This window comes from Sminthopsis crassicaudata, chromosome 1 (assembly GCF_048593235.1).
Source record: "Sminthopsis crassicaudata isolate SCR6 chromosome 1, ASM4859323v1, whole genome shotgun sequence".
NCBI classification, from domain to species: Eukaryota; Metazoa; Chordata; class Mammalia; order Dasyuromorphia; family Dasyuridae; genus Sminthopsis; species Sminthopsis crassicaudata.
In genome coordinates, this window is record NC_133617.1 from 313269217 (window position 1) to 313341305 (window position 72089).

The window sequence follows — 72089 nt, forward strand, 5'->3', positions numbered from 1 at the left end:
ATTCTTCTGCAAACTATAAGAATAGAAAATATAAATACTTTTCATGGATGTCCTTAATGTTTACAAGCACAAAGGTTTACACTTGATTAATCCTAAGGATATATTCCAGCTTTAGGATTTAAGAATTAAAAGGTATGTATGTAAAATCTGATACTGTGCACAAAAGTATACAAAATGTTTAGAAGTATATGCGGGTCCATTATCTGTTTTTATTGCTTGTGATACACCCATAATTTCAAAAGCTTATATAAGAAATTCAGTGACTACTCAAGCTGACTATTTTGCTGGTGGTATTGGAAAAGTAAATCCTGAAAAGGTGTCCACTACAACATAGATAAAAGATAGACAACCAAAAAATTTAAAATGAGTCACATCCATTTGCCAAATTTCACTTGGTCTCAAGCCATGAAAGTTCTTCCCTGGAGGGAGTGTAGAAGTATGGAAAGGAAGACAAGCTGTACAGGCTTTTTGCTTTCTCTGTTGTTATCCAGAATTTCAAACGTAAAGCTCAAGCAGACTGATGATATTTATAATGAGATTTTTGGGCTACCTAAAATAAAGGAATATTGGCTAACATGCTTAGAAGATCTTTGAATTTTCATAAAAAATAGGACTTGGAAGACCACTATGAGTAGTGGACATGCAAGATATTAAGCTTGCCAAAATGCTTTCTCACTTGCTCTTGAAGTTCCTTAAAGAGATGATACATATTAGAAACTACAAATTTTATTTGGGCTGTGACAATTTTTTGTAACAAAACTATTGAATAAACAGAGTCAGATATTATATTTACATCTCATTGATAATACGTAAGAGGTAGCATGATTTCATAGAATTAATTCTGCTGAGTGGATTGAAAAGGAATTCTGATTATTCTCTTTATAGTTAAGTCATGAGATTATACAGCACAAGGGTTATGTTTGGATGCATTTGTAAAGATAGTTGGTAATTTAGGAGAAATCTTAGAAACTTTTTCTTCAAAAATCCATCGCCAATTATGTAATAGCTTGGTTGTCTTTAATAAAATTTACCACACTGGGATGGTTTTCACAGCATACATTAATTTGTACATTAGTATAAAAGGTGTATATCTTGTCAAATCTTATCCCAGATAACTGTAGTATTTGTTTAATGGCCTTTAATAAGATTCTAACCACAAGCACAGGGTAAGGCTTTGGACTGGTTATGCTGTGAAGTTCACCCACTCTATCACACTGTGTCTTTGATGAAGGATTCCTGTGGGTGTCAGGAAACTTATATTTCCAAGGTTTTGAGTAATGATTTAAACCACATTGGATTAATCCAGGTCAACCTCTCTCAAAGTCTCTTGAGCTTCTTTTGTAAGCTGGCATGGTGAGTTAAAGCAGTGTCTCCCCTTAAAATGCCATATAATGGTTGTAATTGATAAATTGTTTAGCCTAACACTGGATGCATCCATTGGATATCTCGTATCAATTTCTGAAAGTAATTTAAGGTGTTCAATTTCTCTGTTATTTAAGAAAGCTTATGTACTGTAATCACCTTAGAATGTACTTCATATCCTAAACAAAGAAAAGGAGCATGTTTTTGAATTGTTTCTGGAGCTATATGTAATTCGTAGTTCCATAGTGTTTCTATGGTCTTTTGTAGACATGCTTCTAACATTTGCTCCTCAGATGCACTCCCCAAGATATCATTCATGTAATGTAACAACGTAACTTTTGGACATGCTTTTCTTACTGGAGTAAGAACAACAGCACCATACATTTGACACATTGTAGAGCTATTTTTCATTTCCTGTTGCAAAACTGTCCATTCAGGATGTTCATCAATTAGAGAATGGTTGGGTAAATCATGGTATATGAAGGTTATGGAATATTACTGCTCTGTAAGAAATGACCAGCTGGATGAATACAGAGAGGCTTAGAGAGACTTACATCAACTGATGCTGTATGAAGATGTATTCTGATGGAAGTGGATATCTTCAACATAAAGAAGATCCAACTCACTTCCAGTTGATCAATGATGGACAGAAATAACTACACCCAGAGAAGGAACACTGGGAAGTGAATGTAAATTGTTAGCACTACTGTCTATCTACCCAGGTTACTTATACCTTTGGAATCTAATACTTAATGTGCAACAAGAAAATGGTATTTACACACATATATTGTATCTAGGTTATATTGTAACACATGTAAAATATATGGGATTGCCTGTCATCGGGGGGGGGGGGGGGAATGGAGGGAGAGGGGGGATAATTTGGAAAAATGAATACAAGGGATAATATTATAAAAAAAAAATTACTCATGCATATATACTGTGGAAAAAAATTCTAAATAATAAAAAATATTATGCTTGTATTAAAAAAAAAAACAAAAAAAAAACTGTCCATTCATATCTTTCATTAGGTGCAGCTAAATTAACTCTGGTCACTGAAAAGGCAAATCTTTTCATATCCTCTTTATCTAGAGGGATAGAATAGAAACAAGCCTTAATGTCTATAACCCAAAGAGGCTATTCTTTAGGCTCTTAAGTAGGAAATGGAAGTTCAGGCTGAAGAGATCTGATAGTTTCTATCTGTTCATTTACTTTTCTTAAATCAGTCAAAATCCTCCATTTTCCAGATTTCTTTTTTACAACAAAGGGGAATTGTAAGAACTTAAAGAAGGTTGTAAGTGTCCTTGGTCAAGTTGCTCCTATACTGTATCTAATAAGGCCTGGATTTTTTCCCTTGTTAAGGGCCACTGTTCCACCCACACTGGAATATCAGTTTTCCAATGAATGGGAACAGGTGAGAGTTCAGGCAAGCCTTCAACAGCAGCCCTGCCTAAAAAAGCCAAAGTACTCATTTGTAATCCTAACTGTTGTAAGGTGTCTGTTCCTCATAGGTTGTTGGTAATTTTTCTCCTACAAAAGAATTTAAAACTCCTGTTTCCCCTTCAAATATCCATCTCATGGAATTGGATTCAAATCCTGCAGGCTCTGCCGTGTCTGCCTGAGGCTTTTTTCTTTTTCTGCATCTGACTTTCCATCCCTGCTGGCACTATGTCTGTGACCTTGGTGATGGATCCCTCTCAGTTCTAAGCCTACAGTTGTGCGGTTCCCTGGAGATGACACACCTCACGAGATCCCCCTGAGGATTGGCGTTTGGAGGAAAGCTCACCTCCTGTCCCCTGTTAGTGTCCGCTCTGCAGTTCGTAGTGGGTCGCGCTCTCTCTGCTGCTGATGTTGTCTGAGGCGGCCCTAGTGAACTTGATCTGTTGCGTGATTGCGTGCTGTAGGAAGCTGAGGGTTCTGTTGGAGCTGTGCCCTTTGGCCTTCCCCCTCCTTCCTATTCAGCCCTTGACTCAACATGGCTATTGACAGAGCGCTGGCTCTGGAGAAGATTCTGAGTCTGAGGTGGCCCTTGGAGCTGAGCCTCTCCCTCCCTGCAGCCTTCCATGGGTCCGTGGATGTGATCTTGAGGCCTTTTCCCGGGCTAGGCCAGGCTTCAACTAAGAAACCTCTTTCCTGAGACGTGGTGCTTAGAGGTGAACTCTCCTCCAGAGATCTCACCAGCACTCAGTGCCGGCTTGACTTGTATGCTGCCTCCATGCTGGGGCTGCTACGTGCTCGGAACCTAAATGATCTTGCAGGGGGGCCGCAGACCCCCACGTCTTTTTGCATCGATACCGCTCCCGGCTTCACTTCGCAGGCTTGTTTTTGAAATCCAACTTAGAACTGTTCAATTTCATTTGATTAGATTGGGTCTTCTATTCCAGCCTGTCAGGGCCTTTTTGGAACTTGGCTCCATCGTCTCAAAACATAAGCCATCCCTTCTAGCTTTGAGTTTTCTGCAAATTCATTAAACGTGATTTCTACCTTCAAAAAAAAAAAAAAACAAATATCCATCTCAAAGTGTAGCACTAACTCTAGCTGTTATTGATCCTCCTGTGCCAGACATATAGGTGTCTGCCTTAAATATTGGCCAGTGACCTCTAATAACTATACGATCTCCACTTGTGTCTACCAATCCTTCTAGTGATGTGCCATTTATATAGATAGTGAAAATAGGTCAGTCAGCTATAACTGCTGCAGTCTAGAACATATCTGGATTCTGTTGCTGAGAGTCAAAATCTGGGCAAATATCTCCAAATTGCCTATTAGAAGTATATATCAGTAAATCTAATGCTATTACTTCTCCTGTGTGATAAGTCACACATTGTCTACATGTATTAGCAACTGGGATATTAGCTACACATTCCCCAGTTTCCTAGATGAGTGTATGGATAAACACTGATTTGTAAGCACTCTCATGAAATGAAATGGTTAAGCCTACTGTGCCTGGAGGTAAAGGATCCATAGGCCAGACAGAGACAGATTTCACCTCTCCAGGGGATATCTCAGTAGTCCCAGCTGCATACAACTCTGTTCTGTCCAATTGTAATCCCTTTCTCCAATGAGGGTGCTTTCTAGCGGATGGATCATGTCTGAATACTAAAGTTCTAGAGACTCTGGTGTAACATCCACTACTATCATGTCTCAAATGTTTTTTGCCTGGGGCCCTGAAGCTAGACCCTGTTTCTCATTTCCCTGAGTCAGTCTACATTCTGATACCCAATGGAAGCCCAATAGAAGTCCAAAATGCATTTTGGACATGAGGTTTGGGGTCTTGTTCTCCCACCCTTTTTTATCGCTTTGTCTTTATGCCAACATTGAGCTTTCAGATCCCCTACTTTACCACATTGAAAACATTGATGAGTCTCTCTGGAATTCCTTTGCCAAAAGGGACTCTGTCTTCCCATGTTTAGGTCTTGAAGTCTGCATCATAGCCTGAATATAAAAGGTATTTGTGCCCTTTGTGGTACAGTGTCTTATGATCTTATCTAAAGGAGTATCGGTGTGTAGTCCTAGTATAATTCTTTTAGAAGCCTCATTAGCATTTTCTTTAGCAAGTTACCTCTATCTTGTCTTCCTGGAAGCATGCCCATTCTTTGATAGCTGCAGCATCAATTTGCTCATATTATGCTATAGGATGATTAATCTTTTCTAAAGTGTTTTCATAATAACATAAAACTGCTAGTTGACTAAAGGTAACTGGTATATTAACTCTAGGTTGCCTATATTGTTGGGCTTGAATTCTACAGAGTTTACTATACTCAGAAAACCACAACAAGTTTTTCCAGATTCTAAACATGTCCTTGACATAGATTTCCAATCACTTCAAGTTAAAACTTCAAAAGCCAAAGTTTTAATAACTTCTCTACAAAAGATGTTGTAAACCAAAAAGGAGTGCAAGCCTTCTTCATATCTTTGATAAGTTCTATATTAAAAAGAATATATTTTCTTTTTTCTTGACTGGAAGAGTCAAACTCTTCAAGTTCAGGGTATGCTTCTTTTTCAAATCAGATATCCCGTCCTTAATTTTTAGCTTTAATTAGTGTCTTTTATAATCATGTTATAGGGGGTATACCAAGCTATTGCATTGGTGGTGCTGCTTGAGAAGCACCACACTGGAGGGGCAGAACCAAGATGGTGGAGAAGATACATGTGAATTTGTAAGCTCCCTTCTTCCCTCAATACCAACTAGTTAAATCAACCTCAAAAATAACGCTGGAGTGATAAAAACCACAAGGATTAGAAGCACAACTTACAAGCTGAAGAGAATCTGGAATTTCAACAGAAAAGGTTGGTTTCTGGGGGAGGAAAAAAAATATGAGCAAGGACAGGGTTAGGTGCTATTACACTGTGCCAAATGATCTGGGGAGAACTCTGGGATCAGAGAACCCACTGAGATAGGAATATGGCACATTCTGATAGCTCTACTTTGCTTATATAACAGCGGATAAGAAGAGAAATCAAGCCACTTTAAAATATAGATTTAGATCCTAGATCGGCCATAATTTGGAAGGGGCCAAGCACCAATCTCGGCAGGGATGTGCAGCTGCCTTCTGCTATCCAGGGCTTTTCTTTGGGGCAGTTAAGAACATGAACAGCAGGGGACATAGCCTGGGACAGCCTCTAATTGACATAGTGTGGGGCTCAGCTTAAGGCAGTGGAATTGTAGCAGCAGCATAACTCCCAGAGCAACAGAACTCCCAGAGAAAAAGAACCTCCAAAGCAGGGACTATAGTTTCCAGGCAGACACTTTTGGTTTGAGCTAAGGGGCTTTTCGCATCAGCTGCTAATATCCACGGCCCCACAGGAGGCTTTGGCTGGGGTTGGTGATGCTTTCATTGTTCAGCCTTGAACCTCAGGGAAGTCACTAGGCCACATAGTGGGGTTCCTCACTGGGCACACCTTGCAATGCAGCCATGCTAACCACCTCTAAGGCATTTCTGGGGAGGGGGGAGAACTCTCTCTCAGAGCTTTTTCTTAGCTCAGTCACAATTTTGCTGCATTCCATATTGTCTAAGAAGAAGCTAGTAAATTTCCTTCCCAAGGGCAGATGCCCACAGAGTTTTAACAATGAGTAAGAAGATGAAGAGAACGATTGACACCTATACAGAGAAAGAGCAGGCATCCTACTCCAAGGAGGCTAACAGCAGAGAGTCTCCAGATAACACCCTAAAAAGGAATGATACCTGCCCCCTAACACATAACTCTCTCCTAGAAGAGACTGTTAAAAAGTTAAGAGAGTTTGAAGAAAAATGGGGAAAGGAAAGAGAAGCTATGATAGAAAATAACAACGTCCTGAAATTTGAGTTAGAAAAAATAAAGAATTCACAGGAGGTGCAGGGAAACAAAATTTCTGAATTAGAAAAGGTTAAAAAATCACAGGAAAGTAGGATTTCTAGATTGGAAAAGATAAAAAATTCCCAAGAAAGTAGGATTTGTGATTTGGAAAAAGAAAATAACTCACTAAAAAAAAAAAAAAAAAATTAAAATGGAAAAAAAAATTCAACAGAGCAAAATAATTTATATAAAAACTCAATTGGGCATATACAAAAAGAGCTAAAAATGTGAATGAAGAAAATAACTCATTAAAAATCAGTACTGAACAAATAGCATTGAGAAACCAAGAATCAGTCAAACAAAACAAAACAAAAAAAAAAAAAAAAAAAAAAATGAAAAGCTGGAGAATAATGTCAAATACTTACTGGGAAAATCTATAGACCTGGAAAATAGGTCTAGGAGAGATAATCTGAGGATCATTGGACTTCCCGAAAAATATGACCAAAAAAATAGCCTAGATTCTATTTTACAAGAAATCATCAAAGAGAATTGTCCAGAGATAATAATAGAAACAGAAAGGAAAACAAGAGTCAAAAGAATTCATTGAACACCTTCTGAAAAAGACACTAAAAAAAGAACTCCACAGAACATGGTGGCTAATCTGCAGAACTACCAAACTAAGGAAAAAAATACTGCAAGCAGTTAGGAAAAAACAATTCAAATATCAAGGTGACACAATAAGGTTCACTCCAGATCTGGCTAGCTACACATTAAAGGATCAAAAAGCCTGGAACCTGATATTCCAAAAGGCAAAAGATCAAGGATTGCAACCAAGAATAAAGTACCCAGCTAAGTTTAGCATTTTCTTCCATGGAAGAAGATGACCCTTTAATAAAACAGAGGAATTCCATTTGCTTCTAAGAAAAAAAAAGAAAAAAAAAAAAACAGACTTAAACAAAAAATTTGATCTACATCCACAAGACTGCAGAGAAGCAGAAAAAGGTAAAAAGCAATCTTGAGAACTGTATCTCTATTGTGGATATACAGATAGTCCACATGGATAATTTGATTTTACTGATATAACATAAAAAAGGGAAGTAGAAGAGAGATAAAAAGAAGAAACTACATCCCAGGAAGATGCATAGAAAATCTACCAAATGTAAGGGAATTTAGAGAGGGGAAGAAACATTGTGTGAATCTTACTCTCATCAGAGTAGGCTCAAAGTTTAAATAATTTACATATTTGTTTTTCTGAGAATTCTCTCACCTCATTAAATGGGGGAGAGGAAAAAGGAAAAGGACAAGGGGAATAAGGGAAGGGTACAAGAAAGGAGAAGGGACTGAAAAGGAGGGGGGAGGTATAGAAAAAAGGGAGGGCTGCGTCTCAACAGTGGGGTCCATAAATTAACTACTGGGGAAGGAGTTCATGGGGGACAGGGGGAAAAAAGTATAATCAGGGGATAATATGATGGCAGGAAATACAGAATTAGTAATTTTAACTGTAAATGTGAATGGGATGAAATCCCCCACCAAATGGACACAGATAGCAGACAGGATCAAAAGTCAGAACCCTACAATATGTTGTTTACAAGAAACATACTTAAAGCAGGGAGATACATACAGAGTAAAGGTAAAGGGTTGGAGCATTATCTATTATGCTTCAGGCAAAGCCAAAAATGCAAGGGTAGCCATCCTTATCTCAGATCAAGCAAAAGCAAATATTGATCTAATTAAAAGAGATAAGGAAGGAAACTATATCCTGCTAAAAGGTAGCATAGATAATGAAGACATATCAATACTAAACATATATGCACCAAGAGGTATAGCTTCTAACTTCCCAAAGGAAAAGTTAAGAGAGTGGCAAGAAGAAATAGACAGCAAAACTATAATAGTGGGAGATCTCAACCTTGCACTCTCAGAATTAGATAAATCAAATCACAATACAAATAAGAAAGAAATTAAAGAGGTTAATAGTACATTAGAAAAACTAGTTATGAAGACATTTGGAGAAAACTGAATGGTAATAGACAGGAGTATACTTTCTTCTCAGCAGTGCATGGAACCTATACAAAAATTGACCATATATTGGGACATAAAGATCTCAAAATTAAATACAGGAAGGCAGAAATAGTAAATGCCTCCTTCTCAGATAACAAGGAAATAAAGACTACATTCCGTAAGAAGTTAGGGGTAAATAGACCAAAAAGTAATTGGAAACTAAACAACCTCATCTTAAAGAATGACTGGTGAAACAGCAAATTATAGAAACAATAATTTCACGCAAGATAATGACAACGATGAGACATCATAGCCAAATGTGTGGGATGCAGCTAAAGCAGTAATTAGGGGAAATTTTATATCTTTAGAGGCTTACTTGAATAAAATAGAGAAAGAGAAGATTAATGAATTGGAGCTGAAACTTAAAAAGCTAGAAAAAGACCAAATTAAAAACCCCCAACCAAAAACTAAACTTGAAGTTCTAAAATTAAAATGAAAAATCAATAATATTGAAAAAAACTGTTAAATTAATAAATAAAACCAAGAGTTTGTTTTATGAAAAAGCCAATAAAATAGATAAACCTTTGGTAAATATGATATGAAAAAGGAAAGAGGAAAATCAAATTCTTAGTCTTCAAATATAAAGGGAGATCTTTCCACCAATGAAGATGAAATTAGAGAAATAATAAGGAGTTACTTTGCCCAACTTTATGCCAATAATTTTGATAGCTTATGTGAAATGGACGACTACCTTCAAAAATATAGACTTCCTAGATTAACAGAGGAGGCAATAAACTGCTTAAATAGTCCTATCTCAGAAAAAGAAATAGACCAAGCTATTAATCAACACCCCATGAAAAAATCCCCAGGACCAGATGGATTTACATGTGAATTCTACCAAACATTTCAAGAACAATTAGCCCCAATATTATGTAAACTATTTGAAAAAATAGGGGATGAAGGAGTCCTACCAAACTCCTTTTATGACACAGACATGGTACTGATACCTAAACCAGATAGATTGCAAACTGAGAAAGAAAACTATAGACTAATCTCTTTAATGAATATTGTTGCTAAAATCTTAAATAAGATATTAGCAAAAAGACTTCAGAAAGTCATCCCCAGGATAATACATTATGTTCAAGTAGGATTTATACCAGGAATGCAGGGCTGGTTTAATATTAGGAAAACTATTAGTATAATTTTTTTTAATTTTTATTTTATTTTATAATTATAACATTTTTTGACAGTACATATGCATGGGTAATTTTTTACAACATTATCCCTTGCACTTACTTTTATTCAGATTTTTTCCCTTCCTCCCCCAACCCCCTCCCCCAGATGGCAAGCAGTCTTATATATGTTAAATATATTACAGTATATTCTAGATACAATATATGCGTGTAGAACCGAATTTTTTGTTGCACAGGAAGAATTGGATTCAGAAGGTAAAAATAACTGTTTACATTCATTTCCCAGTGTTCCTTTTCTGGATGTAGCTGGTTCTGTCCATCATTAATCAATTGGAATTGGATTAGCTCTTCTCTATGCTGAAAAAATCCACTTCCATCAGCATACATCCTCGTACATTATCATTGTTGAAGTGTATAATGATCTTCTGGTTCTGCTCGTTTCACTCAGCATCAGTTGATGTAAGTCTCTCCAAGCCTCTCTGTATTTCTCCTGTTGGTCATTTCTTATAGAACAATAATATTCCATAACATTCATATACCATAGTTTACCCAACCATTCTCCAATTGATGGACATCCATTCATCTTCCAGCTTCTAGCCACTATGAAAAGGGCTGCCACAATCATTTTGGCACATACAGGTCCCTTTCCCTTCTTTAGTATTTCCTTGGGATATAAGCCCAGTAGTAGTATGGCTGGGTCAAAGGGTATGCACATTTTGATAACTTTTTGGGCATAATTCCAGATTGCTCTCCAGAATGGTTGGATTCTTTCACAACTCCACCAATAATGAATCAGTGTCCCAGTTTTCCCACAGCCCCTCCAACATTCATCGTTATTTGTTCCTGTCATCTTAGCCAATCTGACAGGTGTGTAATGATACCTCAGAGTTTCCTTAATTTGCATTTCTCTGATCAATAGTGATTTGGAACACTCTTTCATATGAGTGGAAATAGTTTTAATTTCATCATCTGAAAATTGTCTGTTCATATCCTTTGACTATTTACCAATTGGAGAATGGCTTGATTTCTTTTAAATTAAAGTCAATTCTCTGTATATTATGGAGATGAGGCCTTTATCAGAACCTTTAACTGTAAAAATTTTTTCCCAATTTGTTATTTCCCTTCTAATCTTGTTTGCATTAGTTTTGTTTGTGCAGAAACTTTTTAATTTGGTGTAATCAAAATGTTCTATTTTGTGATCAATAATGGTCGCTAGTTCTCCCTTGGACACAAACTCCTTCCTCCTCCACAAGTCTGAGAGGTAAACCATCCCATGTTCCTCCAATTTATTTATGATTTCGTTCTTTATGCCTAAATCTTGGACACTTTTGATCTAATCTTAATATGTGGTGTTAAATGTGGGTCCATGTCTAGTTTCTGCCATACTAATTTCCAGTTTTCCCAGCAGTTTTTGTCAAATAATGAATTCTTATCCCAAAATTTGGGATCTTTGGGTTTGTCAAAGATTAGGTTGCTATTTTTATTCACTATCTTGCCCTGTGAACCTAACCTATGCCACTGATCAATTAGTCTATTTCTGAGCCAATACCAAATGGTTTTGGTGACTGTTGTTTTATAATATAGCTTTAAATCACGTACACTTAGACCACCTTCCTCTGACTTTTTTTTCATTAGTTCCCTTGCAATTCTCGACCTTTTATTCTTCCATATGAATTTTGTTGTTATTTTTTCTAGGTCATTAAAATAGTTTATTGAGAGTCTGATTGACATAGCACTAAATAAATACATTAGTTTGGGGAGTATTATCATCTTTATTATATTCGCTCAGCCTATCCAAGAACACTGAATGTCTTTCCAATTATTTAAATCTGACTTTATTTTTGTGGCAAGTGTTTTGTAATTTTGCTCATATAATTCCTGACTCTCCTTTGGTAGATATATTCCCAAATATTTTATACTATCGACTGTTATTTTGAATGGAATTTGTCTTTGTATCTCTTTCTGTTGGATTGTGTTGGTAATGTATAAAAATCCTGAGGATTTATGTGGATTTATTTTGTATCCTGTGACTTTGCTAAAATTCTGAGTTATTTCTAATAGCTTTTTAGCAGATTCTTTGGGGTTCTCTAAGTAGACCATCATGTCATCTGCGAAAAGTGACAATTTGATTTCTTAATTTCCTACTCTAATTCCTTGAATCTCTTTCTCGGCTCTTATTGCCAAGGCTAGAGTTTCTAGTAGTATATTGAATAGTAATCGTGATAGTGGGCAACCTTGTTTCACTCCTGATCTTACAGGGAAAGGTTCTAGTTTATCGCCATTACATATGATGTTTACTGAAGGTTTTAAATATATGCTCCTTATTATTTTAAGGAATAGTCCATTTATTCTTATGCTCTCAAGCATTTTTAGTAGGAATGAATGTTGGATTTTATCAAATGCTTTTTCGGCATCTATTGAGATGATCATATGGTTTTTATTAATATGATTATTAATATGGTCAATTATACTAATAGTTTTCCTAATATTAAACCAGCCCTGCATTCCTGGTATAAATCCCACTTGGTCATAGTGTATTATCCTGGGGATGATTTTCTGAAGTCGTTTTGCTAATATCTTATTTAAGATTTTAGCATCAATATTCATTAAGGAAATTGGTCTATAGTTTTCTTTATCAGTTTTCGATCTACCTGGTTTAGGTATGTCTGTGTCATAGAAGGAATTTGGTAGGACTCCTTCAATCCCTATTTTTTCAAATAGTTTACATAGCATTGGAGTTATTTGTTCTTTAAATGTTTGGTAGAATTCACCTGTAAATCCATCTGGTCCTGGGGACTTTTTCTTAGGAAGTTGGTTAATAGCTTGGTCTATTTCTTTTTCTGAGATGGGACTATTTAGACTACTTACTTCTTCCTCTGTTAATCTGGGCAAGCTATATTTTTGAAGGTATTCTTCCATTTCATTTAAGTTATCGAATTTATCAGCATAAAGTTGAGCAAAGTAGCTCCTAAATATTGTTCTAATTTCCTCTTCATTAGTGGTGAGTTCACCCTTTTCATTTTCAAGACTATCAATTTGCTTTTTCTCTTTCCTTTTTTTAATCAGGTTTACTAAGGGTTTGTCTATTTTGTTGTTTTTTTCATAAAACCAACTCTTAGTTTTATTAATTAATTCAATAGTTTTTTTTACTTTCAATTTTATTAATCTCACCTTTTATTTTTTGAATTTCAAGTTTTGTGTTTGTCTGGGGGTTTTTAATTTGTTCCTTTTCTAGCAATTTTAGTTGTAAGTCCAATTCGTTGCCCCTCTCTTTCTCTATTTTATGCAAGTAGGCCTGTAGAGATATAAAACTCCCCCTTATTACTGTTTTGGCTGTATCCCACACATTTGGTATGATGTCTCATTATTGTCATTTTCTTGGGTGAAGTTATTAATTATGTCTATGATTTGCTGTTTTACCCAGTCATTCTTTAGTATAAGATTATTTAGTTTCCAATTATTTTTTGGTCTATTTTCCCCTGGCTTTTTATTAAATGTTATTTTGATTGCATTATGGTCTGAAAAGGATGCATTTACTATGTCTGCCTTACTGCATTTGATTTTGAGGTTTTTATGCCCTAGTATATGATCAATTTTTGTATAGGTTCCATGAACTGCTGAGAAGAAAGTATATTCCTTTCTGTCTCCATTTAGCTTTTGCCAAAGATCTATCATATCAAACTTTTCTAGTATTCTATTTACCTCTTTGACTTCTTTCTTATTTATTTTGTGGTTTGATTTATCTAATTCTGAGAGTGCAAGGTTGAGATCTCCCGCTATTATAGTTTTGCTATCTATTTCCTCTTGCAGCTCTCTTAATTTCTCTTTTAAGAATTTAGATGCTGCACCACTTGGTGCATACATGTTTAATATTGATACTGCTTCACTATTGATGCTTCCCTTTAGCAGGATATAATGCCCTTCCTTATCTCTTTTAATTAGATCAATTTTTGTTTTTGCTTGATCTGAGATGAGGATGGCTACTCCTGCTTTTTTGGTTTTGCCTGAAGCATAATAGATTCTGCTCCACCCTTTTACTTTTTGTTTGAATGTCTCATCCTGTTTCAGGTGTGTTTCCTGTAAATGACATATAGTAGGATTCTGACTTTTAATCCAGTCTGCTAACTGCTTCCTCTTTATGAGGCAGTTTGCCCCATTCACATTTATGGTTAGAAGGACTAATTCTATATTGCTTGCCATCCTATTAACCCCTGCTTATGCTTTTCCCCTTTCCTTCCCTTTTACCCTCCTATCCAGTATTAAACTGGTGAACACCACTTGCTTTTTACAGCCCTCCCCCACCTTAAAGATCCTCCCCTTATTTTACCCCTTTTCCTCGAAATTACTGTATTCCCTTCCCCTTAGCTTACTCCTTCCCTTTCACTTTTCAATGAAGTGGAAGAAGTTTCACCATAAATCGAATATGTCTATTGATACACGCTATGTTCATCTCCTTCCTTTCTTTCTCTCAGATATAATAGGTTACCTTTGCCTCTTCATGAGATGTAGTACCACCACTTTACACTTTTTTATGATATAATTTCCTTTCCACCTCTAGTTTCTAAGACAAATTGTACCTATGTTCTTTACATAGTTTTTTGACAGAAGTATAGTTCTCAAGATTTCTTAAATCTCTTGAGTTCTGTATTTGAAGATCAAACCTTTTATGTAGGTCTGGTTTTTTCATCAAAAATAGATGGAATTCATTTATTTTGTTAAATGTCCATTTTCTTCCCTGGAAAACGATGCTCATTCTTGCTGGGTAAGTTATTCTTGGCTGCATACCAAGTTCCTTAGCTTTTTGGAATATCATATTCCAGGCCCTTCGTTCTTTTAGTGTGGATGCTGCTAGATCCTGGGTTATCCTTATTGTGGATCCTCCATATCTGAATTGTTTTTTTCTAGCAGCTTCCAATATATTTTCCTTTGTCTGATGGTTCTTGAACTTGGCCACTATATTTCTTGGCGTTTTGATTTTAGGGTCCCTTTCAGTAGGTGATCGATGAATTTTTTCAATGTCTATTTTACCCTCTGTTTCCAGAATGTCTGGGCAGTTCTCTTTGATAATTTCCTCGAAAATGGTGTCCAAGCTCTTTTTTTCCTCCCATTTTTCAGGGAGTCCGATTATTCTCAAATTGTCTCTCCTGGATCTGTTTTCCAGGTCTGTTGTCTTTCTGGTAAGGTACTTGACATTCTTTTCAATTGTTTCATTTCTCTGGTTTTGCTTGACTACCTCTTGGTTTCTCCTTGAGTCATTCATTTCTACTTGTTCCAGTCTAATTTTCAATGATGTATTTTCTTCACTCACTTTTTTTATATCTCTTTGTAATTGTCCAATTGAGTTTTTATCTTCTATGGAATTTTTTTCCATTTTATCCATTTTATTTTTTAGAGAGCTGATTTCTTTGTCCAGCTCACTAATCCTGTTTTCCTTGGAGTTGTTTACCTTTTCCAGCTCACTAATCCTGTTTTCCTTGGAGTTGTTTACCTTTTCCAGCTCACTAATCTTGTTTCTCAATGATTTGATTTCTTTATCCACTCTGTCTTTGAATGCATAGGATGACTTCTCCAGGCTCTCTTGCCAAGCTTCCCTTTCCTTTTCCCATTTCTCTTCCAGCTCTCTTGTGAGAGCCTTTTTGATTTCCTCTATGAGGTTCTTTTGTATTGAGGAGCAGCTTATATCCCTCCCAGGGGATACATCTGGGGACAGTCTGTTCCTAGTCTCCTCAGTATTTGAAGTCTGCTCCCTCTCCACACAGAAGCTGTCAATGGTTAGAGCCCTTTTGAATTTTTTGTTCATTTTGTCAGAGTAGGAATCAAAGAAAACAAACTGACAAGAGAAACAATTGGTCTGTTTTGCGGGGGATGGGGCTGGATGGTATTAATGGGCTTCCTCTACAAACTGGGGGTAGGGCAGCAGAGAGCCACTAACAGAACAGCAATGACTGTACTGAGTCTGTGCTCTGAGGCTCTGAGAATGCACTGAGTCAGTCCAGGTGGGGGTTGGGGGTTGCCGGATTCTGAGAGACGCTCCAGTGTTTACACCCTCTCTGCAGCTCCTGGCTTGCTGCCAAGACGGAGCATCCACACTGGGGCAAAAGCCCTTTCACAGAAACAGCAAAAATCACACCCCTGCCCCTCCGGTCTGAGCTGTGTGAGCTGCCTGTCTTGCTCTGGCTGCCTGCCCTCAGTCTGCAGCCAGTCTGATTGACCCTCCCCCGAGCAAACACAGACCTTTTCTGTCGACTTTCAAGGATGTCTTCTCTTGGTGATTATTTGTGGATTTCTTTCTGGGTCAAGCATTAAGTCAAAGGCTTGTCATGAAGTAAGTTCTGAGAGAAAATGAGGAGCTCAAGCAGCTGTCTGCCTCCACGCCGCCATCTTGGCCGGAAGTCCAACTATTAGTATAATTGTCCATATTAATAATCAAATTAATAAAAAACATATGATCATCTCAATAGATGCAGAAAAACATTTCATAAAATACAACATCCATTCCTACTAAAAACAATTGAGAGGATAGGAATAAATGGACTATTCCTTAAAATTGTCAGGAGTATATATTTAAGACTGTCAGTAAGCATAATATGTACTGAAGATAAACTGGAACCCCTCCCTGTAAGATCAGGAGTGAAACAAGGTTGCTCACTATCACCATTACTATTCAATATTGTATTAGAAATGGTAGCTTCGGCAATGAGAGTCGAGAAAGAGATTAAGGGAATAAGAGTAGGTAATGAGGAAATCAAACTGTCACTCTTTGCAGATGATATTATGATATACTCAGAGAACCCCAGAGATTCTAATATAAAGTTATTAGAAATCATTCACAACTTTAGCAAAGTTGCTGGATACAAAATAAATCCACATAAATCTTCAGCACTTTTATACATCGACAAAATGCAACTGCAAGAGATACAATGAGAAATTCCATTCAAGACAAATGTCGCGAGTATAAAATATTTGTGAATCCATCTACCAAAGAAAAGTCAGGAATTATATGAGCAAAATTACAACACATTTGCCATAAAAATAAAGTCAGATCTGAATAATTGGAAAGACATTCAGTGCTACTGGATAGATCGAGCGAATATAATCAAGATGACAATACTCCCCAAACTAATCTATTTATTTAGTGCTATACCCATCAGACTCCTAAGAAACTATTTTAATGACTTAGAAAAAGTGACAACAAAATTCATATGGAAGAATAAAAGGTCAAGAATTTCAAGGGAATTAATGAAAAAAAAAAAAAAGTCAGAAGAATGTGGCCTTACTGTACCTAATCTAAAACTATATTATAAAGCAGAAGTCACAAAAAACATTTGATATTGGCTAAGAAATAGACTAGTTGATCAGTGGAACAGATGAGGTACACAGGACAAAATATGGTACAACTATAGCAATCTAGTGTTTGACAAACAAGAAGATACCAACATTTGGGATAAGAATTCATTATTTGAAAAAAATGGTTGGGAAAACTGGAAATTAGTATGGCAGAAATTAGATATGGATCCACACTTAACACCATATACCAAAATAAGATCAAAATGGTCCCATGATTTAGGCATAAAGAATGAGATCATAAATAGATTAGAAGAACATAGGATAGTCTATCTCTCAGACCTGTGGAGGAGGAAGGAATTTATGACCAGAGGAGAACTAGAGATCATTATTGATCACAAAATAGAAGATTTTAATTACATCAAATTAAAAAGCTTCTGTACAAACAAAACTAATGCAAACAAGATTAGAATGGAAGTAACAAATTGGGAAAACATTTTTACAGTTAAAGTTTCTGATAAAGGCTTCATTTCCAAAATCTATAGAGAACTGACCCTACTTTATAAGAAATCAAACCATTCTCCAATTGATAAATGGTCAAAGGATATGAACAATTTGCAGATGATGAAATTGAAATTATATCCACTCATATGAAAGAGTGTTCCAAATCACTACTGATCAGAGAAATTCAAATTAAGAGAACTCTGAGATACCACTACACATTTGTCAGATAGGTTAAGTTGACAAGAACAAATAACGATGAATGTTGGAGGCAATGTGGAAAAACTGGGATACTGATGCATTATTGGTTGAGTTGTGAAAGAATCCAGGCATTCTTGAGAGCTATTTGGAACTATGCCCAAAAAAGTTATCAAACTGTGCATACCCTTTGATCCAGCAGTGCTACTACTGGTCTTATATCCCAAAGAAATACTAAAGATGAGAAAGGGACCTGTATATGCCAAAATGTTTGTGGCAGCTCTTTTTGTAATGGATAGAAAGTGGAAAATGAATGGATGTCCATCAATTGGAGAATGGTTGGGTAAATTGTGGTATATGAATGTTATGGAATGTTATTGCTCTGTAAGAAATGACCAGCTGGATGAATACAGAGAGTTTTGGAGAGATTTGCATGAACTGATGCTGAGTGAAATGAGCAGAACCAGAAGATCACTATATACTTCAACAACAATACTGTATGAAGATATATTCTGATGGAAGTGGATATCTTCAACATAAAGAAGATCCAATTCCCTTCCAGTTGATCAATGATGGATAGAAACAGCTACACCCAGAGAAAGAACACTGGGAATTTAATGTAAACTATTAGCACTACTGTCTTTCTACCCAGGTTACTTATACCTTAGGAATCCAATTCTTAACGTGCAACAAGAAAATTTGATTTACACAAATATATTGTATCTAGGTTATACTGTAATACATGTAAAATGTATGGGATTGCCTGTTATCTAGGGGAGGGAGGAGATGGAGGGAGTGGAAAATTTAGAAAAATGAATACAAGGGATAATGGTATAAAAAATTACTCATGCATATGTACTCTCAAAAATTTATCATTATAAAATTAAAAAAAAAAAAAAAAAAAAAAAAAAAAAACAACGATCAAACCAAATAAATAAATAAATAAATGGATTTCACCAAAAAAAAAAAAAAAAAAAAAAAAGAAAAGCAAAGAAAAGAACCTAATACATTGCTGGTGGAGTTCTGAACTGATTCATTGATTCTTGAGAGCCATTTGGAACTAGCCTCAAAGGACTATCAAACTGTGTCGATCCTTTGAACCAGCAAAATTATCTATATTTCATTTCATTTTGTTCCCTAGAGTTTTTTGTCTATAAATTCTTCTCATCTCCACATCTCTGAGAAGTAGACTATCTATTGTTCTCCTAATTTTTATACAGTATTACCGATTATATCTAAATAATGAACCCATTTTGACTTTTTTTCTTGGTATTCAAAGAGGAATTCTTAAACAGTTTTGCTGTTGATTTTATACTGTATTCTTTTTTAGTTTATTCATTTTCCTCTTCATTATTTTGTGTCTTTCCTTATTTACCTAAAATCACTGATCTTTTATTTCTTATAGTACACTAGTATTTCATAACCATTATACATCGCAACTTGTTCATCCTTTTACTAATTGATATCCCTGTAGTTTTCAGTTTTTTGTCACCTCAAAAGAGATACACTAAACATTTATTCTTTAATGTTCCCTGATCATCTTTGCAAATTAACCAACAATTTTATTACTGGATCAAAATGTATAGGTAGTTTTATAACTCAGGATATATTTCTAAATTTCTTTTCTTATTCTTGGTAGGCTGTAGTTCAATTTGTATTTTTCTTTAAAGATTTTCTTCCAGATGTTTTCTAGTCATTCATTGTCTTCTGTATTTGAGTTTAACTCTGCAAAATATTTTTTATGATCATCTTATTAAGCTTATTTTTTATTTGTTTCTACATTCTTTTTAATTACATCTTGACTACAGACTTTGTGTTAGTGTTAGACTTTGTTCACATATTTGGGAAGGGAAGAGAGGATTTATGATCTGAGTTCCTTTCCTTTTATGTCCTGCTTCTTTCATAGTTCAGTCTGGTAAATTTCCAAGTTTTCAGTGCTTTTAGATTAATGTTATCCAGTGAGAGGCATATTTAATGTCTTCCTCATCTGAATTCTGCAAGTTTTGAATTTTAAAAGATTGGTATTTGACATATTCCTCTCACTGAGAGGTTCCGCATTTCAGAATGCCTGAACCACTAGCTCCTCTGTGGTCTTGATCTCTTATCCTGGTTATTCAACAACAATTTTCTATTCTGGGATGAATGTTACAAATGAAGAATTAATCTTTTCTTATGCTCAGAATTACACAGTTAAGTATCTGGAATTTGTTCTGTGAAGTTATCTGTGTTTCTCAAACTTCCTAGTTATTGAAAAAAAGAAGATTGAGTTGGCATGGATATGAATTAAATTCATAGATTAGGGAGATTAAAAATGTTCACTATGACATAACCCAAAATTGATTTTGTCATGATTCATAGAGAAGTAAAATGTACAAAAGGAGGGAATGATAGTTCTACTGAACTCTTTCCTGGTCAGATCTAATAAGAACAACTGTGTTCAATCATGATTCTAAGAAGATAGATGAGAATAACTATAGATTCTCTCCGTCTCTTTCTAGATAGATTAAATATATATAGATATAGATATACATATACATATACATATATGGCAAATTTACAGACCTAAAATAAATATTTTGTTTGTTCTAATCATATTTCATTTTTTTCTTATTCACTCTATAATTTTAGCCTGTCTAGATCTGTCTAGGTTCAGACTGTAATCCAATAAGTTGTGTCAGCCTTCCAAACCTTACATCAGCTACCGACAAAAACAGACATATTACCTACAATTTTGTGCACGTCATTGACAAAATTATTAAAGATAATTGTCCAAGACATATTCCATGGATATTATAAAAGACGTTTGTTTTGCTGCAAATTAATGAGATCTCGATTAACTATATTTTGATATAGTCATTGAAGTAATAACAAACCCAACCAACTAATATAGTCAACTTGAAATGTATCCATCAAAAAGATAGTTGTAAAATCTTAAGAATCAAAGTTCAAAATATAAACACAGAAGAATTGAATGAAGGCCTGTTCTCTTCCTCTTTTTCATATTATGATTCCTTATTGAATAATAGGAGGGACTTTGCAGAGTGCTTTATTGTATTTGGAATATATTCTTTTTATATCATTCTCTAGAATTACCTATTAATTTTGTCATAATTTGGAACTATGCCCAAAGAGCTATAAAACTATTCATACCCTTTGATCCAGCAGTGCCACTATTGAGTTCATATCCCAAAGAAATCAAGAAAGAGAGAAAATGACCCACATGTGCAAAAGTGTTTATATCAGCTTTTTGTGGTTGCAAAGAACTTGTAATTGAATGGAATGGCAGAATAAGTTATGGTATATAAAAAATTGGAATATTATTGTTCTATAAAAAATGATGAACAGACTGATTTTAGAAAGGCCTGGAAATATTTACATGAATTAATGCTGAGGGAAATAAGTAGCACATTGAACACAGAAACACCAAGACTCTATGATGATCAACTATTACTTCACATTTCAATAATTCAAGACAATACCATTAAACTTGGGGTGCAAAGCACTATCCAAATCCATAAAGAGAACTATGGAGACAGAGCGTAAATCAACACATCCTATATTCACTTTTTTCCTTTTTCTTCTGTTTTTTTTCCTCTCTCATTTTTTCTCTTTTTTTTCTGATGTTTTTTCTCCCAACATAAGGATATTTAAAAAATACATATTATTATATTCTATATTATATTACACATATATAATTATGTATAATTATATAAGTACATAATATAATGTACAATTATATATAACATATATATTTATATATTATATTATGTATTTTATATATTATATGTTCTTATATATAATTATATTTAAATGTCCTTATATATTATAATTATATATACTTTCATATAATTATATATAATATATTTGTATATAATATGTATTATTTAATAATATACATATATATATATATAAAACCAAAAAAGTTGTTTCTACATGTAATTGAGGAAAATAAAAATTTGAAAAACCAAACAAACAACATCAACAAAAATGTTATAGCTTTGTATCTATTGGTATTAATTTGGATCTTGAGATCTTAAGTTTGACCATTTATGTAAGCCATCAATTAATAGTTAAAGATGAAAATATATATATTTTTTAATTTCTAAAGAAAAAATCTGGAAGGGAAGATGAGAGGAAATAATAATAATATTAATAATAATAACAATAAAACAACTCTTACATTGCATTTAGAACTATGCTAGATTTTTTGAAACATAATCATAGCCATTGTTTGTGATTCTAGTGTAGATTCTAGAATGGGGGAATACATAAACAATTGATTAGATTAGCTTATGAAATTCAGAATTTAAGCAGATAAGAAGTTTTCAATCAAAGTATAAAAAAATCTAAGTTTTGTTACCACTTTTCCATGTTTAAAGCTCTTTAATCAAATTTCATTGAATCCATTATCATGTGTCCCTTTAAAAAGAATCTTAAGGTAAAACCTTAAGGTAATACTGGAATAATCAATTATGAGTGCAGTCTCTGGAATAGAGAACAGTGCCAGCTATAGAACTCAGTCCCTAAAAGAGATTTTTTTTTTATTTTTAGGGTAGGAAGTTGATTATCATAATCACTATAATATCATCATCATCATCATCATGTAACACTATATAGTACTTACAATGTTCTAGGCACTAAAGACGGCTCTTTATAGCTATTTTCCCATTTGATCCTCAAAATAGCATTGGAAGATAGGTATTAGTATCCTCATTTGACAGTTAAGGAAACTAAAGCAAACAGATTAAGTGAATTGGCCAAGGTCACACAGCTAAGAAACTTTCTCTAGTTGGATTTCAACTCAAATGTTTCTGACTTCAGGGCTGGTATTCTATATTCACTGCACTACTTAGATATTATGACCATGTAACATCATTGCTCTTCCATTAATTTAGTTATGTACAACTCTCATCGCCTATCTGTCTTCTGTGATCATACAGTGCATTTTTCAATTAGCTCAGTAGAAATCCCAAAGTGAATGATTTATAAACTCTGTCTTCTAAAATACAATGTCACATAAGCATAGCTAGTAGTATAACAATTTGAATTCAGGACTTCCTAACTACAGGATTGGCATTCTATCCACTCTGTTGCCTAGCTGCCTCTCTCTTTCTGCAGCCATCAATATAACATACAATGTTGCAGCTACTCATTTGGTAAGAGAGAAACCATTGGAAATCACAGAGGAGATCAGTATATCAATGTACAAGCCTGAATGATTTAAGAGAGATTTACTCCGTGCAATTTGAAGTTTGAAAGACCTAGGGAATACAACTAAGCAATTTTTTTTTTTTCTGGCAGTAATGTTGTATCCAGTGGAAATAACAAGAGATTAAAAAAAAGAAGAGAAAGAAAATTGGGATCATGTTTTCCTGGAATAAAACTACCTTTTTATAATAGCTATATACTTTTCTGATAACTAGAATTTTAAATGTTATTTCTTTTGTCAAGATTAAAATTTCAACATCTATTCTTTGGTACTATTATATCAACTTCTTTTCTTTGGTACTATTTCTGTCCTCTGGAGTTTAACAGAATGATAATACTAATTCTTCACAATTGTAGACCTTCTTAAACTTAAATAAAGGCACCTTATATACTTTGTTTTCTTTTCTGCCGGCTGAATATTCCCAGTTGATATGCTTCTACCAATCTTCATGACATGTTTGTAAAACTCTTAACCATTCTGAAAAGTATTCAATGAATTGTCTCCAATTTATCTATATCCTTCCTAAAATGTGTAATATAAAACTGAACATAATATTCCATGTCAGATCACATATGGGCAGAATATAATATGACTGCTATTTTTCCATTACTGACGTTACTGAATTCACAATACAGCCTATGATTGAAATAGATATCTTATTTTGTTTGATGTTACATTTGTTTTAGTTTCATTTTGATTGCTATGATTTCATTGCAACTAAGAATTCTTTTTTTGAGATCTGTTTCAAGTGACATCTTCCCCAAAACTCACAGTTTTAGTGAGTTACTTGAGAATATTGAAAGACTAAATAATTGCTCCATACTTAGATAGCTAATAAGTAACAAAGGCAGGTTGTGAGCCAGGTTTTCCTGATTCTGTTGTTATGTCATTATGAAACTTTATCATTTACACTAGGGAAAAATATTTCAATGGTATACATTTTGATGATGTGACTTATGTTGTGGAAAATAATCTAATAAAGTTCCTAACTATTGACATGTAAACCTAAAAAACTTCCAATTCTTTGACACAACAAAAAGAGCTGCTACAAACATTTTTGTACATGTGGAACTTTTTTCCTTCTTTTATGATTTCTTTGGGATATAGACCCAGTTGTTGTGGCACCGCTAAATCAAAACTCCACACATTAATTATATAAACTCTTACTCTTTCACATTTTCAAAATCTAAGAGAATCAAGTGTCTTCCTGCAATAAATTTACTAAGAAAAATGTATATGGCAATGTAGTTGTAATTAATTAATGGAGATCACCAACCCTGTTATTAGCTTTTTCAACACATTAGGTGAAATCCTTTGGATTATGTCATGTGGCACATTCATGATTCCAAAGGAGCTCCTGTCTTCTCCACATTCTTGGGCTGATTCGAATGTTCTCTGCGTTCTTCAAGATGGAAGTGGAGTGGAAAGAGAAAGATCAAAAATGATAAGGCATTTAAAGAGAAATACCAGCAAAGTAACAGCTTCATGTTGTTTACCTCATTGACTCATTTTTCTTAGTTAGAAATGATTTGGAAATTAAGATATCAAGATATCAAGGATAACAAAATTTATTTTTATTTCCTACTTATTGGCCATATGAATAAGAAAAAATCAGGAAAAGGGAAAATAATTTGGTACAAATCTGAAATTATCATATAGACAGCTTTAAATTCCCCTGACTTCCATGAAATTGCTAGGAAAATCTAATATAAAACATTGAAAGGGGCAGAATAATTTATTAAATTGCTTGTAGGATCAAAAAAATGCTAAAACCGGTGACAGAAATTTAAGTGTCAGTCAGTGAATTAGTGATCATTTATAATGATTTAAATTTTCTTAGCCTCAGTTGACTTATGTGTAAGATAGTCATAATTATTTTGTACTACTTATAAAATCATATTTCCCTATGAATTGTTATTATGAAGGTAAACTAGCTGATCAATTAAATAAAATGCTAGACCTGGAGTCAGGAAGACTTGTTTAAATTCAGCCTTCAGATTCATAGTAACTTGTCTATGGCAAGGCACTTAACATTTTTTTTGTTTGTTTGTTTCTTCAACTTAAAAATGATTATAATAATAACACCTAAATCCTAGAGTTGTTTTGAAGATGAATGCAATAATGTTTACTAAGCACTTTGATATCCATAAAGTTTAAATAAATCCTAACTTTAATAATCGCTATGATTATCATACCTTTTTTCATGAATAGTCAATGACTCTACAATTTATGTTGATGTCTTATATTTTTGAAGACTGCATTTTTAAATCAATTCTTCTTTGCCTTTCAGCATATTATTTGCATGTCTTCTATAGGAAAGAATCAAGCAAAATCTAAGATCCCCAGCAACAAAACCAGGAAGACATGGCTCCAAGTCTCAGCTCTAATACATGCTAACGGTGTGATTGGGGACAAATGATTTAACTTGTCAGTATTCAAGACATTCCTTTAGATGTTGCAGAGAAGGGGCCAATCTGCTTTTGTAAGAGGAAATTTAATCATCCATAGAGTTTCCTCTAATCTGTGATTTCACAGGTCTGTTTTCTCTCTATTCACTAGGAATATGAAAATAATCATCCCACTGCACACGTTAGTTTAACTGTAATTTCTTGAAATTTTTTCACTTAATAATAGTATTTTCCAGTAACATGTAAAGATATTTTTGACATTCACTTTTGTAAAATTTTGTGTTGCATTTTTTCCAATCTCTATCTCTTGCCTTCCTATTCTCCCAAATGGCAAGCAATCTGGTATGCATTATTTACATTTATTATTTATGCTATATTTTCCACATTAGGAATATTGTAAAAGAAAAATTGGAAACAATGGGGAAATCTTGAGATAAAAAAATAAAGCAAAAAGTGAAAATTTTATGGTTTGATTTGCATCTGGACTCCATTTTTCTTCCCTCTACTTATGGATAGCATTATTCAGTGTATATCTTTTGGAATAGTCTTAGATCATTTCTGTTGTATTGTTGAGAAGTGATAAGTCTATTCATAGTTAATCATCATACACTATTGCTATTCAATATTTTCCTGATCCTGTTCATTTTGCTCAACATTATTTCAGTTTTTGTATTTGTCGATCCTTTCCTTTGTTAAAATTTATTATTTTTCATACACACTGCTTTATGAATCATGTTGGGAGATTAAAGGGAAACAGAAAAATAACAGAAAAAAATAAGTGAACATAGCATGTGTTAATTTATATTAAATATTCATAATTCTTTTTTCTGGATGCAGATGGCATTTTCTGCTCAAAGTCTGTTGGAACTGTTTTAGATTATTGAACCACTGAGAAAAAACAATTCTTTCATTAGTTAATAATAGCATAATCTTGTACAATATATTTCTGGATCTACTTGTTTTGCTCAGCATCAGTTTGTGCAAATCTTTCCAGGTCTTTCTAAAATGAGCTTGTTCATCATTTTTATATAACAGTATTCCATTATCTTCATATACCACAACTATTCAGCCATTCCCCAAGTAAAGGGGATCTACTAATTTTCCAATTCTTTGACACAACAAAAAGAGCTGCTACAAACATTTTTGTACATGTGGAACTTTTTTCCTTCTTTTATGATTTCTTTGGGATATAGACCCAGTTGTTGTGGCACCGCTAAATCAAAAGATATACACAGTTTTATAGCTTTTTGGGCAAAGTTCCAAATTGCTCCACAGAATGGTTGGATCATTTCACCACTCCATCAACACTGAATTAGTGTCCTCATTTGTCCATATCCCTCTCAACAGTTATCATTTTTATTTTTCTGTGATTTTAGCCAATCTGAGGAGTGTAAGGTAGTATCTCAGAATTCTTTTAGTGAGTTAGTGCATTTTTCATATGGATATTTAATTTTGTCATCTGAAAATTGTCTATTCATATCCTTTGACCATTTATCAATTGGGTAATGTCATAAATTTGACACAGTTCCTTATACATTTTAGAAATGAGATGTTTATCAGAAACATTAGCTGTAAAGATTTCTTCCCAGCTTTTGACTTTGACTTCCTTTTTAGTCTTGTTTCTATTGCGTTAATTTGTGCAAAATCTTTTTTTTTTTAATTTAATGCAGTCAAAGTTGTCTATTTTGCTTTACAGGATATTATTTAATTCTTCTTCAGTTAAAAATTCTACCCTTCTTAAAAGATCCAATTATCCCTTATTCTCTTAATTTGTTTATAAAATAATCTTTTATTCCAAAATCATGTACCCATTTTGATCTTATTTTGTATGGAGTGTAAGATGCATATTTATGCCAAGTTTCTTTTTTCCAGTTTTCCCAGAAATTTTCATCAAATAGTGAATGCTTATTCCAAAAGCTAGAATTTGGGAGTTTATCAAATACTGGATTCCTATTAGCCTTGATTATTGTTTGTAGGTTGTTTTCCATTTTTAATGAACAGTTTGGAATACAAACCTAGTCGTGCCATTGCTGGATCAAAAATATAGAGAGTTTTAAAGCTTTTTTAGACATAGTTCCAAATAGCTCTCAAGAATCCTTGGATTAGTGCAATGTCTGGACTAGCTCACCATAAGGATCTCGATATCAGCCCAATTCCGTGATCTTAGAAGAGGAATGAAGAGGTGGGACTCACATTGATGGTCAAAGATTTAGTCAAGTTATTTCAAATTCTCTCAGACTTATATACCCTAATACCCTTATATAGCTAGAACACACTGTGCATGTACTAACTATATACTGCACATGTGGGACCACATAAACAATTTGCTTTTGTGTATAGATGTCCCTTTGCCCCTTAGTATAACTCTGCTTTAATTACAACACAGATTGTCATGCCCCCTGACTTCTCAGGTAGACTAAGAGTCTTGGAGTGGAATGAGGAGCCAAACCAAACATTGTCAGCAGTATTCCTTTTACTGGACTAAAGGGTCTGATACCTCACCTAGGGCTCTCCATTATCTATGGCCCTCTACAATTCAGTTCACAATTACATCAATATTACATTAATGTTCTAATTTCCTTATATTTTCTCCAACATTTATTATTTTCATTATTTGTCATAATAGCCAATCTGAAACGTGTGATATAGTACCTCAGAATGTTTTAATTTGCATTTCTCTAATCAATTGTAATTTAAAGCATTTTTTCATATGCTTATAGATAGCTTGAATTTCTACATCTCAAAACGTCTGCTTATGTCCTTTGGCAATTTATCAATTTGGTAATAACTTGAATTTTTGTAAATTTGGTTAAGTTCTCTATGTGTTTGAGAAATGAAGCTTTTATCAAAAGCACTGGTCATAAAATTGTTTTCCATCTTTCCTTTTCCCTTCTGCGCTTGGTTGCATTATCTTCATTTATTTAAAAACTTTTTAATCAAAATTATTAATTTTGCATTTCATGTTATTTTCTATCTCTTGTTTCATAATAAATTCTCCTCATATCTGACAGGAAAACTATTTCTTTCTTAATTTATTTTTGTATTGTCGTTTATGTCATGTATCTATTTTGACTTTATTTTGGCTCATGGTATAAGACATTGGTCTAAGCCTATTTTATGCCATAACATTTTAGATTTTTCCTAGTAGCTTTCTCAAATAGTGAATTCTCATTCCAAAATATAGTCATTGGGCATAGCTAATGTTAGATTAGTATAGTAATTTTTTTTATGTTTTGTGTATGTAATCTATTTCATTGATTAAAGACTCTATTTCTTAACAAATACCAAATAGTTTTGATGATTGTCATTTTATAATATAGTTTTAGAAAATATTCTGCCACTTTTTAAATTTCATGCCTTTCTTTTTCTTCATTTTTTTGTTCTAGATGAACTTTATTATTTTTAACCCTCTAAATTTTATTTTTTTTCAATGCTATAAAATTTAATAATTCAAAATTATTTTTTCTAACACAGAAAAATGTATCTTAGTAGTTTTGTATTGCATTAAATAAATTAATTAATTCAGGAAGCATTATCATTCTTGCTAATTAGGTCTGGCTACCCATAAGCAATTGATATTTTCCAGTTGTTTAGAAGTGATGTTATTTATGTGAAAATGTTTTCTAATTATGTCCATCAACTTCCTGGATTTGTCTTAGTAATAGACTCTGAAATATTTTGTATTGGTTACAATTATTTTAATGGGATTTCTCTTTCTAACTCTTACTTCTGGGGTTTGTTGATAAAATATATAAATTTAAGTGATTTATGTGAGTTTATTCTATAATCTGAAACTTTGTTAAAGTTCTTAATTATTTTCCAGAAGATGGTTATATAAGATTCTTTAAATATACCATGATAGCATCTGCAAAGAGTGATAGTTTCATTTCCTTATTACCTATTCTAATTTCTACCATTTATTTTTCAACTATTAAAAATGAATAATAGTGGTAATACAGGTATATTTGTTTAACACCTGATCTTATTGGGAAGGTGTCTACCTAATCCTTATTTCCTTATTGCAAATAATGCTTATTAAATGATTTTAGATATATACTCCATATCAAACAAGAAAAATAAAACTTATTTATTCCTGTAGTTTCTTGTATTCTTAATAGGAATATGTACACTATTTTGTCAAAAGTTTTTTTTTTTTTAACATCTACTGAGATAACACATGATTTCAGTTGATATTTGTTATTTATATGGACAATTATGCTGATAATTTTTTTTCTTAATATTAAACTAGTGCTGCATTTCTGGCATAAAGTCCTCATGGTCATAGTGTATTATCCTCCTTATAAATTGCTGTAATCCTTTTACTAATATTTTATTTAAATTTTTGCATCAATATTCATTAGGAAAATTGATCTTCAATTTACTTTTCTGCTTTAGGAAAAACCACCATATTTGAGTTATAAAAAATAATTTGATGGCATTCCTTCCTAACCATTTATTCAAATAGTTTATAAAGTATTGCAACTTTTTTTTAGTAGAATTCACTTTTAAACTTGAACTATTTTTTTCCTTAGGGAATTCATGGATTATCTGTTCAATTGTCTAAATAGGATTACTGAAGTGTTTTATTTCCTCTTCTGTTAATATGGACAATTTATATTTTTGTTAATATTCATCCATTTCACTTATATTTTCAGATTATTTGGCAAACAGGAAAATACCTCTTAATTCTTGTTTTAATTAATTTTTATTAGAGATAGATTCATCCTTTTTTATTTTTGATACTAGCAATTGTTTTTTTTTTCCTTTTTTAAAGTCAAATTAAACAAAGGTTTATCTATTTTTTCCTCATAAAATCAGCTCTTAGTTTTATTCATCAGTTCAAAAGTTTTCTGTTTCATTAAGTCTATTTTGTGATGAATTTTCTTCAGATATTTTCTTGTTGGAAACATCCTGAAGAACACAAAGTGACAATTATACTAAAACAAAATTGTAGCAGGATGGTATACAAAAAGTGATATAAGGATTAATTTAATTTTGATGGTTAATGACTTTTTCAAACTTCATTTTTTTAAGAAGAAAGCAAGCTTTTTCAACTAAAGAGCTAATGCTCATTAGATACTAGTCCAGTTCAGTAAACATGGAATATTCTAATACCCTGAGTTAAAAAAAAAAAAAAAAAAAAAAAAGTCAGGATTATTCCTACCAGATGTGGCTTTTCTTTGAATTGTATTGTGTGATTTTATCAATAAAGACAAGTTTCAGAGGGGATTAATTATTATCTTATAATCTATGATTTTTAAAAGTGTGTGTATGGGGGGGGGGGGAAGGATGGAACCAAAATGGCATAGAGAAGACAAAACTTTGTCTGAGGTCTTCTTGGCTTTCCTCAGAATTAGCACCAGATCAAGCATCTGAATGGATTCTGAAGTGACAGAATATACAAATATTTGGAGCATAACAAAAACAGAAGACATTTTAGCAGGACTTCAGAAAAGTTCTATTTATATCAGGCAGGGGGTTTGGGGTTGGAATTGGGAGGGGGAACATGGCACAGCCAGGATAGAGAGGCCTCATGCTGGGAATACAGTGGGAGGCTCTTAGCCAAAATATAGAAGCATTGACCACTTTGTCATGGTTCAAAAGATTAACAGATTACCTGTGAGACTCCAATACAACTAAGAAAGGCAAAAAATAAGCCCTTGAACCCCAGCATAAGAGGCAGGACTTAACCCAACTCACCCATTGCACAGAGCAAACTTGTAGTACCACCAACCCCAGGGCAGCGTAGGAGGAAGCTTGGGACAATCTTTGTTAATGACCATTCCTAAGTGAAGGGCAGGTCTATTCTCCAAGAGATTCCACAGCTGTGAATCATAGCATTTAAAGGCATATAAAACAGACTTTACTAATGCAGATGTTCCTTATAGATTGGGAATGAAATAAATTGGAGGCAAGAGGGAAGAGGAGAGAGGTCAGAGAATGCAACTATATCTCAATCTCCTTGTGTCATCATCATCCTCTCACATGAAGAGATCCATTCTACAGGTGTGATTTAGACCTCCAACAGCCCCTGGCAGGTGGCTCCTGTATCATAACAAATCTCTACTTTGCCCTAGGAATAGATTTCAACATTATTAAAATGAGTAAAAGAGAAAAAAATATTCTGACTGTAGATAGTTATTATGGATACAGGAAAGAACAAACCTCAAACCGCAAGGACATCAAAGACAAAATGGTTTTATGTGAAGCCTCAAAGTGAGACATGAGTTGGTCTCCAACTCAAAAGATTTCCTGGATGCATTTGAAAAAGATATTAAAAGAAAGTTGAAAGAAAAATGGGGAAAGGAAATGAAAAAAAAAATCAGGAGAATTCTGAAAAGGAAACAGAGAAATTATCTGAAAAAAAAAATACTACTTAAAAATTAAATTGGTGGAACTGGCCAAAAAATTAATTCCTTGAAAAATAAAACTGGTAAAAAGCAAAAAGAGGAAAAGTCCATAAAAATTATTGGTTAAATAAAAAAAATCCAATGATCAAGACAAATCCATTAAAAATTCAATTGGTCAAAAATGTTTGTGGCAGCCCTTTTTGTAGTGGCTAGAAACTGGAAAATGAATGGATGCCCATCAATTGGAGAATGGTTGGGTAAATTATGGTATATGAATGCTATGGAATATTATTGTTCTATAAGAAATGACCAGTAGGATGAATACAGAGAGGATTGGAGAGACTTACATGAACTGATGATGAGTGAAATGAGCAGAACCAGGAGATCATTATACACTTCAACAACAATATTGTATGAAGATGTATTCTGATGGAAATGAATATCTTCAACAAAGAGAAGATCTAATTCAGTTCCAATTGATGGACAGAATCAGCTACACCCAGAGAAGAAACACTGGGAAATGAGTGTAAATTGTTTGCATTTTTGTTTTCTTCCCAGGTCATTTTTACCTTCTGAATCCAATTCTTCCTGTGCAGCAAGAAATTCGGTTCTGCACACATATATTGTATCTAGGATATACTATAACTCATTTAACATGTATGGGACTGCCTGCCATCTAGGGGAGGGAGTGGAGGGAAGAAGGGAAAATTCAGAATAGATTGAGTGCAAGGGATAATGTTGTAAAAAATTACCTATGAATATGTACTTAAAATTATACTTATAATTATAAAATTAATTTTAAAATGTAAAACCAATAGATAAAAATAAATAAAATATAAAAAAATTCAATTGGCCAAATGCAAAAAGAAATAAAAAGGATAATTGAAGAAAACAATTCTGTAAAAATTAGAATTGGACAAATGAAAGTGAATGACTCAATGAGACATCAGGAATCAGTCAAATAAAACAAAAATAAAAGTATAAATAAAAGAATATGTAAAATAGCTCTTGGAAAAACAATTGACCTGGAAAATAAATCCAGGAGAGTCAATCTAAGAATTATTGGACTACCAGAAAAAATATAATGAAAAACAGATCCTGGACAACATCTTTCAAGAAATTATCAAGGAATACTGCCCATTTATCTTAGATACAGAGGGTAAAGTAGCCATTGAAAGAATCTACTCATCACTTCCTTTTATTTTATTTTATTTTTTTTAATCATCTCCTGAAAAAGTTCCCAAAATGAAAACTCCAAGTTATATTGTAGCTAAAACTGTTTCAGGATTTGGATAGGTTAAGTGACTTGTTTATAATTACACAATTAGTATATTTCCTAGATAGTACTTGAATCCTGACTCTAAGGTCATTTCTTTATGTATTATATTAAATTACTTCTCTTTGAGTTTCTTTACTAGTTCCAACTTCAGTAGTTGCCTTGGGTACAGATGGAGTAAAGGATTAGAGGTATAAATCATTAAACATCATATACCAAATATATTGCATCTATTTAAGCATATGCATGTATATATATATAATATATTCATATTAGTTTCAAAATGTTTTAATATTTTAAAAATATAATTATTTAGTGGCCTAAAAGATATTAGGCAATCCTGTTAACATTAAAATGCAGGCTTTGTTTTAAATCATATAAGCACTTTGTGTAGAAATTTTTTGGCTTGTAAATATATTAATGAATTAATAATATTATCACCCTTATATACATTTTACCAGTATTTATTTACTTCTGATGTACTGTGATAGAAACTCTGAATATAAGGTTTTGAGCATATAGGTGGGTTCATTTGCAAAACTGTTCATTCTCCCCCCTCACCATTTTAATGGGGTGAACATTGCCACAATTGTAGTGATTATATGTTGTCAGAGTTTTTCTCTATATTACTACATGAGATAATTATGAAGTCAGAAACTTATAGTAACATTTATTTACTACAAATGATTTATTAAAATATTGTTAAACTTTTTCATACATTACACAGTAGCATCTTTGGTCAGCTCCTCCCTTGTTTCCTCTCTCTGTCTTTCCTGTTCAACCCTGCTTTGTAATGGATTTTCCAGTAGCAGTCTTAAGGTATCTCAGGTTTTTTATCCTTGCTACAGGAAGTTGTAATACAAATTATCTTCACCACTACTAAATTTACCTTAAACTTTTTATTTTGATTTCAAGGTGATTTTCATAATGTTTTCCATGAATCATAGATTACTTAGTTATGTCTCTGGATATAGATACAACTAGAAACAGGAAATGATATTAGATTTATGTTGTGTGATATTGGACACTCAAGTTTGATAGTTACATGTCATCCTATTCAGTTCTGAATTTTCATATTAAAGCTCAATACATTCCATTATATTCATGTATATTACATAAATGTAGGAATATATTCCCAATGTTTAAATGTTGAATTCTGTTTAATTTCATTGTGTCACACAAATTTATTATGTAGCTTGAATTATTGATATCTTAAATGCCTTTATTCAAAGTATTTTTAATTTGTTTAAAATAGATTAAAAATTTAGATGCAGCATGAATATGTGTGATATTAATAAACATGGCAACATAAATGCTGATAATATATTATGTGTATATATAATACCTTAATTTATTCATCTGAAGAACTGAACACAATAATTTCCTGAAAAGAAATTATAAAATGCCAAATCCATAATTCATGGAAATTAATATGCATATCACAAAAGCAATACAAGTTTCATGATTTTTTAAATATATTTGAAGGTACAAGTTTTTTGTAATTAATCTTTCTTGCCTGATTACATTTCACTTCCATACCTTCTATTTTTAGTCATGATGAGACTTTAAACAGTCATTCTATTTACACACTAAGCAAGATTATAATGTCTGTATTCCCTTCCCCTTAGCTTACTCCTTTCCACACACTTTTCAATGAAGTGTAAGAAGTTTCACCATAAACCAAATATGTCAATTGATACACACTATGTTCATCCCCCTCCTTTCTTTTTCTCAGATATAATACGTTACCTTTGCCTCTTCATGAGATGTAGTACCACAACTTTACCCTTTTTTATGATATAATTTCCTTTCCACCTCTGGTTTCTAGGACAAATTATACCTGTGTTATTTACATATCTTTATGGCAGAAATATAGTTCTCAAGATTTCTTTTTACCTTTTTAGAAATCTCTTGAGTTCTGTATGTGAAGATCAAACATTTAGTGTCGGTCTGTTTTTTTTCATGGAGAATAGATGGAATTCATTTATTTCTTTAAATGTCCATCTTCTTCCCTGGAAAGGGATGCTCATTTTTGCTGGGTTAGTTATTCTTGGCTGCATACCAAGTTCTTTAGCTTTTTGGAATATCATATTCCAGGCCCTTCATTCCTTTATTGTGGATGCTGCTAGATCCTGGGTTACCCTTATTGTGGCTCCTCCATATCTGAATTGCTTTTTTCTAGCAGCTTACGATATTTTTTCCTTTTTCTGATGGTTCTTGAACTTGGCCATTATATTTCTTGGTGTTTTGATTTTAAGGTCCCTTTCAGTAGGTGATCGATTAATTTTTTCTATGTCTATTTTACCCTCTGTTTCAAAAACGTCTGGGCAGTTCTCTTTGATAATTTTCTGGAAAATAGTGTCCAGGCTCTTTTTTTTTTCCCTCACTTTTTTTCAGGGAGTCCAATTATTCTCAATCTTTTTCTCCTGGATCTGTTTTCCAAGTCTGTTGTCTTTCCAATAAGGTACTTGACATTCTTTTCAATTGTTTTGTTTTTCTGGTTTTGCTTGACTACTTCTTGGTTTCTCCTTGAGTCATTCATTTCTACTTGATTGAGTTTATTTTTCAATAATGTATTTTCTTCACTCATTTTTTTTATATCTTTTTGTAATTGTCCAATTGAGTTTTAAATGAGTTTTTTTCTTCTATGGAATTTTTTTCCCATTTCATCCATTTTATTTTTTAGAGAGCAGTTTTCTTTTTCCAACTCACTAATTTTATTTCTCAATGATTTGTTTCCTTTATCCACTCTGTTTTTAAATGCCTGGGATAACTTCTCCAGACTCTCTTGCCAAGCTTCCCTTTCTTTTTCCCATTTCTCTTCTAGCTCTCTTGTGATAGACTTTTTGATTTCCTTTATGAGAGTTTTGTGTATTGAGGAGCAGCTCATATCCCCCCTTAAAGGATTCCTCTGGAGACAATCTTCTTTTAGTCTCCTCAGGTTTGAAGTCTGCTCTCTATCCATACAGAAGCTGTCAATGGTTATAGCCCTTTTAAATTTTTTGTTCATTTTCTCAGAAAACAAATTGACAAGAGAAACAATTGGTCTTTTTTTGGGGGGGGCTGGGGCTGGATGGTATTACCAGGCTTCCTCTACAGACTGAGGGAGACAGCAGAGAGGCACTAACATGACAGTGATGGCTGCGCTGCGTCTGCACGCTGAGGTTCTAAGAATGTACTGAGTCGCTCCAGGTGGGGGTGGGGGTGGCCGGGTCCCAAGAGACACTAGCTTTCTGGGGTTTTATTCTTTACCTCCGGTGTTTACACCTTCTCTGCTGTTCCTGGCTTGCTGCCAAGAAGGAGTATCCACACTGGGGTAAAAGTCGTTTTTGCTCAAACTGAAGAGATTGCTCCCCTACCCCCCTCTGGTCTGAGCAGTGTAAGCTGCCTGCCTCACACTTGCTACTTGCCCTCAGTCTGTGCCCAGTCTGTTTGTCCCCTCCACCCCCAGCAAACACAGACCTTTTCTGGTGAATTTCAAGGATGTCTTCTGTTGGTGATTATTTGTGGGTTTCTTTTCCGGTCAAGCATTAATTCTGAGGGGTTTGTCATGAAGTAAATTCTGAGAGAAAACACGGAGCTCAAGCAGCTGTCTGCCTCCTCTCGGCCATCTTGGACGGAAGTCCTTGTAATATTATAATGTAAAGCATTGAAACAGAAATAAGAGTACAATATCTACAATGGCTATAAATTATAGAAAATTATATCATATGTGCTAATATATATATATATATATATATATATATATATATATATGTGTGTGTGTGTGTGCTAATACATATATATATATATATATATATATATATATATAAAACAACTAACCTATCACTTGCTCCAATCAAGGACCACTGTTTATTATCAGATCATCTGTGAACTGCAAATTACAAGCCATAAAAGTTGCTGAAGAATTGATATACACATAAAAGTCTCCACTGTCGATACTATTAGTTTGCACAAATGTATCCCAAAGGATTTTCAGTGAAGCATCATTGTATTAGTCATTCAAATAAAACTGGACTGCTGGAGAATAGGGCAGAGAAAACAATCCTGCATATTGCTGTGTGGTGGACAAAGCTATTTAATGTTGTTGTTGTTGTTGTTGTTGTTGTTGTTGTTGTTTTCCATTTTCAAATTCTATGACTTTTTGAAAGCCACTGAAAAAGTATTTTGTCAGTGACCATAGTCCTACTATAGTTTTATTCTGCTATGCTATTGCTTTGATCTTCAGGGAAAGCAAAATTTTGACAGTTTTTTTTTTTTTTTTTTAACAATCTTATGTATATATACACATATACAAACTTGTCTATATGTTCTTGCACATGTACATGTGTCTAAATTCTTATTTGAATGAAACTCACATGCATGTGTTCGTTGTTTTTTATTTTTGCAGATGATATATATCTGGACACCATTTTGTTTTAGAGAAATTTCTTCATGAAACCTGCTTTATCAGATGAAGACCAGAAATTCCTTTGCAACTTATATTAAAGAGTTATCTAGGACTTTGAGAAGATAAGTGATATAATAATTGCCTCATGGCTAATCAATGTCAAAGAGAGGAATTTAATCTAGGTCATTCTTACTCCAAGACTTTAATTAGTCAATAAACTGTATTTTTTTCTGTCTCTGTATTCCTTTCTGTATTTGTCTCTTTATGTCTCTCAGCTAGATACAGTTATACATAGTATATTGATAAATAAACTTCAAAATTTGACCATATTTCTGTCTTCTTGCACAAAATAATATTCAAAATCTGACCTTCTATATATTATAATTATTTTTCAAATAGAAATGAAATTGTTACTGATAATGGGTTCTATTTTGTACATGTTGAGTTTTGAAACATTTGTGCAAGAGTGATTTTCTGAAACCTGGGTGAAATAGTTGAAATTTTTAACTATTACATTTACTTATTATGTTTAAAACAAGCACATCAATAATGCAAAGAACATTCAATTGTGTTTAAATTATTTAACACAATTATAGTTATTTACATAGAATTAATATTTTGATGATAATAAAACTGTCTGATTCATTAACATATCTGAAAGCTTTTTCAACAAAATCTTCTTAAATACTTAATGTATGACTTTCTTCTGCATCATCCTCCCCATATAACCTTTGCTTGCAGATGTTTAATTATGGGATAAATGATTAATGTACTTTGTTAGCAATTTGCTACATGGTATTTTGAAATCTTTCTGATGTTTTGAATAATTTCCCTTATTAACTTACATAATCTGCAGTGCTCAATAAGTTATGTTTAAGAATAATCTTTCCATAATTTCTATTGAAGAGAATTTATTCCTAACTTAAATTATAAGCCTCTCTATTTCAAAAACAACAAATTGAAATGATGCAGTATTTTATTCACTACTTCTTTCTTAAAATCACATTGGTTGAGTCTGAATTCATGTCATTTACAGTAATCCATTTGATTCCATATCTTTTGGATCTTAGTCATCTCATAAGCAGATTTAGACTGTACCATTAAGGTTCCTTCACAATATAGAAAGATAATTAATTATTCTATTACATTAATTATTCAAATGTTCTATTCCTTTTTATGTCACTTGGATATTACTTGGATATTGGGCGTATAAGTCAATGCACATTTTCCTGGAGAAAAGTTTTTAAAAGAACAAATACATACTGCTTACATGAAAATAAATAGGTTTTCAAAAATAATAAATAAATGAAATTGTTCTCATATGCCATTATATAGTTCCTCATTGTGGAATGAACAAAATAATTAACCTGTTATAAAAAAGCCAAGCAGATATGAAATTATTATTCCTAATTCCAGATCAAAATCTATTTCTACTGTACCAGAAACGCAATGCAATTGTTATTTTTTTAGTATGATCTGGGCTCTATAGTAACATAATCTTTTGCTTCACATGAGAGAAGCAATAGTTCCACTGTACTCTGCTTTAGTTATGCCAGAATTATTTCAGTTTAGTTGGCATATTTAAGAACAAAATTGATAAAATGTAATGTATCTGCATAACAGCAGCCAGCAAAGTTTAACTGAAAAGATTAATTGAAAAGGTTGTTAGAATTGTCTAGAAAATAGAAGACTTAGGATAGGCATACGACTTATTTTTAGGTATTTGTAAGTTTCTCATATGGAAGAGTGAAGGGTTTTCTTCACTTGTGACCAGAAGGGAAAAAAATGTAGCTTTCTTATTATTTTCTGTTTCTTTGCCTATTTCACTCATTCACCTAGCTTCTAAAGTTAAAGCTTAGGATATAATGGGAAACTACATAAAAGAGAATAAGAGATGGTTTCTGAGGTGCCTTTTATCTGTGAGATTCTGTGAAATGCCAGTTCTTGCCTCACTAAATGTGTGAGTCAATTAACAGTCAAGTCAATTAATCTTTTTGGTCTTTACTTTCCTCATATATTAAATGGGGATAATAGTACATTGCCTGACTCTTAGGATCTCTGAGGAAAGTACTTTGTTATGTCATGAGTATGGCCATGGCTAAGTAAAAAAGAATTATAGTTTTTGTGTTTTTGTGTTTTTTTTTTTTTTTTCCCTGAGCTCACAACTACTACACTTTATAATACTCTTTGCCCCATCTTGAATGAAGTAGTTCAGAACATTTCAAAATCACAATGTTTCATATACTGTTAGGATTCTTACAAGGTACTTAGTTCACACCTTTAAAGGAGTTCAAAACTTTAAAGGAGTTTACAATTTTAAAGGAGTTCTATCATTGGTACACACATTAGACTTACATCTTTAGAGAGCATAAGAAAGCCCATTCTCTGGGAGTGAATTGAGAATCAGGATTCAGTCAAGGGGAGAACTTCAGGGAAGCTCCAGAAGATTCAGAGGTAGGATTCAGTGGATTCACAAGTCCAGGACATTCACAAGTCTAAAGGAAAAGCCTGCTCATGGACTTCCAGGAGATTCACAAGGCAGAAACCCACAATCCCACACTCTTGGAGGCAGAGGCAGATTCATTCCAACTTCCACGTTTATGCTGGCTGGAGACATTGGGAGGAGGAGAGGCTGGAGGCTGAAGAACAAACCTTTGGATTCAGAGACATTTGGACAAGAGCTCTCTAGGAACCAAGAAGAGAGATAGGCCTCTACAAAAACTAACTGGTCCACAGAAAAAGATTCAGGATTTTGAAGGACACAATAAAAGATCTGGATTTTTATTCCTGGCTTCATTTTGGTATTATTGAACTGACCTTAAACTAAGGCTGACTCCAGAACTCCCCAAGAAACCTGCTCCAAGAGAACGATTGTAATTTAGAGAAAGAGAACATTACAATACACATTTGGGAACATCTAATTCACTTGCTTTCCTTTAGTTTGAGCTCTAACACTTCAGCTAATCCTGTTCTCTTTACTGTATGACTTTTTCTCACTCTTTACCTATATTTTCTATGTTTTCATCTCTGTTGCAGCATTAACTCCTTTTTCCAAGGAAATTCCTTTTCTAGAAGTTTTGTCAAAAGAACCTAAAAAATTTCTGAAAATAAACCGGAGATAAATCTGCCTAGATTCAGATAATAAATGCTAGTGAGTTGCATCCAAGCAATGCTGGGACAACTAGAAGGAAAGAGCAACAACAAAAGTTAGCCTTTTGTCATAAAAAGGGAAGTTTGTTTTGGAGTAATTCATTTTTAGCTCTACTAGAAGTGGTCCTTAGTCTTCTTTCCATTTTAATAAATATGCTATAATCAATCAGCCCAATGTGATCAACCTTATCAATATCAAAGGTGGTTAGAGGAAAATATTCAAATGGAAGCCTTGTGACATTGAGAATAAAGAACTACACTAGGAGTCAGAAAGAAGTGGGTTTAAATTCCATGTCAGACATTCATTGGATTTATGAACTTAGAAAAGTCATTTAATCCTCCAGGTTGCCTCTGTGTTTTTATTTGTCAATGAAGGTGAGGGACTTGATTGACTCTAAGTACTCTTTTACCTATAAATCTATGATTCTTTGACAAACATTTGGAAACTACACATCCAAAATTTATTTTTTTTTCAAATTTATTTTATTTTAAGAAACAGAATAAAGAAAAAAAATGCAAATCAAAATGAAACAAAATAAAAGAGAACATTAATGTGCCCAGTAGATCATGGAGGATTCAAAATATGTCAACAAAGAGCAATTTAGAAAAATATAAATATACATATATATATCTATATATGTATATATATATTAGTAGAAGAAATTATATTTATGAGCATCGTTTTTTTTTTTTTTTTCTTTACTTCCTTGTAAATTGTTCTTTGGTTCTTTACTGTGTACTTTATTTCCTTTATTCTTTTACTCCTTGCATTGTCCCCACCAATACCTAAGCAGGCTATAGTTAAGAAAAAATATATTTACATACACACACACACACACACACACACACACACACACACACACAAAGACCAGTTACACACATATCTTTTCTGTCCTTGCTCCCTTTCATTAAATTCTTCTCCATAACTTCGCTTACTATAACTTAAGCCCCCCCTACCCAGGAATCCCTCTGTTGCCTTCTTCCCTCATATTTTGCTTCCCCATTCACTTATCTTTCCCACCTTATTTCTTTATAGATTTTGGAGCATGCTATACCCTTCATAGTATATATGCAGTGTTGTCTATTTAACCCATTCCTGATATGAGTGGGTTTTCAGAACTAGGAGCCCTCCTCCCCTCTTTAATATCTCTGTGTCTGTTCTTCCTCTTTACTTCATTTTTATAACATGCTTACTAGTTTTACCTTTATCTGTCAATCTTTCTTTTGAGGTTATCTTATTATCAATGTAAATCTTAAGTATAATGTATGCATTTCCCATGTAAAAAAAGCAAACCATTTTTGCATATTTAAACAGTTTGTCCATTTTGAGTTCCTTAAAGTTGCTCTTTGATATTATCTATTATAAGCTAAATTTTCTGTTAAGTTCTGGGTCTCTTTGTAGAAAGACCTGCAAATCTGCTATTTCATAGAATATGCATATGTTCTCATTGAAATTATACATAATTTTGCTGGATATAATATTTTTGGTCAAAGGGCTATTTCTTTTGCTTGTCTGTAGATATAATTCCAAAATTTCTGATCTTTTATCTTTACTGTTGCTAAATCTTGTACAATTCCAATTGTAGCTCCAGCTTATTAAAATTTTTTTTTTCCTTGTTTCCTACAAAATTGTCTCTTTCATCTGTGGATTTTGTAATTTGGCAATAATATTCCTGTGTGTTTTCTACAAAGAATCTCTTTGAGTGGTGATTGTGGGGATTTTTTTTTTTTTTCTGCTTCTACTTTTGTTTCATGTTTTTTTCACCCCAGGACAATTTTGTTGGATTATTGTCTGCATTATTGTTTCTAGCTTGTCTTTTTTTTGACATAACTTTCTGGCAGCCCAATTATTTTTATATTTTATATTTTTGATCTATTCTCCAAATCTTCTGCTTTTCTTGTGAGATATTTCACATTCTGTTCTATTTTCTCATTCTTTATAATCTGCTTTGGTATTTCTTGGTCTCTCATAGCTTCATTGCCTTACCCTTGCCTGATTCTAATTTTCATAGTTATTTTCAACTCTGAGATTATATACCTCTTTTTCTAATTGGTTAATTTTTTTTTCATAATCTTGTTTTTCTTGAGGGTTTTAAAATTTTCTTTAGTTTTTCTTCAGTGCCTCTAATTTGAATTTGATTTTTTTTTTTTTTAATTTCTATAAATTCTCTGTGGGCAAAGCGTCATTTTATGTTATTTTTTCGATTAGAAAAGAATTTTTTTTTTTTTTTTAACCAAAGGGTCCTTCTCTAAAGATAAATTCTGGTCTTCCATTTCTTCCCTTTTCCCATAATATGTTTTAGTAGTATGGATTTTTCCTCCTTTGATGGTTCACTTTTTTTTTTTTTTTTTTTTTTTTTTTTTTTTAGTAAGAAGTATTAGTGTGTAAGCCTCTTTTATCATGGGATGGGGGCAATAATGCCTCAAGGTACCCTTCAGCTCTCCATATTAACCAGGAAGCCCAAACCAAAAGCTCCATTTTTCTTCAAGTGCTCACAGCTAACAGTGGCCCTGCTGTTTTTGCATTCACCAGGTGCTGGTTCCTTCTTGCCCAAAGATGAACCTCAACAGCTTAGCTAGGCTTCACATTTCCAAAAGGCTGACATTCACTCTGTCTTCTGGGACTCAAACCCCAATTTGATAAACACTTTAGGAAGTGCAGTTTTCCCTGCTAAGGGCTCCATTCACATCCAGCTAGACTAAAGGGTCCCAACTTGATGTTTTTATAAAGTTAGTCAGAGATTTTTGCACTTCAGACAGGTTAATCCTGTGGCCTTTTTTAGATCTTGACAGGCTCTATCAGGAGGATCCCTGTTCTGTCCCAAGTCTTCTTGGTATTTCACCACTCTATGTTCTCTCTGAGGTGCAAATAGAACAAAGGGGGAAATCAGGAGACATTGAAATTTTTTTTTCTTTTTTTTGTGTGAATATCATTTTCTTGTTGCACAATAAACATTAGATTCCGAAGGTACATGCAACCTGGGCAGGCAGATATTAGTGCTAACAATTTACATTCACTTCCCAGTGTTTCTTCTCTGGGTGTAGCTACCTCTGTCCATCATTGATCAACTGGAAGTGAGTTGGTTTTTCTTTATGTTGAAGAAAGAGAGACATTGAAATTTAACAGCTTACCCCAACATCTTCCCTGGATCTTTCCCCAAAATGAAAATCCTAACTATTTGGTAAGCATGATTTTGGCCAGGTCAGTTTTATGCTTTTACCTTTATTAAAAGATAGAAGAGGGGAAAAAAAGGAGGTTATAATCTCACCAATAGAAGGAAAAACATAATTTTAGAAAGTCCTGAAAAGAGTTATACAAACTGATGTTGAGTGAAATAGGTAGAACCAAGAATACATTGTACACAATAGCAGCAAGAATGTGTGATGATCAACTATGAAAGATTTGGTTGTTTTCAGTAGTTCATCAATTCATGGCAAACCCAATAAATTTTGGAGAGAAAGTGGCATTGTTTATAGAAAAAAGAAATATAGAGACACATGCTATGATCATTTATTTTTTATTTTTTCTTTAAATTTTAATTATTATCTCCTAAATTGATTCATAAAGCAATGTGTATTTTAAATTAATTGATTAATTAATTAAGAAGAGTTTAATTGAATTCATCTTACTTGATATAAATTTGCATCAAGTACCATGCAATCAATAGATAAAATGTTAATGTATATTTTTATTGTATAATTTCAGTCATAAAACTCAAATAAATATGATTATGTTTATAATTCTCTTTTTAAAGTAATTCCATGAATACATTTTTTATTGTGCTAATGTTAGTATAGCTTGCAAAATTCCAAACCTAAGATATTAATGAGTAAAAGAAAACATAAACTGTTTATTAATAAATATAGGATTTTCCCATGTCTTTTAATTATTGGTTTGAAATGCTTCTTTTTTTGCTTGAATGAACTAATTGTCCATAATCACTAATAAAACTGATATATATTAGATATCAGAATGAGAATAAATAGTGGATATTTTTCTCTTCAAATATTTAAACCCATCAATTTGATAGATATAAAAACTGTGTTCCTTGTCTAATGGATGAAAAAAGACAAAATTTAATTTTCGGTTATTCTTTCTTGAAAATATGAAAAGAACTGCTATTTCCACATATATATATATATATATATATATATATATATATATATATATATATATAGTGGGCAATGTTCTTTCCATTTAATCAAGTAACTGCATTTTAAAGAGACTCTTTAATGCAGTTAAGCTTATTAATTGAAAAAATTGGAGATTTGGAAATATTGAAAAAAAGAATGATTGAAAAAAGTTAGCCCTCCTACTCTACAGATATTTTGCATGAGGACCCCTTTCATATCCCTGAAACAAATGTTATGTTGGGCTACAATTTAACGAAGTCTATTGAAAAAAATCACTATCTGAATTAATTCAGGTATTAGGAACCAGTTACTTCCTGATTTATGTATTATAATATTACTTCAGCATCCTAGAGAAGCTTTATATAGTCCTTGTCTCATTCAGAATATAATTATTTAAGGGCAGTTCACCAATGCTCATTTCTATTCCTCTTTTCTTCTGTCACATCTTGCATGATATACTAATTTTACTACATCACTATTTCATCTTTGTTTTCTCATTAGAGCTATAAACAGAATAGTTAAGAATCTGGAGAGAGTAAATAGAATTATTTTGTTTCATTGGTATTATCTTCATACCTGAGATACCTTTTACCTGTTGAAGTATTCAAAGATTTTTGAAGTGAAATACTCATATATTATTTGTTTCATGTTTCAATATTTCACTTTTCACATGTACAATGTGTATTAAACTAAATATTTTGAGAACTTGTTCAGAATTAAATAAAAATAAAATGTGATTTTGTTTAATGAGAGAAAACTAATACTATGATTTTCTGCCGAATATTGAATGGTTGGACTTAATTCATGTGTATATATTTCCTTTCTTTCCTTGGAGAAATCAATCAATAGAATTAAATAATGTAAATATTTTCTAGCTCAAAAAAGTATTTTGAAACATGGCTTTCAGACACAGCCAAGATGGCAGAAAGTAGACAGGTATTTATCTAAACATTTAATTGTGTCTTTCAGATCAACACCAAATCAAGCCTCTGAACTGGTTTGGAGTGACAGAATCCCCAAATACTCGGAGTGTAACAAATTCCCAGCAGAAGGTATATTGGAGCAACTTCAGAAAAGGTCTGTTTGGAAAGGAGGAAGGTAGCTAACCTTAAGCATTTCATAGGGACACAGAGTGATGTGATAGCTATATGCTGGGGAAGCTACCAGGTGACTTTGAGCCAAAATACAGCAGAATTAGCTATTCTGTCATGATTCACAAGTAAATGAATCAGCAGATTAACTGTGAGACATGCAACACAAATGCTTTAGAGAGCAAACTTTTAGAGAGATTTATCAATACTTTCAGTGTGATAAAGTAGGGCATCTGAAAGCTCAATGTAGGTAAAGAGATAAAGTGATAAACCAGGGTGAGGGAATAAAATCCAAAACATGGTGTCCAAAATGCAACAAGTACTTCCACTGGGCCTCAGAATGTAGATTTACCCAGGGAAATGAGAAGTGGAGCCCAGCTCCAGAGTCCCAAACAAAAAAATAAGTGGAGCTTGATGGCAGCCAAGTTTACACCCAAAAAAATTTTGGAAGCTTGATACTCTGATATGATCAATCAGCAGAGAAGCAATCTGATAGAAGAAAGGGATTACATGATCAATCAGCCAAAAATCAATCAGATGGGAGAAAGGGAATACAATTGGAGAGAATATAGGCTTTTTAACCCAACAGAAGGGTAGTGTCCAGTGCTAATAGCTCCAATGTAATTACCAGGTAATGTGGATAGAAAGTGGTGAATGAAAGGGACTAGATAGGTTAACTACTTGGGAGAAAGGGTTAGCTTTTATCTCTACCGATAGAGAAGGAATCATGTGGGTGCCAATAAGCTATATTCACCTTGTCTATCACAAAGACAGAAAAAAAAAAAAAAAAAAGGAAAAACCTCAAAACAAAGGAGAACCTAAGAAACATCTGACACTGAAAGAGGATGGCTGACAATGAGACTGTCACAGAACTTCAAAATCAGCAGGAATCATTGCATTCTATGAGACATGATGAGACTATTGCAGGACTTCAAAACTTGTAGGAATCAATGGATTCCCTGTACACATGAAGTAATGGACAATAGATTCCCCATTTTCCTTTGGTTTTCATCTCCCTTCCTAAGACCTCATGGAGGGCATGATCACCTCCTTTTCTAGTGTTTTTACCCCTTTTTTGAGGAGTCAGAGAATGTGTGATCACCTCCTTTTGAGGTTCTCACTTCCTTGAAAAGTCAGGGAGAGTGACCACCTTATGTTCTAAAACAAAAGAAAGCAGGAGATATTATGGGCCAGTACTCAGAACTTGAAACAAAGGATTCTTACAAGATACAAACTAAATGGAATTGATGAGACAATGGTTATCTAGTTTAGCATGGTGCTTAGTAGTTCTCTAAATTCAGTATGATTGATTTAATCTTATAACAAATAATGATTTCCTAGTGATATAATGATTGGTTTATACTCAGTGTAGAGCTATAAGCTGGGAGCCTCAGTTAGATTCATTCAGAGAGGCAGAGAAGACAAGAGAATTGGAGTCAGGAGCTCAAGATCTCAGAACAACAGAGAAAGATTCATTCGATCTTCAGTCAGGCTACTGGGGGACTGAGAGGCTGAGAGAGAGAGCTAGAGAAGACAAGCAGACTAGAGACTGAAGCACAAGCCCTTGGACTTAGATTTATTCATCCCATTTCACACCACTTTGGTGGCAGGCTCTCCTCCTTCATTTCTCCACTGAAACCAAAATTCTGCAAGGTCTTTAAGAAACCTAACCAGGCCCCAGGAAAGGAGACAAGATTTTATAGGAGATAATAAAGGATTTGGATTTTAACCTTTGGCTACTCTTGTGGTGATTATTCTGACTGAAATGAAGGCTGCCTCAGAGATCCCAAGAAAACCGAGCCAAGAGGATCATATGGACCAGAACTCTGAAACAAGGATTTTTACAAGGTGCTGACTCAGTGGAATTGATAAAGACAATAGTTGTTTAGCATGGTGCTTAAAAATTCTCTAGTTCAGTACATGTACTTAGTACTTAATAAAGTTCCACAAGAGCTTATAAGCTCACACAAACTCAGGGAGTGAAAGAACTAGGGAAGACAGAGACTCTGGTGGTGGTTCTCCTGCCTCCCCCACAGAAACCAAGACACATTCAGGAGGACCTCAAGAAAGGAGACAACAGTCAAGGAGACAACAAAGGATTTGGACTTTAACCACTGGCTACTCCTGTGGTGATTATTGAACTGAAAAGAAGGCTGCTTCCAGCTACCCCCAAAAAAACAAACTAAGAAGAACACTACAGAGAACATTACATGTAAATATAGTTGTCTGAAGAAGCATGTTTTCTAAGTATTCCATTTATATTATTTATGTTATACATATATCTAAACCTATATTTTATACATATATCTAAACCTATATTTTATACATATTCTTATGTGATATGTAAACTCAGGATTATCAGTTAAGAAACAGTTTAGTCAGCAAACTTTATGTCCTTTTCAGAAGGATTACATAAATGTTATTAGTAATTGATACAAACTAACCTCTCCAAATTCTGACATATTCACCCAAAAGTAGGCAGAGAAAAAGTAAATGTTGGCTCAAGTTTAATGACTATGTAGCAAAGGCTAATACACACACTGCTCCTGTTATTGTACATATATTGTTTCCATTTACAAAGTGATGAGGTGCACTAAAATTGTTCTGTAATTTCTTTGCTGAGCTTCTTATAGAACTATTAGTCTAATCTGCATTTTACTCCTGAGGTAGGCAATGCTATTACTTGATCCAGGAATATATCTAGTCACAGAAAAGAAGTTGATTGTCTCTTGTTCTGAGAGAAGGATGAGGGGAAAGGCTATGTTCTATACCTTGGAGACCCTTTAAACCTTTTAATATCCTCTTCTGGACTAAATGACTAAGGGACCTGGTCAAGTAAGAAGACTAGAGTTCTCTTCACCAACCTAAATAGTATAAAACCACACTTACAGCAATTTCTGGAATTTAATTCTTTCTGGATTCATGTGACAATTTATAGATCTCTGAGAAATGACCAAATTTTCATGGCTAAACTCTATTTTTTGTTCAATATAATTTGAGCTTTTTTAACTCTAAATCTAAGGGCAACCTAGGACTAGTAGGTGGCACAGTGCACAGGGTACTAGCCCTATAGTCTAAAGGAACTGAATTCAAATCCAGTCTCAGATATTTATCTAGCTGTATGACTCCCATTAAATTACTTAACCCTTTTTGTCTCAGTGTCCTCATCTATAAAATGAGCTGGAGAAAGACATGACAAATCACTACAATATTTTTGCAAGAAAACCCCAAATGGTGTCTCACACAGTCATATTTGACTGAAACAACTGAACAACAACTAAGGCTAATGAATGAATGATTGTTTAAGGCACACTTTCAACTTGTTAAGGTAGAAAGGCTAGTACACAAGTAGTGTGAAACTTACAAACATACACACCTGTATATGCTTATACATATATGTATATATATGTATATGTACACATGTATATACATATATATATATATATATATCATAATTTTTTTTAAAAATCTAAGGCATACCATTTAGTGATCTGGATTTTTAAATAGATTTTTAACCAAAACATAACAAATAAGAGATGGCATAAATATAATTAAGGCATAAATCATGTAAAATTTGCCCAGTTTATTAACAATTTTAGAGGTTGAATTTCTCCAAGTTGAAAGTTGGCCATGTTTATGTAGATGAAGATATATACATATGTGTATATATATATATATATATATATATATATGTTTTATGCACACACAAAAACTGATTACATTGAGGATACTGATATAATCATTTTCTTGAATTTATTTCAATTAATTCATCTACTTAAAATCCTCAAATGAATATGCAAATTTCTACAATTGATATTATTCATTAGCACTTAATTTCACAAATTTGATTAATAGATGCTACCTCGGTCTAGTTTCCTTAAATTTTCTGTCAATAAAGTTGACCTTACTTTACCACTAAAGTTCTGTCATATCTGATAATAATTTAATCCAATCCAATAAATATTTATTGTATTCCTACTATGTGTCAAATGTGATGATGTTTAGAGGTACAATTAAAAAAAAAAAAGAATGATGGTCTCTATTTCCAAAGATCCTATAATCTAACAAAAAGCAACAATGTTCCAAAGAAGGTAGTAAAGTTGGGGGTGGAATATTGAAACACTGAAGAATGCAAGGAGTAGGAGAAAGCAGGTACAGAAAAGAAAATGACATCCTATTTAAAAGTGGATGCAGTCCTTAGCTTGGAGTTACAACACACTAGTAAAACTTGAGGGACTTAGTGGAGTTTAAAAAAAAAGAAAAAGAAAGAAAGAAAGAAAGAAAGAAAAAGAAAGAAAGAAAGAAAAAGAAAGAAAGAAAGAAAAAGAAATAAAGAAAGAAAGAAAAATGATATGAGAGAAATTATATGATTTGAATTATTTAACTATTATTATGGTTGGAAAAGAATGAAAAATAAAAGATTCATATAATTGCTTGTTGTTGTTGCTTTTCTTTTTTCAAGAGGACAAAGGACATCAGGAATATTATATTTTAACTTTCAAGTTAAACATTTAAGTTCAACATTTAAGTCATAAGCCTCATTGTCTACCCCAGAGTCATCTGAGTCCAGGGGTAAGACATAGTTTGGGTTCACTGGAGATGGCTTCAGATGCAGTGAGGCAATTTTGGCCTTTTTAAGCTAAAGTCTTTCATAAGCCTCAGACAAAACTCATGTATGATTCAGTGTTTAATGTTAGGTAAGAAATGAGACCAAAGAATTCCAATAGACTTGTGAAGGAGAGAGCCATTTATATCCAGAAAGAGGACTGTGGGGACTGAATAGGAATCACAACATAGTATTTCCAACTTTTTTGTTGTTCTTTTTTTTCTTTTTTCTTTTTTTTTTTATTATTGTCCTTTTTAATCTGATTTTTCTTGTGCAGAATGATAATTGTGGAAATGTGTTTAAAAGAATTGCACATGTTTAACATATATTGGATTACCTGCTTTCTAAGAGAAGGAGAAAAAAAAAATTGAAACATAAGGCTTTGCAAGGGTGAATGTTGAAAATTATCTTTGCGTTATTTGGAAAATTAAAAAATATATATTATTAAAAACAAACAAATAAACAAAAAGAAATGGGGCAAAAGATGACCTTAACTAACTTTTCAAACAAACCACAAGGAACCCACTCCCCTCAAAAAAAAAAAAAAAAAAAAAAAAAGTAAATCTCAGAAGAGAAGAACACAGAGTTTCTGGAAACAATTCCTATTTACACTCATTCTGTGTTATCAAAACCCAAACAAGTGAAGTTTGAAATGGCCTGTCTGGGAGAGCCAGAGGGATTTGGGTTTAAGACATAGTTAAGTAATTTGAATCTCAATGGGCTCTATCAAACCCTGATTTTTTTAGAACTATATTTCAAGAAATTGTTAATGAAAACTACAGGAGACACAAGAGCTTATTGTTCTATTGTAGTGTTTAAAAAAACAAACAAACAAACAAACAAAAAACAATAAGTAGGGAATAAAAAAAATAGGTGGAAATTAGGGGGTGATATGGCAGTAGGTCAGAAAATTCTAAGCTCTCCAGATTCCCCTCAACACATATACACTTACAGGAAGGTAAAGTTCTTGATTTTGGGTTCCAAATCAGAAATGAAAACTGAAATGAAGCCATAGGCACTTTACCTCCCAATGCCCATCCTAGGATTAGAGGTTATTGCCCTATTAAATTTTTATTTTGAAACCGAGCACTCAAAGAAAAAAAAAATCCCATCATATAAAGTTATTATGAAAATAAGAAAGATTAATATTCATTTCCAAAGGAAGATACTGAAATAAAAAAGAAAATAATTTTAAAAATCAAATAAAATTTGAACAAAAACTATAAAACTAAAACATATATATATATATATATATATATATATATATATATATATATATATATATATATATATATATATATATATATATATACATATATGAACAATCCAAAACAAAAGCCAAAAAAACAATTAGGAGATCATTAATCTTTTTTTTTTTCTTATTTTTTTTCCTCTGAGGCAATTGGGGTTAAGTGACTTGCCCAGGGTTACACAGCCAGGAAGTGTTAAGTGTCAGAGACCAGATTTGAACTCAGGTTCTCCTGATTTCAGGGTTGGTGCTCTATCTACTATTGCTACTTAGCTGCCCCAAGATCCAGAATTTTAAAGAAGATTTTTTATTTTATTTGCAAATAAAAATAGTGCAAGGCAAAGCTTATAAAGTAATAAAAGTCCAAGAAATAGTAAAATATACAGAATGAAAAAAGAGAAGAGAATGTAAAATATGAGAAAAACAACAGATGTGGAGAACTGCATAAGGAAAAACAAAACAAAACAAAACAAAACAAAACAAAACATAAGTATATTTGGACTACCTAAAGGCTATCACCAAAAAATAAAAAAGAAAGAAAGAAAGAACTTTGATGCAATAATACAAGAATTAATTAAAGAAAATTGTCTTAAAGTGACAGTATAAGAAGGTAATGGGGGCGGTAGCCCCTTGATATTCCTTGTTTGATCTCCAACTTCCTTTGGGACTTGGACCTTTGATACAAGATCTGGTCAAACTAGTTTGGGCTATCTGAACTGGTTGGGGTTTTACAGCCCCCCATTCTAATCTGCTCAAACAGATCAAATGCCAGCAGGAAATTCCTTTTTGGGGAAGAGACTTCTCTCTCTATCCAAAAGATAACAAGAGAATCCTTATCTTATTTACATCACTCTCAAAACCTCCTTACATCACTGTATCTGAATGATTGTGCTCTTGTATAAAACAGAGTCCTCAAAAATGTATTCTTTGCAAAATTGGCTTTGTACCTTGCAGCCATTTTGCTCACAGGCTCTCCAGTGTTTCCATTCTAATCAATAAAGACTTTGTTTCTACACAGCCTTGAGTAGCAAAATTCATTTGCTAAAGGACCTGCCTGTTGGGACTTTGGGAAAGAGAGAGATTATTAGACATCCTGAAAAGAACTGACCCATCTTGGTTTAGACCCTCAGTTTACTCCTCATCAAAGGGAAAGTAGAAATTGGAGAAGTCCACCAAGTATCACCTCAAAGAGATCATACAAGGAAAATATATAGATATATGGTTCCTAAATTTTGAAACCCCAAGCTCAAAGAAAAAAATTTTACGAACCACAGAAAAAACAACTAACCAACCAAAAAATTACAACAGAAAACCAATTCAAATATCCTAGAGCTACAAGAAAAACTTTACAAGATTTATTGGAGAAAAAAAAAAAAAAAAAGACTGCTGGTCTTGGAGTACTATGAATCAACAATCAAAAGAACAAAAGTTGTGACTGAAAATATTATATCCAACAAAATTAAGTAAAATATTGACTGAAAAAAGGATATTTAATGAACTCTCAGATTTTCAGGATTTGTCTCCAACTAACCTGAACACACAAGAGCAGACGTTAAAGCCTAATTTCATGAGACTTAATACGTGCAATTTTTTTATGTTTTATATGTGGAAATGTTTAAGAACCAATTAGCAATTGGGTAGTCTAAAAGCAAGATTGGGGTAGAATTGAGTATGACATAAATATAAACAGAAAAAACACACAAGAAAAGCTAAAAATAGTAATTATGCTATACTGGGTGAGGTGCACAAGAATGAATACAGAGGAATTAGATGGTGGGAGGAGGGCTTGCAGTTCTGAAAACCTACTAGCATTGCCAATGGCTTAAAAAGGGAACAATATATGCACACATGTATAAGTCTGTATTAGATACATATAAAAACATTTCCGTGTTTGTGTGTGTGTGTGTGTGTGTGTGTGTGTGTGTGTGCATGTGTGTGTATGTATAAAAGAAGGCTATAACGGTTGTCAAAATCTATTAAGAAATAAGGGGGGAGAGAACTAGATAAAATGGGGCATAAAAAGGTTCATAAATCAACAGGAGTAAGCTAAACTGTGTAGATTAATGGGGAAGGGATAAAGAGGGAGGGAAAGGAGTACATAGGATAAACTGAAATATAAAAGGGTGTTAGGATTAACAAGAGAAGGATGAGGTGTTTAGATGAATAAGAATGAGAAAAAGGAGAGAAAGAATGAGATTAGAAGGTAAGAAAATGATCCATGGAAGGGATACAGGGCAAACAAGTAAAACTAAAGCAGAAGAGTTAACAGGGATAGGATATAAGAGATACACATACAAAAGAGCAATAATCAGGAACAGAATTAATTAGGAAAAAAATATAAAGGTAGTAATCATTGAACACAGAAAAAATTAAAATGAAAAACATTCAATGAAGAGAAATCTATATTTTATGTCAGCCATATTAATATTGATTTGGAGGTATCTGTAGATGAGTAGATGAGTATGCATATATGTGTACATGTATATTTATGCCTGTATGTATGTAATTATCTGCATGTGTGTGACTATACACAAACATGTACACACTCATCTACATACACATATTATCTTATTTGATCTTCAGAATAACCCTGCAAGATAGTTGTTGTACTGGTCTTCATTTTACCAGTGGCTCTTTCTGGTTTTTCTTTTCTGTGCTGCATCTTAAATCTCCTATTAATTTTTTTTTGTTGTTGTTGTTCATTGCCCATTATGCCAACACTAATAATATGCTATTGAGTTGTTTAAATCTTTAACAAGTTTAGAGAGTTTCACAATACTGAGAGAGAGAGAGAGAGAGAGAGGTTAGCTGCAGCCTACGAGAAGAGAGGGAGGAAAAAAGAAAAAAAGAATGAAATAAAATTGCACAATACAGAACAAAAGAAAACCCCTAAGGAAGCAAAGAAAGGTTGTATAGTTATAAATACAATATTTTCTGTTATATATATGCTTTCTTGAAATGGAAATTTATTCTTACATATTTTTAATTCTTGAGATGTTCTGCTTGAGACAATGATTTCTTTTTTTCCTTTCACTTACTTTTTTTCTTATTTTGCATTTGTTTTAAATTAAAAAAAAATACCATTAATAGAAATTACCACAAAATAACTCACATATAAGACAAATAGCAAAAAACTAGCCCTGAAATCCCATGATATTGTGTATGGTTTAAATGATCAAAATTTATATTCCTTTAGGAAGATCAACTATTCCTTGTTTGATCTACAACTTCCTTTGGGACTTCCTTTGATATAAGATCTGGTCAAACTAGTTTGGGCTTGTACCCAGCCCCCCACTGGATCTGAGCTGGCTTGGATAAAGCCCACCAAAAATCTGGCCTTCAAGGAATTAATCTGAGCTCCGCCCATTACTTCTTCAAGCAGATAAAAAGAGCAAAGCTAGACTCATCTTTGAGTCAGAGATTTGAAAGATGCCAGCTAAAATGCTTGCATCAGAGATTCTCTGTCCCCGCCCACTTTCTGCATTTATCTTCCTCTATCTAATGCCTTTTACTAACCAGATCTTAACCTTGCTTCCAAACCCTGCAATAAACATCTTTTACCCATCTAGATTTTCAGGCTTGTAAATTCATTTACAGGGACTCTCGCTGCCACTAGACCTGATTTAACTTTGTATCTTTGCGCTGAATCCTAAGGGGGTTACAGAGGAGCTCCATGTGACTCCCTGTACCCCGAATCCTGCCACTAGACCTCACTTAATCTTATTGAGGTATATACCTCATTATTAGGTATTTATCTCATGATTTGGTTCAAGTTACCTCATCATTTTAAGGTTCCCTATTACCTCATCATTTTGGTTCCCTAACCCGGAACCTGGAAAACTAGACATAATTTGGGTACTGAACAGAACTCTGGAAAAGGTAAAAATAATTTTTCTTTTCCTATGTTGCAGTAGACATCTAAGCCCTTTAGGCCTGGATCATTGTTAGAGCTCAATGCTAGGCACAATTCTTTAAGAATTGCTGGGATTGAGGAAAGCTCTCCTTTTGTCTCACTCTCTTGTCTCTTGAGATAAGGGAGAGGCTGCAAAAAGTTGGGAAACTAAAAGTTTTTTACCTGTCAACATTTTAGACACACCTCTGACTTTAAAATTCTTCCTTAGCAGATGTTGGGTTTGGAGAGGGCTGCTGAGACAAAAGACCTTCTTTTGCATCTCAAGGCATTTCTAATCCTTTTTCTCTTTCTCCAGAAAGCTGGCCCTTAGGCCCCGCCTCTGACTCAGGAGAAATTGTCTTTTTTTTCTCCCTTCCTCAACTGCATGGCCGGTCTGAGAACCCCACCCTTCTGGGGAATCCTAGATCACCACTCCCTTGATCTGTTCTGGGGAGAATAAGTGCTTGAGCTCCTCTAGAACCCAAAGGCAATGGTCAGGCTAGCCATGAGGAGACTAGACTGGTCACTGAAATGGGGTGTGCATGGAGATATGTCTCTGCCCAGGATGCTGCCTCCCTCCTGGAAAGGGGCAAGCGGTCTCCCCTTCTGGACTTTCTCTCCCAGCAAGATCTGGAGGGCAAGGACGAGCTGCCCCGCCCTCAAGTTGCAGCATGAAATCAGCAGAGATTTGGGACGCACCACACCTGTAAGATTGCTTTCTCCCCCACCCTTGCTCTGGCCTTTACTCCCCTCCCCTATGGAATGGGGATTACAGAACTCAAGGCCTTTTTCAGACCTCTCCCATATGGCTTAGCAACCTGCCTTTTAAATGCTCCCATCCTGTCCCTTTCTTGGGGTACAGTGGGGAAAATGGGGACTCAATCTTTTCATGATCTCTAACTTTTAAAATGGTACTTTTTACCTGGAGAGATAAATAACCTAACTATTTCCTGGAACTCAGCTATGGGCATTGTATTCTCATGCTAACAATTTAATCCAGTCCTGTCCAGAAGGGAAGAGAGAAATGTTAGCTGGGAATAAAATTCCAAATCAAGGCAAATTGAACCTGTAGGAAAGAAGTTTGTCTTTCTGTTGTCTTTTTTCTCAAGCTCTCTCTAGATTTGTTCTCTGTTCTATACCTGGTCCCTGCTATCTCAGGAGTCCAGGGCCTATAGAGAATATGAATGCTAGAGTTAGTGAGGAGCAATAAAGAACACCTTTCGCAACCCTGCTCTATTCAGTGGCCCTCTCAGGAGGTTTTCACTGAAGCAAGCCCAACATAGCACCTCTCTATGGCGGGGTGCAATTCAAAAAACCGGGGACATAGTGGCCTTGAATTGTGGGAGCTTGGAGCTCTGAGGATCGTTTGACTTTTGGATGCTGAAGTGCAAATGAATTCTTATTTTGGACAAATAGTTCTCCTGTAATAGGGGAATATTTGTGGAGTCTGACAGAGATGTCTGATCAGATGGAGCTATAGAAAGGGAATATTCTCGGGCTTGTGTTAAAAGATAGGTAAGCTTCCCTCCTCCATGCCTAGAGAGTCTCTTTTAAGATGCAGAGACATAGTGGGTTTGAGAAAAGTGCCTCAAGTTTCTACACCTGAACTCTGAATAGATTAGCTGAATTCCTAATTCTCTACACCCAACTCTTGGGCAAGTCCATTTTTAAAAGTGTGTCTTTTCTCTCTCAAACTTTGGGACTGATTTTTTATTTGCTAATCCATCCCTGCTAGAAATGTGTGAGTTTTGTGGAGTTTGAATCTTAAAGGTTTTGAAGGACAAAAGAAAGAGGAATGCAGGTTTGCATTAAGGAATGAGAAAGTTTTGGAAAGGTATTTGTGAATGGGAAGGAAGAGGTGGGGGGAGGGAGGAATTTGTCTTTATCTTCAAAGGCAAAGATTCTACCCTCCACCCCCATCCTCTTGCTTTTGCTATTCTAGCAATGGAACCTCTTGGAATTAATCTGATAAAGGAAAACTAGAAGCTCAATTCTCTCTGATTAAAACCTCCAAATAATCACCACACCTTCTCACATTCTCTGTGGGATATGGGAGGAAATGGGAGTTTTTAAGAACTAGGATTAAGAAATTGGTTAGTTATTTGTGATTTTAAATTTTAACCTGTTGTACTAATTTGTAGGTGAATGGAACTTGGCAATTTTGAATTGACAGCAAAGTTTTTTTCCCTTAAAGCAGTCTTTAGAGCCTGCTTGAGTAAAGGCTATAAATCCTTATCTGATCTAAACTCAAGCAGTAGAAAAAAACCATTTGATTATGGGAAATATAATTTGGTTATTATCTTTGCATACTAGATTGTTTAATCTGAGTATAAGATCTTGGAATTTGTTTGAATATTGATGCATTTACTGCTAATGAGAGATTTGCTAATTGCAGTTAGGCAAACCCTCAGAAAGGAAAAAAATGTGTTTGGTTTGATTTGATTCGGGTTATAAGCTATACAGTGTGAAATTTTACAGGTTTTGAAGGAAAAAGGATTGAACAATTAAATATTTGCAAGGTATTAGAAGGTATGTTACAAGAAGAAAAGTTTTAATGAAAGGAAAAGAAGGTTTTTGAATAGGGGAAGGGTGAGCACATGGAATACTTTCTTCCCCTCCCCCCCAGGTGTTTCCTGCCGTTTTTTCGTCTAGTTGCTGCTGTAGCAACAAAAGAGTGATTTAAAGAGACTGGATCAAGTTTAGGTTAATTGATTGAATATTTGTTTCTTGATACAAAATGGGTTTTAATGTTTGTGCAATATGGTTATAAATGTGATCCATATTAAAAGTTTAATTGCTACTTTAAGAACTTCTTGAATTCTTATATGTGGTATTTGGACATTTTGTATAAGTTTAAAACATATAAGTTTAAAGATTATATTGGGTCATTATGAGATTATTTAAAGAGCCTCAAAAAAAAATAGTTTTTTTTCCTGATTTTTTTTGAAAATGTTTATGTTAAGGACAATATGCAATTTGGGATATTTTACTATGTATTGAGTATTTTAAAAAGCAAACTGAATTGTATGTATAGTGCTCATTTATGAAACATCTATTTTAATATGATAATTGTTTAAGTTGTGAAATTATTGAGACAAATTCCTTATTGTTATCAATATAAGGTTATGATAAATATTTGTTTAGAATTTATCAGAAATCTGATTAATGGAATCTATTATTGGAGATAAAAAATTTCTTAAACTTACAGTTAAGTAGTTAATTAGTTAATGCTTTTTTGGGAGTTGTAAAGCTCCATCTTTTTATATGCAATCATTATATCCTAAATGGTTGGGCAAATAAGCATTTAGTCTGGTCATCTGTCTGCTACTGTTAGAAAACACTAATGTTTTGTTTTAAGGTTTTTAATCATTTTTTTCACATAGGAAGCTGCTGGCCAATCTATTTTGGCCTCTTCACATTTTTGCAGCAGTCCTATGGACCAGTCTTTCTATCACAGACTGTTCTAACTTTTTTTTGTTAGATTTATGTTTTGTTTTAGATCTTGGGTCAAATTTCAGATATTGACTTGCTTCTGGGACCTAGATCAGCTTTGATTGTCAGCACAGCAGACCCATCCCATGGTAAGAGAGCCTCCAACCATTTCTCAGCCTGAAGCAGTTTTAGAAGAGACAATGGACTGAACCCTGCTTCTAGGGAACTTTGGGCTGATGTGGAGGACTTTAGGAATGGTTGATGAATGACTTTTAAACCTTGTCTGGGTTATTTATTACTGTGTTAAAATTTGGGTTGGGAGTGGTTAAAACTGTAACTATTGCTGTTATTCTAAGAGAGTAGAGGAGATTAGCTTTGACTTTCTCAGCATTTTCTCCTACTTCTCTTTAATAGATGGGCCATTAGCATTTTACCAACAGCCCACAGAAGGGATCTGAGATATTTCCCCATTTCCAGGTGTCATCATCTCTACCCTGTATGACACCCACTTTTAATCTGTTCCTGAGATCTGTTTTCTCTAGGCTTCAAGTTTTATATTCTCATCTGGACTTCAGACTGGAGAAAATTGATGGGACAACTGACTGGGACACCCCTTAGATGCCCTGTTGCCATCCCCCACACCTCACACCTCACCTCTTGGCATGAACCCCAAATTTCTATGACCCTTGTCAGCTCGAAGCAATTAAAGAGGAGTTCATTGCCCCTATTCCCACATGCATGTGGAGGTGACTTGCTTGAGAGGGGAACAAGAGGGGACCCTGCTACTCTGAAGATCCTTGGAGAAAATCTTCCTCAAATAAGAGACCCTGCCCCAAAATTTTTTTTCTTAAAAGAATTTAAGAGTTAACTGCTTGAGGGGGGTTATGTTGAGGGCGGTAGCCCCTTGATATTCCTTGTTTGATCTACAACTTCCTTTGGGACTTGGACCTTTGATACAAGATCTGGTCAAACTAGTTTGGGCTTGTACCCAGACCCCCACTGGATCTGAGCTAGCTTGGATAAAGCCCACCAAAAATCTGGCCTTCAAGGAATTAATTTGAGCTCTGCCCATTACTTCTTCAAGCAGATAAAAAGAGCAAAGCTAGAATCATCTTTGGGTCAGAGATTTGAAAGATGCCAGCTAAGATGCTTGCATCAGAGATTCTCTGTCCCCGCCCACTTTCTGCATTTATCTTCCTCTATCTAATGCCTTTTACTAACCAGACCTTAACCTTGCTTCCAAACCCTGCAATAAACATCTTTTACCCATCTAGATTTTCAGGCCTGTAAATTCATTTACAGGGACTCTCGCTGCCACTAGACCTGATTTAACTTTGTATCCTTGCGCTGAATCCTAAGGGGGTTGCAGGGGAGCTCCATGTGACTCCCTGTACCCCGAATCCTGCCACTAGACCTCACTTAATCTTATTGAGGTATATACCTCATTATTAGGTATTTATCTCATGATTTGGTTCAAGTTACCTCATCATTTTGAGGTTCCCTATTACCTCATCACAACCATTTGACATGGTATGATTCTCCTTGTGGACAGGAGAGGAGAGAGGAAAAAAGAAATGAAAAAAGAAAGAATGAAAGGAAAGAAGGAAGAACTGAAGAAAAAAATGAAGGAAGGAAAGAAGGGAGGGAGGAAGGAAAGAAGGAAGGAAAGGAGTGAGGAAAAGAGGGAAGAAGAAGAGAAGGAAGGGAGGAAGGGAGGGAAGAAGAAGAAAAGAAAAGAGTGGGAGTGAGGAAAGTGGGAGGGAGGGAGAAAAAAAAGAAGTAGTACTGCCCAAATGGAATTGCTATTGGAACCCCAATAACATAGCTACCATAACTAACAGATTGTTGTTCATTTTTCATTCTTTTAATAGTTTTTATTTACCAGATATATGCATGGGTAATTTTACAACACTGACAATTGCCAAAACTTTTGTAATTTTTCCCCTTCTTCCCCCCACCCAAGATAGCAGGTTGACTAATACATGTCATTTTTCATTCTTGAAGAAAAACAATAACACTGGGAGGGTGATGATTTGATTGCAAGTAATTTGTATTTAACTTAGGGAAGATTATGCAAATTTATTAGCTTTACTCTCCTCCAAAATCTTTTGAGTTCAGTGCCAAGATAAAAGTCAGGATGATGGGAGATTATCCTAAATGCAGTGGGGAGAGATTGGCCTTTTCAATTCTTTCCCATGTCCCAGTTTGAGGAAACACCCATTCAGTGATTTTTAAAAGCTTACTCAATAATTTCCTTCCTTCCTTCCTTCCTTCCTTCCTTCCTTCCTTCCTTCCTTCCTTCCTTCCTTAGAAGGGTCTAAACTCCACTTCATTTTTCCCAAGAAGAAAGGTGGGTTTTTCATCTGACTTTCAAATGTTTAACAAAGATACCCCTGTTTTTATATGTATAGAGTAAAGAACCTGTTGAGGTAGGAGAAAAAAAAATTACTATGGTTTTAAAATTCCTCATTGGGAAGAAAATTGAGTAAATGCCCATAAAGATGTTTCATATAAAACTATCATCCATCTTCTGAAATAAAACAAAAATACACTTTGGTTCCAGCTGGTTTTGTTGTCAAAGCTATGCCAGAAAAACTCTGGAGTGAATAGCAGACTGAGCTATAATCATGATTGGGAAAGTTGAGGGTTCTTTGAGTATTTGCTACTCCCTATTGTATTTTTTAATTTAATTTTTATTTTATTTTATAATTATAACTTTTTTTTGACAGTACATATGCATGGGTAATTTTTTATAACATTATCCCTTGCACTTACTTCTATTCAGATTTTTTCCCTTCCTCCCCCAACCCCCTCCCCCAGATGACAGGCAGTCTTATATATGTTAAATATATTACAGTATATTCTAGATACAATATATGTGTGTAGAACCGAATTTTTTGTTGCACAGGAAGAATTGGATTCAGAAGGTAAAAATAACAGTTTACACTCATTTCCCAGTGTTCCTTTTCTGGATGTAGCTGATTCTGTCCATCATTAATCAATTGGAATTGGATTAGCTCTTCTCTATGTTGAAGATATCCACTTCCATCAGCATACATCTTCATACAGTATCATTGTTGAAGTGTATAATGATCTTCTGGTTCTGCTTGTTTCACTTAGCATCAGTTGATGTAAGTCTCTCCAAGCCTCTCTGTATTTCTCCTGTTGGTCATTTCTTATAGAACAATAATATTCCATAACATTCATATACCATAATTTACCCAACCATTCTCCAATTGATGGACATCCATTCATCTTCCAGCTTCTAGCCACTATGAAAAGGGCTGCCACAAACATTTTGGCACATACAGGTCCCTTTCCCTTCTTTAGTATTTCCTTGGGATATAAGCCCAGTAGTAGTATGGCTGGGTCAAAGGGTGTGCACATTTTGATAACTTTTTGGGCATAATTCCAGAGTACTCTCCAGAATGGTTGGATTCTTTCACAATTCCACCAACAATGCATCAGTGTCCCAGTTTTCCCATAGCCCCTCCAACATTCATTGTTATTTGTTCCTGTCATCTTAGCCAATCTGACAGGTGTGTAATGATACCTCAGAGTTGTCTTAATTTGCATTTCTCTGATCAATAGTGATTTGGAACACTCTTTCATATGAGCTGAAATAGTTTTAATTTCATCATCTGAAAATTGTCTGTTCATATCCTTTGACCTATTGTATTGTAATAGCTTTTGACTTACACTTAAGGAATACCATAATGATTATAATTATTTTATGAACATTTTAAGTGAATGAAGAAGAAAAATACCACACAGTTTGGCAAAGCAGGCAAAGGAACTTAAATGTATTAGTTTGTTGATCTATATTCTTATCTAATCATATACAAAACCATAAAACCCTCCACATAGCTAATGTGAGGACTGGGAAATCAATTCATTACATCAATATTTATGAGTACACACTACACTTATGCCCTTAAATAAATTTATATACTTTACTAAGGGAAGGCAATATGACACATTTTAATGGTTTTATTTTCTTCTATGTATTTCTATATATCCCATGCTTCAAACAAATATTTTTAAACCATGCTAGATTTATCTTTATCAAACTGAAAAACAGATCACATTAGACCAAGAAACAATATGACAGTACTGACAATTTGTAAGCTCTCATTTAAAATACATTAATTATAAAAATGAGATCTTTCCTTAATGTTATCAGATTTTAAACTGATTATTTCAATAATTGAAAATATATAAACTGGGTCAGATACCTGAGGTGAATAATTCATGTGCAGATTGCAAATTAGACACAATAAAGTCTGAACTATTTGGGGCTGTATTAAATTACATTTTAATTCATATCTCTATACTTTCAATGTACAAGATTAAAACATTTTTAATGCTCTTTAGAATGTTCAAAGATTGTTATATCATACAATGAAACTTTCATCCCTGTGATATTGCAAACATAATTTCTATTTTTGGGGCTTAGCTTCCACTGCAGAAGACTGTTTGCTCTAAAAACAACCCTGACTCAGAATACTTCACAATTTTTAATTCCTTTTACTTTTGTAAACATTATTCTGGGAAGGCTTGTATTATTTGTGTTGCATGAAGTATCTAGGTTGCTAAGGACCTTGAGAATTGTTTTTCTTTCAGGTGCAAGAAGATTAAAAAAAAACCCTGCAGATTGCTAAAGAAGTGTGGACTTTTTCTGATGTACCAAGAACCCTGCAACTTTTTGTAGAGACAGTATTGTGAACCTCTCTAAACTTGTTAAAGATTTAAACAACTCAATAGCAAATTATTAGTGTTGGCATAATGGGCAATGAACAACAACAACAAAAATATTAATAGGAAATTTGAGATGCAGCACAGAAAAGAAACATCAGAAAGAACCACTGGTAAAATAAAGACCAGCACAGTACAACAACTATCTTGCAGGGTTATTCTGAAGATCAAAAAGATAATACATGTAAAACACTTCACCCAGTATCTGCGACATAACAGGTATAAAATGCTAATTCTCTAATTTAGCTTAAGTAAAAAAAAAAAAAAAAAAAAAGTTTCTGGTTTCAGAATTGCACATTGTTTTCCGGAAGGAAAATCCATGAGGCAAGTTAAAGTTCCCTTACCTATGTTTAAGTTGGTGAGGCAAAAATGATGTCATTCACTCAAGTTCTTAGTTATATGAGTCTATCAAATCTGGAAAATGATCTCTTATAAGAAAGATTTTTAAAAACCATTCTACTTTATGTTATAGGATTATAATATTGTTCCCTTTTCAGAGAGGATATAGATGGGATGAAATGCATCACAGCCCTTTCCAGAATATAAAGTAGCCCTTCTAGTGATATTTTCTTAAAATTCTTCTTGTTCTGACTATACTGCTCTGGTTGTATACTTATTATGTTACTGTGATTCTGGTGATCATAGGCATCATTTTTTCCTTAAACCCTCTATCAAATGCACTAAGGTGCAGAGTAATAAGGGTTGATTGCTTAAGCATTTCCTGCTCTTATTAATACTATTATAAATTATTATCTTAGTGAGTTTATTTAAGATCTATAACTGTGGCAGCCTGTTGACTTCAATAATGTATATATTTTCTATTTCTTTAAAATTTTGGTGGTTTATGTAAGTATGTATACAAAGTAAAGCAAAATGACATGAATTAGAATATCCTATTCACTAACCAGTCTTCATAAATGAAAGTTTGCTATCAAGTCATAAAGCTGATAGATGGTAGTCATGAAATGGGAAAGGTACACATTTAAATCTGGCCTTAGACAATTATTAACTGTGTAATTCTGGGCAAATAACTCTCTCCCTTTATTTCTTCAACTTTAAAAATGTCCGTAATCTCTAGAGTTGTTGTGAAGTAAAATTGAAATTATTTTTGTAAAGCTCTTTACAACTACAAAGTATTATACAGATTCTAGTGGTTAAATGTGTTTGTGGTTATGAAAATCTGATACTATAACTTATTTACATTGCTGTTTAAATATATTGAAAATACTGGCTCAAATGCAATCTATTTGTCATCTCTAGTTATGGTGTATTTCCATGAGAGCAGAGAAGATGTTAAAGAAAATTATAAATGCTTTATTTTTGAAAATAACTTATTTTTAAAAAAGGAAATGATTTTATTACTTTTATAACTGTTTGAATTGTTATATTCATTGTATAATCTCAATATTTCAATCACTGAAATGGTTTTCAGTGGTTTTACTTTAATATATTATTTTACTCAATATTGTTATTGTATGGCTTTCTCTTCTTCTGATTCACTGATCAATTATTTCTTTGTCAGCACCAAATGGTTTTTATGACCTCTGATTTATAATATACTTTTAGGTCTGGTACAGCTAAACCATGTTCATTTGCATTTTTTTCATTCATTTCCTTGAAATTATTGATCTTTTGTTCTTCCAGATAAACTTCATCATTATTTTTTCTAGTTTAGTAAAATGATTTCTTGGGAGTTTGATTGGCATTGAATAAGTAGATTCATTTAGGTAGAATTGTCATTTTTTTTATCATATTAAGTTGGCCTACCCATGAACACTTTATATTCTTTATTTTGTATTCTGCAACTTTGCTAAAGTTTTTCAGTTGATTCACTAGCATTCTCTAAGTATACCATCATATCATCTGTGAATTGTGATAATTTGGTTTCCCCATTACCTTCACTAATTCTTTTAATTTCTTTATTTCTTATTGTTAAAGCTAATATTTCTAATACAATATTAAATGGAAATAGTAGTAATGAGCCAACTTGTTTCATCCTTGATTTTATTGGGATTGGTTCTAATTTATCCACATTACAATGTTTGCTGATGGTTTTAAATAAATGCTACTGATTATTATAAGGAAAACTCCATTTTTTCTATGCTCTCTAGTTTTTTTGTTTTTGTTTTTTTTTTTTAATAGAAATGAGTGTTGAATTTTGTCAAATGCTTTTTCTCTGCATCTATTGAGATAATCATGATTTCTTTTAGTTTGCTTATAGATATAGCCAATTATGCTAATAGTTTTCCTAATATTGATCCAGCCCTGCATTCCTGGTATAAATCCTACTTGATCACGGTGTATTACCCTGGTGATAACTTTATGTAATCTCTTTGCTAATATTTTATTTTAAGATTATGCATCAATATTCATTAGGGAAATTGGTCTATAATTTTCTTTCTCTGTTTTGCCCTTTATGGTTTAGATATTAGCACTATATGTGTCTTATAGAAAGAATGTGATGGAACTTCTTATTCCTCAATTTTCTCGAGTTGTTTATGTAGTATTGGAATTAATTGTTCTTTAAATGTTTGATAGAAATCATGTGTAAATCAATTTGAACCCTGAAATCTTTTCTTAGGGAGTTGATTAATAGCTTGTTCAATTTCTTTTTCTAAAATGGTACTATTTAAATAATTTAGTCCTCCTCTGTTAATCTGAGCAAACTGTATTTTTGTCAGTGTTGATCTTAAATTATCATATTTATTCCAAACAGTTGGGCAAAATTGCTCTTTACTTTCCGCTTCTTTGGTGGTAAGTTCACCCTTTTCATTTTTGATATTGGTCATTTGATTTTCTTCTTTCCTTTTTCTTATCTAATTAACTCAACTTTTATTTATTTTATACATTTTTGTTATAAAATGAACTCCTAATTTTATGTCCTAGTTAAATAGTTTTCTTAATTTCATTCTTATTCATCTCCCCTTTTCTTTTCAGACTGACAAATCTGGTATTTAATGAGAAGCTCTTAATTTATTCTCAAATTGCATTCCTAGTTCATTGATCTTCCCTTTCTTCATTTTATTCAAGTAAGCATCTAATGATATAAAACTTCTCCTAAAAACTCTTTTACCTGTATCACATTTATTTTTTTTTAATTTTTTATTATTATATATATATATTTTATAATATTATCCCTTGTATTCATTTTTCCAAATTATCCCCCCCTCCCTCTATTCCCTCCCCCCGATGACAGGCAATCCCATACATTTTACATGTGTTACAATATAGTTTAGGTACAATACATGTGTGTAAATATCATTTTCTTGTTGCACAATAAACATTAGAATCCGAAGGTACATGCAACCTGGGCAGACAAATATTAGTGCTAACAATTTACATTCACTTCCCAGTGTTTCTTCTTTGGGTGTAGCTACCTCTGTCCATCATTGATCAACTAGAAGTGAGTTGGTTTTTCTTTATGTTGAAGATTTCCACTTCCATCAGAATACATCCTCATACAGTATTGTTGTTGAAGTGTACAGTGATCTTCTGGTTCTGCTCATTTCACTCAGCATCAGTTGGTTTAAGTCTCTCCAGGCCTCTCTGTATTCTTCCTGCTGGTCATTTCTTACAGAGCAATAATATTACATAACCTTCATATACCACAATTTACCCAACCATTCTCCAACTGATGGACATCCATTCATCTTCCAGTTTCTAGCTACAACAAAAAGAGCTGCCACAAACATTTTGGCACATATATGTCTCTTTCCTCTCTTTAGTATTTCTTTGGGATATAAGCCCAGTAGTAGCGCTTCTGGGTCAAAGGGTATGCACAGTTTGATAACTTTTTGGGCATAATTCCAGATTGCACTCCAGAATGGCTGGATTCTTTCGCAACTCCACCAGCAATGTATTAGTGTCCCAGTTTCCCCACATCCCCTCCAACATTCATCATTATTTGTTCCTGTCATCTTAGCCAATCTGACAGGTGTGTACTGGTATCACAGAGTGGTCTTAATTTGCATTTCTCTGATCAATAGTTATTTGGAACACTCTTTCATGTGAGTGGATATAGTTTCAATTTCTTCCTCTGAGAATTGTCTGTTCATATCCTTTGACCATTTATCAATTGGAGAATAGTTCGGTTTCTTATAAATTAGGGTCAGTTCTCTATATATTTTGGAAATGAGACCTTTGTCAGAACCTTTGCTTTTAAAAATATTTTCGCAATTTGTTACTTCCCTTCTAATCTTGTTTGCATTAGTATTATTTGTACAGAAACTTTTTAGTTTGATGTAATCAAAATCTTCTATTTTGTGATCAATAATGTTCTCTAGTTCTCCTCTGGTCATAAATTCCTTCCTCCTCCACAACTCTGAGAGGTAGATTATCCTGTTCCTCTAATCTATTTATTATCTCCCTCTTTATGCCTAAATCATGGACCCATTTTGATCTTATCTTGGTATATGGTGTTAAGTGTGGATCCATATCTAATTTCTGCCATACTAATTTCCACTTTTCCCAACAGTTTTTTCCGAATAATGAATTTTTATCCCTAATGTTGGTATCTTTGGGTTTGTCAAAGATTAGGTTGCTATATATGTACCCTTTTTTGTCCTTTGTATCTAATCTGTTCCACTGATCTACCGGTCTATTTCTTAGCCAATACCAAATGGTTTTGGTGACTGCTGCTATATAATATAGCTTTAGATCAGGTACACTTAGACCACCTTCCTCTGACTTTTTTTTTTTCATTAGTTCCCTTGCAATTCTCGACCTTTTATTCTTCCATATGAATTTTGTTGTTATTTTTTCTAGGTCATTAAAATAGTTTCTTGGGAGTCTGATTGGTATAGCACTAAATAAATAGATTAGTTTGGGGAGTATTGTCATCTTTATTATATTCACTCAGCCTATCCAAGAGCACTGAATGTTTTTCCAATTATTTAAATCTGATTTTATTTTTGTGGCAAGTGTTTTGTAATTTTTCTCATATAATTCCTGACTTTTCTTTGGTAGATGGATTCCCAAATACTTTATTCTCTCAACATTTGTTTGGAATGGAATTTCTCTTTGTATCTCTTGCTGTTGCATTTTGTTAGTGATATATAAAAATGCCGAGGATTTATGTGGATTTATTTTGTATCCTGCCATTTTGCTGAAATTTTGAATTATTTCTAGTAGCTTTTTAGCAGAGTCTTTGGGGTTCTCTAAGTATACCATCATGTCATCTGCAAAAAGTGATAGTTTAATTTCCTCATTTCCTACTCTAATTCCTTGAATCTCTTTCTCGGCTCTTATTGCCGAGGCTAGTGTTTCTAGTACTATATTGAATAGTAATGGTGATAGTGGGCAACCTTGTTTCACTCCTGATCTTACTGGGAAAGGTTGCAGTTTATTTCTATTGCATATTATGCTTACTGAAGGTCTTAAATATATGCTCCTGATTATTCTAAGGAATAGTCCATTTATTCCTATACTCTCAAGAGTTTTTAGTAGGAATGGATGTTGGATTTTGTCAAATGCTTTTTCTGCATCTATTGAGATGATCATATGGTTCTTATTAATTTGATTATTAATATGGTCAATTATATTAATAGTTTTCCTAATATTAAACCAGCCCTGCATTCCTGGAATAAATCCTACTTGATCATAGTGTATTATCCTGGACATGATTTTTCTGAAGTCTTTTTGCTAATATCGTATTTAAGATTTTAGCATCAATATTCATTAAGGAGATTGGTCTATAATTTTCTTTCTCAGTTTTCGATCTACCTGGTTTAGGTATCAGTACCATGTCTGTGTCATAAAAGGAGTTTGGTAGGACTCCTTCATCCCCTATTTTTTCAAATAATTTATATAACATTGGGGCTAATTGTTCTTTAAATGTTTGGTAGAATTCACATGTGAATCCATCTGGCCCTGGGGATTTTTTCTTGGGGAGTTGATTAATAGCTTGTTCTATTTCTTTTTCTGAAATGGGACTATTTAAGCAATTTATCTCCTCCTCTGTTAATCTAGGGAGCCTATATTTTTGGAGGAAGTCATCCATTTCACTTAAGTTATCAAATTTATTGGCATAAAGTTGGGCAAAGTAACTCCTTATTATTTCTCTAATTTCCTCTTCATTGGTGGAAAGATCCCCCTTTTCATTTGTAAGACTATCAATTTGATTTTCCTCTTTCTTTTTTTTGATCAAATTTACCAAAGGTTTATCTATTTTATTGGCTTTTTCATAAAACCAACTCTTGGTTTTATTTATTAATTCAATAGTTTTTTTACTTTCAATGTTATTGATTTCTCCTTTTAATTTTTGTATTTCAAGTTTAATTTTTGGTTGGGGATTTATAATTTGGTCTTTTTCTAGCCTTTTAAGTTGTAAGCCCAATTCGTTAATCTTCTCTTTCTCTATTTTCTTCAAATAAGCCTCTAAAGATATAAAATTTCCACTTATTACTGCTTTAGCTGCATCCCAAAGATTTTGATATGATGTCTCATCATTGTCATTATCTTGGGTGAAATTGTTAATTGTTTCTATAATTTGCTCTTTCACCCAGTCATTCTTTAAGATGAGATTATTCAGTTTCCACTTACTTTTTGTTCCATTTACCCCTAACTTTTTACTGAATGTAGCTTTTATTGCATTGTGATCTGAGAAGAAAGCATTTATTATTTCTGCCTTCCTACATTTAATTTTGAGATCTTTATGTCCTAATATATGTTCTATTTTTGTATAGGATCCATGAACTGCTGAGTAGAAAGTATATTCCTTTCTATTGCCATTCAGTTTTCTCCAATGGTCTATCATACCTAGTTTTTCTAATGTTCTATTTACTTTTTTAATTTCTTTCTTTTTTGTTTTGTGGTTTGATTTGTCTAAATCTGAGAGTGCAAGGTTGAGATCTCCCACTATTATAGTTTTACTGTCTACTTCTTCTTGCAGTTCTCTTAACTTTTCCTTTAGAAAGTTAGATGCTATACCACTTGGTGCATATATGTTTAGTATTGATATGGCTTCATTATTTATGCTACCTTTCAGCAGGATATAGTTTCCTTCCTTATCTTTTTTAACAAGATCTAATTCTGCTTTTGCTTGATCTGAGATAAGGATAGCTACCCCTGCTTTTTTGGCTTTACCTGAAGCATAATAGGCTCTGTTCCAACCTTTTACCTGTACTCTGTATGTATCTCCCTGCTTTAAGTGTGTTTCCTGTAGACAACATATTGTAGGGTTCTGCTTTTTGATCCAATCTGCTATCCGTCTCCGTTTGATGGGATCGTTCATCCCATTTACATTTACAGTTAAAATTACTAATTCTGTATTTCCTGCCATCGTATTATCCCCAGATTATGGTTTTTTCCCTTGAGCCCCATGATCCCCCTCTCCGATATTTAATTTACAGACCCCCCTTGTGACGCGTAACCCTCCCTCTTTTTTTTTTTTTTTTTTTTTTTTAGGATCCCTCCCCCCTCCCTCCAAGTCCCTTCACTTATTCTCCTTTTCATTTTCCCTTTTCCTCTCCCCCCTTTTAATGAGGTGAGAGAAAATTCTCTGAAAAACAAATATGTTAATTATTTACTCTTTGAGCCTCTCCTGATGAGAGTAAGATTCACACAATGATTCTCCCCCTCACTAAGTTCCCTCATATATGGTGTATTTTCTATGCCTCTTCCTGGGATGTAGTTTCCCTCTTTTTATCACTCCTTCCCCTTTTTCTGAACCGACCTCCTTCCCTTTACTACACCCCCCTTTTTTTCTTTTATATCAGTAAAATCAAATTATCCTTGAGTATTTTTATATATCCACAACAGAGTTACAGTTCTCAAGGGTTCTGTGTACCTTTTTCTGTTTCTCTTCAGTCTTGTGGATGTAGATCAAATTTTTTGTTTAAGTCTGGTTTTTTTCTTAGAAACATATAGAATTCCTCTATTTCATTGAATGACCATCTTCTTCCATGGAAAAAGATGCTAAACTTAGCTGGGTAGTTCATTCTTGGTTGCAGTCCTTGATCTTTTGCCTTACGGAATATCAGGTTCCAGGCCCTTCTATCTTTTAATGTGGAGGCAGCCAGATCTTGGGTGACCCTTATTGTGGCACCTTGGTATTTAAATTGTTTTTTTCTAGCTGCTTGCAGGATTTTCTCCTTTGTGTGGTAATTCTGCAGCTTAGCCACTATATTCTGTGGTGTTCTTTTTTTAGGGTCTATTTCAGAAGGAGTTCGATGAATCTTTCCACATCTACTTTCCCTTCTGTTTCTATTATCTCTGGACAGTTCTCTTTGATAATTTCCTGTAAAATAGAATCTAGGCTCTTTTTTTGGTCATAGTTTTCTGGAAGTCCAGTAATCCGCAGATTATCTCTCCTAGATCTATTTTCCAGGTCTATAAATT